Source organism: Lactuca sativa, chromosome 1, assembly GCF_002870075.4.
Source record: "Lactuca sativa cultivar Salinas chromosome 1, Lsat_Salinas_v11, whole genome shotgun sequence".
In the NCBI taxonomy this organism is placed as follows: Eukaryota; Viridiplantae; Streptophyta; class Magnoliopsida; order Asterales; family Asteraceae; genus Lactuca; species Lactuca sativa.
In genome coordinates, this window is record NC_056623.2 from 216,027,409 (window position 1) to 216,099,497 (window position 72,089).

General features: G+C 37.2%; 3 protein-coding genes across 3 annotated transcripts; all 3 read right to left on the bottom strand.

Annotated features, from left to right (window-relative positions):
* Positions 1-28,325: 28,325 nt before the first annotated feature.
* On the bottom strand, positions 28,326-30,628 carry LOC111891693 (polyubiquitin). The gene is made up of 2 exons (XM_023887760.3): positions 30,469-30,628; positions 28,326-29,847 (listed from the first exon to the last, which is right to left on the bottom strand). Exon 2 carries the CDS (start codon positions 29,845-29,847, stop codon positions 28,471-28,473), a length of 1,377 nt encoding a protein of 458 aa, XP_023743528.1. The 5' UTR covers positions 30,469-30,628; the 3' UTR covers positions 28,326-28,470.
* A 4,086-nt stretch (positions 30,629-34,714) lies between these two features.
* Positions 34,715-41,110, bottom strand: LOC111891697 (tyrosyl-DNA phosphodiesterase 1). Its single transcript, XM_052764712.1, has 16 exons — positions 40,903-41,110; positions 40,627-40,815; positions 39,890-40,159; positions 39,502-39,666; positions 39,344-39,404; positions 39,003-39,079; positions 38,650-38,907; positions 37,780-37,869; positions 37,420-37,554; positions 37,177-37,329; positions 36,987-37,090; positions 36,827-36,880; positions 36,595-36,685; positions 35,888-35,965; positions 35,233-35,377; positions 34,715-34,943 (listed from the first exon to the last, which is right to left on the bottom strand). Exons 1-16 carry the CDS (start codon positions 40,918-40,920, stop codon positions 34,879-34,881), a joined length of 1,953 nt encoding a protein of 650 aa, XP_052620672.1. The 5' UTR covers positions 40,921-41,110; the 3' UTR covers positions 34,715-34,878.
* A 6,524-nt stretch (positions 41,111-47,634) lies between these two features.
* Positions 47,635-51,543, bottom strand: LOC111891695 (chaperone protein dnaJ 50). Its single transcript, XM_023887762.3, has 10 exons — positions 51,362-51,543; positions 51,206-51,268; positions 51,059-51,125; positions 50,571-50,630; positions 50,429-50,479; positions 50,259-50,339; positions 49,847-49,959; positions 48,776-48,893; positions 48,563-48,689; positions 47,635-47,895 (listed from the first exon to the last, which is right to left on the bottom strand). Exons 1-10 carry the CDS (start codon positions 51,472-51,474, stop codon positions 47,792-47,794), a joined length of 897 nt encoding a protein of 298 aa, XP_023743530.1. The 5' UTR covers positions 51,475-51,543; the 3' UTR covers positions 47,635-47,791.
* Positions 51,544-72,089: the final 20,546 nt, after the last annotated feature.

Below are 72,089 nucleotides of genomic sequence, written 5' to 3' on the forward strand. Positions count from 1 at the left end.
AACCAAATAAGTTCTTTTTATTAGAGTGGTTTCGTCTTTCCTTTCGATGGTGTAAACTTTTATTTTATTTTTGTCTTATTTAAATTGTGGTGTATCAGATGGTGTTTTGTTATTTGGTTTTGGAATATTCTTTTGAGTCCTAGGGTTAGCTGACTTTTTCTGATTATTGATTTCAGAGTTAGAATCAAGCTTTCCCTTTCCTTTGATATCCTTTACTAAAAAAGGATTTTGTTGGCAAAGAAGGACCGAAATAAGACTTTCAGTTCTCAGCCTTGGCGTTAGGACGGAAACTGGATGTGCGGTCCTGAGCTCTAGTGTTGGAACCGAAACTGGATGTTCGGTTCTGAGCTTTGGAGTAATAGGAGCTAGGACTGAAACTTTCCTTACGGTTGATTTTTGGCTGGTCATTTCCTTTGACATTTGACTCTTTCTTGGAAGGAACATAGTTAGGGTTTTTTGATTGCCAAAACTGTTTTCGCTCATTCAGATTCTTCATGTATCTCTTATTTCTTTGGTGTTTCTGTTCAGCCAGCTATTTTTGAGATTTATGAATATTGAAGCTTGATTTCGGCTTCTCCTTTTGAGATTCGGTTGTCTTGAAAGATACATTGGATGCCTTCTTTGGTTCTTCTAGTATCGTTTTTGTTCCACTCGTTCTTGGTTTATTAAAACTTGAGGGTTTGTTGATGGGTTCAACAACGTATCTTCCCCTTACCCTCCACGAGGTTCACTCAGATAAGTCGATGGTTTCTTCTGCATTATCGATAGGGGCGGACCAGAAGTAATCGTCGCACCCTTCAGCATTGTCTGTGTCGACCAAGATTTTCAATTATGTTGTTTGTGTTTCGGTGACACCTTTAACAACATATACTTGATTTGGCACAGTTTGAACTTTCTGATAGACAACTGCCTTTTCTTTGAGTTTCTTCGACTTGTCCTTTGATAGGCAAGCATATTTAACCGAGTTCTCAGATATGAGTGGTTTTTCATTCTCGGTTTTGCTCTTCAAAAATTCAGAGCATTCAACCACGTCTTCCACCGAGATTTCACTCATTTCGCTGTCCTCATCAAATTCAAACGTGTTTTCTATATTCATTTTATGTTCTGAAATTAATTTGGCGTTCGACGAGTCAAATGTTTGATAGGTCTCGGACTTAATTTTTAACTTATCATTTTCATCCAAAATATTTTTGAGCATGCATTTGTGCTCCATGGAGTCAATAAAGGTCTCAATCTTATCCCGTCCGATTTTGTAAGAGATGGAAGTCTCTTCTGAGGACATTATTGATTTACATTCAGCAATGACCTCATCCTCCTTAAATTCGAGGAAGGGTAAGATCATTTTATGAATCTTTTTCCGTATTTCACAATCTAAGTGCAACTGAGTAATATTCGTGTATAAATGTTTTTCTATTAAACAAAAAACATTATGTTGCTTTAAAAACTTTAAATTGTCTCGTTGTAAACAAATAAGTTCATCCCTAGCTCTAACTAACTCCGCTTTCTTCAGCTGTATCCACATCCTTCACTTTCACTCTTCGAAGACGTCCTTCTAAGTTGGTCAGTTAGGTTAGAGTTCGCTAAGCGAGTTTTCATGAGACTATCACTTAAGTTAGAAATTTTAAATTTTAGTTCATTTAGTTCTTCTTCATAGTTTGTGATGGGAACTTTAAGTGATTCAAGGATGGATTGTACCTTTTTGATCAACCGGTCACAATCGTTGATCCTTTCACTCACGGGCTTGGCTGCAAAACTTTTGTCTTCATAGACATTCGTTTCCTCATGCTTACCTTTGGTTGACACTCCAACAGTCACCATTAAGCATTTCCCAGCTGAACCAGTAACTTCTTCTCTTGCCACATAAGCTCTTCCATGTATGGGTTTTCTCACTTCTTCATCCTTCGAATCGGTTGACCAGACTTCAACACCACCGAACTCATCTTCATCCATATTTTCCTGCACGATCAAGGCATTCATTGAACTATTAGTTGCCTTCTTTTTCATTATTTCCTCCAACTTTCGCATGTAATACGCCTCATCATCTTCACCATGTAGTTGTGTTGATTATGATGGCATGTGTGGAATATGAAAGATCTAGTGAATCATCATGTAAAATTAAGAACACAAGGAGTAAATAAATCTTTGTAAGCTCTTATTAGATCTAGAAAGATTATACAAATGGGTTTGTATAAAATTTCTCTCTCTAGTCTAACACTCCAAAATGGACTCTTACATAATGGGAGTCACTCACTTCCTATTTATAGGAAAGACTCAACCCATTTACACATACAAAGAGGAAAGCCTAAAACATTACATCCAAGCATGACTTTGCACCCTAACATTCTCCCCCTCAAAGTTAGGATTGGATGTCCGACTTTAATCTCCAACGAGCTAGCGCGATCAAGACCAAACTCCCCCTCAAAGTAACACCGGTCTTCAAATCCGCAAATGCATATTCGACAAACCCGAGAAGCTTTGAATACCCATCATTCTCCCCCTTTTTATAATCAAAAAATGATTATAAAACCCACTAAGGATGAGAAGCGCCCGAGGAATAGTCTTCACAATACTCCCCCTTGATGTGTACCAAAAATAAATCACCAAAAATCTTGCACGGAAAAACAATCACGAAAAAGCCACAAAAAATTTCCAATTTATGAAAATTTTTGACTTTTTGGGTGAAAGTTGCAAGATTTTTCAAAAACGGGTAGAAGTTGTTGCTTTCTGAAACTTGCAGGGACCCGTTGCGCCAAAAACATTCAAATATGCGAAATTCTCCCCCATTTGCGAAACTGGGTAGAAAATGTACATTCGCACAAACTGCAAGGACCAGAACTGAAAATTCTACATTTTTTTGAGCTTTTATTTCCCATATGCGAAGTTGGGTATTTGTTGCCAAAAATGCGAAACTGCAAGGACGCTTTTTGAAACTTCTATTTTCTTCCCCAATTCACCAATGTTTCACAGTAAAGACTTCGCATCTTAATACTTCGCACGTTTCGTCAATTTCATGAATGCGAATCATGAATGAGATGACATCGCATATTGCATATGCTTCGCATCTTGTATCCATCTAAACAAATGCAAATATCTTCAAACCAAAACAGAATGCGAATGAACATCCCAATTGCGAACAGTATTACAACCTTATGTGTGAATCTTTGTTTTACCACTAACCACACATTTTTCTCACCAAATGCGAATTTATGTTTGAAATCCAGATGCGAATACAATTTAGTTCTTGAACTCCAAGCTTGCGAAATCAAAAATTCATATGTGAACCCATATGCGAACATTAACCCAATCGACTTCCAGTACCCACAATCGACTCTCGACTATCAATAACAAACCATCAACAATCAATTTCGATTCCAAGTCATCATCAATTTATCAAATGTGAATTGCTGCAACTGTTCGCATCGTTTTTTGATCATCAAATCGACTTCAATCATGCGAAATCAAAAATCAATTCACTAATCGAGTTCCTAAAATGACTTCACAGCCTTCGTTCTTTGACAATCTAACCATCGATTTTTGAATCCTAATCATCGGCGGTGAACTTCAAGCCTTTGATTCCAAAAAAAACTTCCAATTTTCAGATCTTTCTTTATCGTCATTCATAGATTCGTTTCAAAACCTTATCATTCAAAATTCAATCCATCGAAAATAGTTTCGATTCCAGCTCATCGTTTATCAAATGCGAATTTCTTCAACTACACATCATTTGCTTTCGTTCCAAAGATTCAATTGCATCTCAATTTTGACTTTTGAATTTTGACTCTTCAATCGTATCAGTCAACAAACACAAATCGAAAATTTTTCAAGAACAATTTCAGATTAAACACTCTATTCCAATTGTTCTTCATCATTGTTCACAATGTTCTTGACTAATTTCATCAAGAAAGAAAAACCGATTTCCGATTTCTTCACGTTGACTTGATCATAATCGATTTTTGTAACATAACAAATCGATTCACAAGTTGGATTCAACAATCAAAACAAATCATTGATCGACATCGATCCGAAGAAAGAAGGAAAAAATTATCGAGAAATTGAGAAGAGCGTTCAAACGCAATAGATTAAGAAGCAAGAACAGATGCACGTACAACCATTTGATGCGTGTGACTAATTCAGGGATATGCTTGATAAACCATACGCTGGAATCAAATTTGGGCTCACACAAATAGCGTGAACAGTACCGAATCAATGTAGACTCAAGATGTTTGGATCAAAGTTTTGGATCAGACTCTACAAATGAATCATGAACGGTAACAAGATTTGAAATATTTTGGGCTTGAAATTTCATCGGATGAACAATAAAAGAAATAAGTGTTTGGGCTTTATGAACAGTGAAAGTTTCGAACAATTGGATCAAAAATTGATGTTTAGTAAATCAAAATTTAATGAAAATTTTGATTTTAGTTTTGGTATTTGATCTAAAAAAAATATTGGATCATCAATGGGGTTGAAACAAATTTGATCCAACGAGACAAATCGATCAAAAATGAAAAACGTAAAGTATGAATCGAAATCATGTACGTTTTGGAATCCATTTGAGAATTTGAGTTACCTTTTTGACGAATCGAGATCCATTTTCAACGAACGAATCAAATTTGGAAGATCTTGGTTCTTTTGTCGGAATGAGAAAATCTCCAAATCGAACATTGTACCACCCACCATGCGAGATGTACAACTCGTTCTTCGTGTTCTTCGTGTTCTTCAACGATCCAAGAACATCTTCAGAAGAACCACCAACACATTTGGGTTTGGACTTCAAATTCAATGCAACCTTTGGAGATTGTTGCTTTGGAACCCAAATTTGCTTCACGGATTTTGGCTTCACAACATATGACGATTTTTGTGAGTAAACCCGCTTATTCTTCCGATTCATCTTCTTCTTCTTTTTGTTTCTCATCTTTTTGCATCTTGAAGACTTGATTTCATGAACAAACCCACTTTCAACAACATGAACATTTTGAGTTTTAATCAAATCTTTTGGAGTTTGATACTTGTGATTTTCTTGGATCACCGGCTTCCGATAAGGAATCATTCCTTCAAACGAATCACAAGAACACAAAATATCATCGGTTTGAACTCCAATTGAGCAAAAAACTTTTTCATCTTGAAAATCAACTTGAACTCCTTTTTCTTGAACATCAAGAACATCACATTGAACTCCATTTTTTTGAACTTCTTTTCCTTGAACATCATGAACACGATGAACATCATCAAGAACATGTTCTTGAGCTTCACAACAATTTGCATGATATTCAAGTCTATTTCTTCCTGGTTTACAATTAGCAAGAAGAATTCCTTTTATGACTTCACTGTTCCTCTTATTTCTTCGTCTTTCTTGATATGTTGTAATCAATCGATCAAACAAATCTTTGTTTTGATAAATTGGATAACCAATGAAATCTCCCTTTCCATCCCTTTCTCCATTTGACATAAGTGCATCTTCACTTTGCAATCCAACAGTCATTCGATAAAGAATGCATTCAAAAGAAGTGTATACGTATAGAAAACTTTCATTCCGAACCAACCATTGCTCCATAATTGCTTCTTTTCTTTTGAATCAAATGTTATGAACTTGAGTTTTCTAGAGAGAGAGAAAGTGTAAATCAAGGAGATCTCTAGAGAGAGAAAGTGAATATGAACCAAATTCTAGTGAGAGAAAGTGGTACAAACAAGTATTCTAGAGAGAGAAAGTCAAATTATGGATCAAATCAAGGAAAAATTCGACTTCTAGAACACAAAAAAAAACTCTCTAAACATGAAGATCAATGAACAGTAAGAATCACCAAATCAAAATAGCCATCAAGGATCAATTCTTGATGAAAATCAAGAACACCCGCTCTGATACCAATTGAAGTGGTGTTGATTATGATGGCATGTGCGGAATATGAAAGATCTAGTGAATCATCATGTAAAATTAAGAACACAAGGAGTAAATAAATCTTTGTAAGCTCTTATTAGATCTAGAAAGATTATACAAATGGGTTTGTATACAATTTTTCTCTCTAGTCTAACACTCCAAAATGGACTCTTACATAATGGGAGTCACTCACTTCCTATTTATAGGAAAGACTCAACCCATTTACACATACAAAGAGGAAAGCCTAAAACATTACATCCAAGCATGACTTTGCACCCTAACACACTATCCCTTTTCTTAGCCATCTTCTTTAACATGCAATCTTTAGCAAAGTGGTTCTTGCCATGACAATAATTGCAGTTGAATCCAGAGTCTCCTACAAGCTTGCTTTCTTTCTTGTCGTCATCCTTTTGAGAGGTGTTCTTCGTTTCTTCTTTCACCTTCTCAGAGTTGTAACTTCTTTGCCAGTTTCGGTTCTTATTGGCAAGGAACTTCTTTCGTGCAAACTTCTTTGAGTTGGTGACCATCATTGCATATTATTCGCTAGTAAGGTCACACTCAAACATATCTGAATCCTCCTCTTCATCTGCTATACTTTTGCCTTTTGAGACAAGGGCCAGCGATCCAACACCTGAAACTACCTTTGCCTCCTTGGTTACTATGCTTTCATGGGATTTAAGAATACCCATCAGTTTCTCTAGAGAGTATGATTTAAACTGTTCATGAGCTTTCACCATTGAAACTATTGACATCCATAGTCTTAAGTCGTTCATGAAGGTCACCTTCTGCTCAATCACTTTTCTTTCAATGCCATGCTTGATCATCTTGCTAAGGAGATGATTGAAGCGATTGAAGGTCTGTATCAGTTTCTCTTCCGGTTTCTGTTCAAAAGCTCCAAATTCTGAGAGCAACAAGGCTTGGATCGAGTGTTCTAGATCCTCATCAGTTGAGTATAGTTCTTTTAACCGATCCCAGATTTCTTTAGTCGTCGTGCATGAACCGACTAAACGAAAAGTGTCTGATTGCAATGTGAATCTGATCATTCTCATGGCTTTCATGTTACATAGCAGCTTATCCTTCTCGTCTTGTGGAATCTACTCTACATCCACCAAAAGATGATTATATTCTTTTTGAGTCTTCACTATCCTGTTCGTTCCAGAATGAACAAACGGCCCCAACGTGATCTCATCCCAGATGAGGTAGCCATTATCCTCAGATCCAGTTACGTAGTCTTCAAAGTGATGCATCCATACTTCGTAGTCTTGCGTGTAAAGAATGGGAACCCTTGTAGTGGATCCAATGCTGTTGGAGATGTTGATGGGATTAGTTTGAGAATCGCCGTGAGACATGATGAGCCTTTCCTAGGTACTGCTAGAATCAGACCTGTAAACTTGAGATTAGGGTTTTATCAAATACAAGAGTTACCGTCGACAGGAAGAAGACGACTTCTTTATATTCGATAAAAGCTGAAACCCTAAAGAGTTATTCACACAGAAGGAATGTGTATGAGTAACACAGTCTCATGCTCTAATACCAATTGTTGGAACAAAGTTCTAGTAGGATCGATTGATTCTAAGCAGAAAAGCAATAAATAAAGCAATAAAGAACACATGAATGGTTTAACTGGTGTCGAATGATTAAGCTTTAACACCTCAGAAGAGCTCTATTAAGAACTTCGACTGTAAAGGTGTTTAGGGCTACAAAGCAATAATAATAATAACGACGACCGCGTCTAAGGCATACATGCATGCACTATTAATAGCTTAACCCTAATCAATAATCACGGATGGACAGGCCCATATAGGATATACAAAAACTAAGCCCATGAAGCAACACAAAATACCCAATACACCTCCTGCTCGACAAAACCTAGAATGACCCCTGGCACACTTTCCACAAGTGCGGCTCTGCTGACCCCCGGTCCGAGTATTAGCGGTCTTGGACCGCTTAGGTGCCGGCTGAGACTGTTCCGGAACCTGATGCTGCTCCCTCAACTGCATCTCTATCTCCAACTCACGCCGTCTCGCGGCTTCCTGAAGATCCAGGAGAGTATCACAACGTTGCGTAGCAACAAACTGTCGAATATCAGTCTTGAGCATACTCAGATAACGATTCATCTGAGACTGTGAAGTGAACTTCGGGCAAAACATAGCCCTCTCTGTGAACATACGAGTGATCTCCATCACTGACTCCCCATCCTGCCTCAATGTAAAAAACTCCTGAACAAGCCGCTCCCACTCCACGCGTGGAGCGTAGCAGGTGCGGAACATATCCCGGAACTACTCCCAAGTAACAGCAGCTCTCTGATCATCGGTATACAATACGGTCGTCAATCTCCACCAATCCTTGGCCCTAAGCCTTAGCAGGTTCAGGTCACACCTGACCTTCTGGTCAGTATGGCATGAATACGTGAAGAAACAACCCTCCACGTCATATAACCACCTCATAGCCATGATCGCATCTTGTGTACCATCAAATGTTAGGGGCTTCGTGCTATCGAAGTCCCGAGACTGGAAAGCCCTGTCGGCTCCTCCTCCAACCCTTGACACGGTTACAGCCGATGTGGCTGCAGCGGCAGCCGCCTCTGCTAGGGCTGCATATCGCTCATCAAAGTACTCAACCATCGCGGTCTTAATAGACCCAAACATCTCCGGCAACTGTGCTCGAAACGCAACAGCAATCTCATCGTGCAGAATCTCCCGAATCCTGGCATCCAACTCCTCTGTCCTTATTTGTACCATGGGCTCAGGTGCTACAGGCACCTCCGAACCTCCGTCCCCCGATCCTGATCCTGATCCTGATCCGGATCCAGTCGTAAAACGTTTCGTCACCACCATACTGAAAATATACCCAAGACGTCAGATAAGCAACATAATATCGGGAGATCAATTCCTACAAACCCTAGGGGTTGTGACTTCCTTGCTACACATATGGGTCCTGTGCTTTTAGTAGTACGGGCCCATACTACCTTCCACACCTACCCATATTTGTCTCAATTATCACCACAACTCCCTAACAATAACATCAATCATAATAAGCGCTCAACCCTCACTCCTAGAGGAATGTCAACTATCTCGCAACTGGCCTTACGACCTCTCATAACTCACGCATCCATGAAACTTCCACCAACCCTGCAGCACTAGTGTATGCTAGCCACACATAACGCTGGACCCGATAGACTTTTGAATATCCAATCCTACACTAAGGTCGAATCAGACATTCTCAGTCTATAAGATCTTGATTATACACATCCGTGATGCATACACTAAACATCTACAGTTATGATGGCAATTTTATATACAAGAAACCCTAGGCTAGTAGGCATCATATAATCAGGCAAGTCTATCATGTGATTCCTGAAGATCCCTAGCCTAGCACTAGCATGCTGTTCTAACATATCATAATATCAAATAATTGTATGGTATTCTGGGGTTTACTTACAGGCTCCGGCTGATCGTCCCCTCTACATCCTCCATCCTTTATTTTGAAAACCATTTTAGAATTTATTCCGAAAATTCCCTTGATTTGAGACTAGATTCACACGAGTGTTCCTCCAATTCACTCAAACCAAGGCTCTAATACCAACTTGTAACATCCAAAAATTTTACGCCAAATTTAAACTTTTTCAATCACAAAAACCAAATAGTATTTTTTTTACAAAATATTCATCAGAGTGTCCTAATAACCAGATCATAAGGATGAGGAGCGTACAGTCATGCCTTCGTCTTGCCATGATCTCCTGAAGTACGTGAAACAATAAACCGAAAACTGTAAACCCGAGGGCTTAGTGAGCTACCCCTAAAATACCAATACCACACTGATAATACCATATCAGTAACTGATAACAACATGTATACTGGGCCATCGGCCTGACTGGACTGCCCTGCAGGGCCAACAGTCTAACTGAATCTATCCCGAGCCTTCGGTATAACTGGACCGCCGTACTGGCCTACAGTCTCTCCGGACCGCGCATAGGGTATGTTGGCCTTCAGCACAAAGCAGGACCGCCTCAACCCAAACAAATAACCAGGTGCGTATAACTAACATATACTGGCATATACAAATATCAAACATAACTATCTCACTGATCATCAATCATAGCAGTCTCTCATAACTAGAGCACCGACCTAGCAGGTCATTAACATACCAATCCCTACGGATCATAAGAGCGTAACATACTGTCTATCCTGATACCGATCTAACAGATCATAACCACATATAGCATACCATAACCAAGATAACAACTAAATGGCCGGCCTTGGTACCTTAGACCCTATTGATATAGTGAGGATAACTCACCTTGCAGATGCCAACTCGGTAGATAAACTTCAACCCTCGAATCATTGCCACAAACTCCACCACCTATTACCATAATATAACCATACTGTAAGTTTTCAACCTCCCAAGGTACCCCATAAGTCAACTAGTCAACCTCTGGTCAAAGTCAAAGTCATCAGTCAAGGTCAACAGTCCATGTTGACCCTAACTCGCTGAGTACCCTCAGTTACTCGCCGAGTTCCTTGAAATACTTGACCACTCGCCGAGTCACCAGAGTGAATTGTCGAGTTCATAAGGTTCGCGATCAAAACTCTAAGGCCACTCGTCTAGTTTTCTTTCTTGCCACTCGACAGGTTCACCCGCATCCATCAATTGGGGAAACCTCAACCGACTCGCCGAGTTGTTCATACAACTCGTCGAGTCTACGAAAATCTTCATCGGAATCGCCGAGTTATTCATACAACTCGTCGGGTCCAGGCCTATCTTCATATGACTTGCCAAGTTGACCTTGCGACTCGCCGAGTTCCTTCAGTTCTTTAGCCATACAGACTCTTTTAAGCCATGCAGTAGCTCCAAATTACAGATCCAAGCTTCTAAGGCATGTTTTTCACGTAAAGTTGCATACTTTACATGCATGCATGGCTACAAAGGCTCTAGATGACAAATTTAAGCTTACAATGGAGTTTCACACTCACGGAAGGCTTCTTACAAGACCAAGCTCGAAGCTTTATGAACCTAGAACCCAAGAAGGGTCCAGATCTTAAGGTGCAACTTCAGATTTAGCTCATACCCCACAATATCATCATTACCAAGCCATAATAACCCTAAATCTCACTTAAATGAGGTCTAGGAGGAAATGAGGTAAAGGTGACCACTTGATACCTTAAAATGATGCCAACTGAAGTATATTTCTGCCTCCCACACCTTCCTTGCTCCTAGCCTCTTGCCCTCCAAGCTCTTCTTTTCTAAGATCTCCTTTCCAAAGCTTAAGACACACAAGAATGGATCACCACACGGATTAGGGTTTTCTGAGCTCTCAATGGACTGTAAAGAGGCCAAAGGAGACTTATGTTTCTTTAAATAGGGTGCAAAACCCCGGATTTTAGGGTTTCATCTGCCAGCTCCTACTCGTTGAGTTCCTTCATGGACTCGGCGAGTAGGCCACTAAATACGCGATCCAACCCGCTGCTACTCGACGAGTAGGGCAACCAACTCGTCAAGTACGTCTTGAAATCAAATAAATTTTTATTTAAATCAATACTTGAGAATCGGGGTGTTACAAATTCTCTATATCCAAAGGCGTCAAACAAGGCGATCCACTCTCACAGTTTCTGTTCATTATAGCCATGGAAGGACTTAGTGTAGCGATGAAATCGGCGTGTGAACTAGGCATTTTCCATGGGATCAATTTTCCAAATGGGGAGCCAACACTCTCCCACTTGCTATACGCGGATGATGCCCTTTTCTTGGGGGAGTGGTCGAAGCAAAACATAAAGAACCTATCACGCATCTTACACTGCTTCCATGTTGCATTGGGGCTTAGAGTCAATTTCAATAAATCTAGAGTATTTGGAATTAGTGTTGACACACAGGAGGTGACAAATTGGGCGAGACCTCTTGGATGTGAACCATCCTCCCTTCCTTTTACCTATCTTGGTTTCCCGGTTGGAGCCAATATGAAGTTGAAGAAACATTAGAAGCCGATCATTGACAGATTCAAAGAAAAAATTTCAAAGTGGAAATCTAAAAATCTATCCTTCGGTGGAAGATTGACCCTCGTCCAATCAGTCCTAGGAAACCTCCCAACTTATTATTTATCTTTATTTGTGGCTCCAGAGGGCGTCATCGAGACTCTTGAAAGGTTGAGGAACAGATTCCTTTGGGGTGGATCAGATGAAAGGAAGGTTATTCACTGGATTTCGTAGGACAAAGTGACAGCCCCTAAAGACTCCGGTGGCCTTGGCGTTGGCACAATAAAGGCCCTAAACATATCCCTCATTATGAAGTGGTGGTGGAAGCTTAGAACCAAACTTGGACAATTATGGGCAACAATCATCTACAGTGTGCACAACCTTCGTTCCAAACCTGACGATTGTTACTCGATGAAGACTTTACTTGGGGTATGGAACAACATTGCAGGTATAAAGAATGATCTCATGAAAAAGAAACATCCCTGTTTGTTCAGTGATTTCCAAGCATCAAGGTCCTACAAGTGAAATCTGGAAATGTGGCTTAACTTCGAATGGTTCATATACAGTGTGTGCCCTGAGGAATAAATGGGACTATAGGACCCCTACCATTGATTCTAATTTTCAATGGCTTAAAGAAATACCTATAACATCCAAAATTTCAAACAAATTTAAACTTTTAAAAACATGTCAAGTTCATCAATATATTACAACTTTGTTTTCAAAACATTGATTATCAGAGTCTTTTCCTAGAAACATGACACAATAGGAGCAGCGGTACGATCACGCCTTGGCCTTGCCGCGATCCCATGAGGTACGTGAAACAATAAACTGAAACTGTAAGCCCGAAAGCTTAGTGAGATACCCCAAAATACCGATACACATACAGTTCACATACCAATATCAACATTGGCACATTATATCAATAAAACAGAACAGCATGCACTGGGTCCACAGCTTTACAAGCTGGACTACCCCTGGGCCCTCAGTACGAGTCTGGAATGCCTACCGGGCCCTCAGCTCGTATATGGAATGCCATCGAGCCCTCAGTACGAGTCTGGAATGCCTACCGGGCCCTCAGCTCGTATCTGGAATGCTCTCGAGTCCTCAGTATGAGTCTGGAATGCCTATCGGGCCCTCAACTCATATCTGGAATACTCTCGGGTTTGTTGGCTACCACACGGAGCAGTACAACCTCAACCCACCCCACATAACATGTCGACATGTAACAGATAAATGCACATACATGTAATCAATCAGTACCACAGGCAATCCTATAGATCTACCCGACTAGCATATCAACTAGAACACATTACTAACTCGACTCAACATATCAATAACTACTAGGATATAAAATCCAATGGGCCGGCCTTGGTGCCTTAGACCCCTTAGTCTAGTGAGGATAACTCACCTTGCAACGTCGACTCACAGAAATAAGCTCCAACCCTCGGGTCACTGTCACGAACTCCACCACCTATATTTATCATGAATTGTTTACGTAAGTTTCTGATCCTTCTAGAACTGTCCTCAAAAGTCAAAGGGTCAACCTGGGTCAATGGTCAAAGTCAACAGTCAAGGTCAACAGTCCATGTTGACCTGACTCACCGAGTTTCCTTGGCTTCCGGTGCACTCGCCGAGTCATCGAGTGACTCATCGAGTTTCCGTCGTTTCTCGACTAAATTCTAAAGCCACTCGCCGGGTTTCCTAAATGAAACTCGACGGGTACACACATGTGCATAACTTTGGGGGAAATTCATCCGACTCGCCGAGTTGTTCATCAACTCGCCGAGTTTCATGACAATCTTCATCGGACTCGCCGAGTTGTTCATCCAACTCGTCGAGTTCATGGATTTCTTCATCAGACTCGTCGAGTCATCCTTGTGACTCGCCGAGTCCGTTCGGTCCTTTTTCCATACATACTTATTCTGATCCATGTAGTGGCTCAAATTCATAGATCTAGGCTTCTATGGCATACTTATCACGTAAAGTCACAAACTTTACGTACATGCATTGCTTTTAAGGCTCTAAATGCCAAATCTAAGCTCTTAATGGGGCTTTATGCCCAAGAGGGACCTCATGCATGATCAATTCTGCGACTTTATGTTGCTAGAGCTTAGAGAGGGTTCATATCTGAAGTTACAACTTCAGATCCAACTCATTGTTCAACTTATCAACCCTTAAGGTCCATAGAAAATCCTAGAACTTCATAAAAAGGAAAACTCACAAAAGAGATGGTGATTTAGGATACCTTTGGAAGATGACAACAGAGAATAGTGCTGATTTCCCCACCTTACTTGCTCCAACCTCCTCTTCCTTCAAGCCTTCTTCTTCCAAAATCTTCAAATCAAGCTTCACACACTCACCAAAGAACACACACTCGAATCAGACCTCTCAGGGACTCTCTAAGACTGTAAAGAGGCCCAAGGGAGGCTAAGGCTCCTTTAAATAGGGACACAAACCCCGGGAATTAGGGTTTCACTTGCCAGCTCCTACTCGCCGAGTCCTACTAGTGGACTCGCCGAGTCAATCACTTAATTTGCGATCCAAGCCCGCTGCTACTCGATGAGTAGGGCCAATCAACTCATCGAGTAGGGCCAAAACCAAGAAACTATAATTGAACAATAGCTGAGAATCGGGGCGTTACAATACCACTGAAAGTATCCTGTTTCGTCTAGAGGGCGCAAGCGGGCAGAATTCCAACTGTAAATGAACTGTCAAAAAGAAGGGTATATATGGAAACATTGACATGTAAGATGTGAGATAGAAGAATGTCCAGACCATACTCTTATGGCATGCTCTTATGCAACGATTATAAAGCCCGAAAAACGGATCTACCAATGATCAAAAACAAATAACAGAAGCAAAGATGAAATAATAAGAAAATAACAAAACGAACCAAGCTTGCATACGCCTTAAAGCAATAAAACATCAGATACAACTTGGAGAAAACATGAAGGCATCAACAACCTTTAAAGTCTGACACAACGCCCTATTTATAGCTATGACTTACAACCGCAAGGAGTTTACGGCCGTAAGGAGTTTACGGCCGTAAACACATAACAACTGTAAAGTAGACAAAATTGGTTTTTCCTACACAATCACTACCACTAACCAGTATGCCTAGACCAAACCATTAGATAGGGTCTTTCAATCTCCCCCTTGGTTTGGACTAGCTCGAGCCCATTCCTTTGTCGACAATCATCACGTCCATCTGGCCCATCGCTGCATTCCACATTCTCTTGCTTAGATTCTCCGCGACCATCATTGTGTACACCTTAGCTCCTTCCTCGTAAATATCTTCAACAACTTTAATTTGAAAGTTGCTAAGATAATGAATATCCCATTTCCTAAATTGCAGCAAGTCTCTGCGATCGTACAAACGAATACACCCATTCTTAAGTTTGATAACCACTCCTGATGTATTTTCATCATAGACCCAGCATTCCAAAGAACTGAGAGATCCATCTTGATAGCCCTAAAGTACAGGAAACTGCTTGACTTGTTTCGTTGCAGGCCACATCACTACCTGCAACGGCTTGTCAGTAGACGGTTCTAAGACATCCGGGTGTTCAAATATAATTGACTCTGCCGTCGGCATCGATGGAAATCTTTTCTTCACTTGATCATCCAGAAAGTGTTTAAACTGAGTAACCTGAGGAGTGTTGAAAAGATTGATAAACGGAGCTTGAGACAACTCTGTTAGATCAATTCTCGTGAACGACCTAAATGCATGAATATCCTTATACAACTCTGAATTACCACTCTTACGAATGACAATCCACATTCTGAGAGCATCATGAAATCCCCAGGCAGCCACTCCTGATCTATCTCCAAATGTATCTCGGAACCTAACAACTTCAAGATCAGTAACAGTTATTAAGGGTTCACTCCGAAATGTATTCTGATTAATATTCCGTTTAAACAACAATTGTCCTCTCTGAACATCATCTTCTTGATTACAACGAATAAGTTCTTGAATGTGTGGAACCAATGGAGGTTCAACAACAACACGTCAGTAGTACTAGAAGACTGACCGACTAGTAGGTCAACCGGAAAAGCTTGTACGTGAAGATTAATCCTTTGTTCTTCAACGGACGTCTGGTATCTCTCACCAAAATCAACTTCAAGTTTCTTATTTAACTCAAAATAACTCGAAGTCAGCAGATTAAAATGATCTTGTAAATCGGAGATCTACTTGCTTTTCACCTTCTTATCCTTCTTGAGTTCAGCCAGTTGTCCGCCAAGACTAGATTTATCTGATTGTAGCTTGGATACTTGGATACGAAGATCGACATTCTCGGCACGAAGCTCTGCCACCTGAATATCAAGTTCAATATTTTTCTGGCTAAGAACCGAAATTTCTTTCTGCAGACCGGCAAGAGTAAGATTGTCATCCCTAGCACCACCTTCTTCAATGGAAACACCCTTTCCTCGAGGATCTGGCGATACAAGTTGTTCTTCAGCCATGTGCAACGCCAGCCTTTCAGAAGCAACATCTCGACGGTATCTAGGAACTGAGAAACCAGGCGGTGCAGAGGAACCACCAACATCAAATGTTGAACTCGGACCAGTAGGAAACATCTTTGTAGTGGTGAGCCTTGTAGTAGTAGCACTGAAAGGTAGGCTAGGAAGACCACTAACCAAACTTGTGATCAGTTCAGATTGTCTTGCATCAAGTCTTCTTCTTTTAGATTGTTGTTGGTCAGCTTCACGAGAAAACACACTCACAAATGGTTCGGGAGTAGGAGAAACGGACACGGGAGGGGAACATCTCATAACCATCTCCATAGGAATAGAAGTCGACACCATTTGCTTTGAAGTAGGAGTTCGCGTATCAAACGTCTCGCTCGATTTCCTTGTCTCAGTTGTGTGAAGACCAACATCATCGACATTATGGAAAATTGTGTCAAGATTTTCATGAGACACAACATTAGCACTGCTTGCCAACGAAGCTGCAATATCATCGCGATCAAAACCAGTTAAATCTAGATCATCAAAAGAGTCATTTCTCTCTTCACCAATACTCATCTCTCCACCAACTTGATCATCACTCAACTCTTTTTCATGTTCTGAGATAGTTTGAACTTTGGGAGTTGGAGAGTCTTCTTTCTCGGTTTCTTCATCTTCGGACACATCTATAACAATGTTGGTTGGCGTTGACTTTTCAGCAGATGTCTACTTCGAGGAAGTTTGCTCAAACGACTCATATGACTCAGGAGTTTCATCCAGTTCAATAAATTTCCCAAACTTTTCAAGAGGATATAGTCCTCGAAATATGACTTTGCCTTTCCGATTTTGTTTGATGAGTCCCACCGTGTGGGGACCCAAGGACTTCATATCCAATGTTTCTCCTGTCTTCCTCACATTTGGAAACTGAATGTTAATGAACACTTGTACGAAGCGGGGATACAACAGAAAAGTATCCCAAGTAGAAGCTCTAATGTTGATAACAAATTCCTCAAGGATGAACTTTGAGAAATTAAAGCGAAACCCAGTAGCAAGAGATACCAGAGCACCAGTTGTGCGCTGAGAGATCTCATCTGCCCCAGACCTCCTTCCCGAGATGCAGCTCACAAAAACATGGCCCAAAAACCTCCAGTATGGGTGTAGCAACTTTTTCAGCGTCGGCGGAAAGGTTCCCTCGTACTCATTCTTCGTAGAACCCTTTGAACATCTTCGATTCCAATCTCTGTCGGGAAATTGGGTTGATCATCAATTAGCAGCGCTTCACGAATTAAGCCTTCATTAATGACAATCTCTCGACCCTGTACTTTTGCCTTCACCGTAAAATTGACATCATCATCCATGTGTGTCTCTGCAGTCGCCCAAAACTCGCGTATTAAACTTTGATAAACCACCGGATTGATAGTGATTGCGGATGCTAAGCAGCATTCACGCAATCGATGAATCATCGAACGCATATCCGAGTGAACAGCCGGAGGGTCCACGAGTACAATTGCTAGGTTGTGCATATCTGCAAATTTTAAGTTCGCCATTGTCTGCACTCAAACACAACTGTAAGAAACCTCAAAATAAAATTTTATTTTGACCCAAAAAATATTCTAATTAAAAATATGACCAAAACAAAATTTCATTAAGTGACGATCGAGTTTACTGTTGAGTTTACTGCCGAGATCGAGAAATGAGTTCTTGGGGAGTAAACTCAAAGTTTACGGTCTAAGAATCCCTTTGAAAAATTATCACACACTATTTCATTATTTAATACATCCAAAGTTCAACCAGTAAACTCATTGTTCTAGGGCCGTAAACTAAGAGTTTACGGCCGAAGAACAAACAGCCGAAAATTCCCCAAAAATCGATCCTGCCTATTGAATTGATGCACAATACTAGAAGATATGTAAATGTAGACATCCGTAGCATCAATATAAATTATAAACAAGTCCAAATCTCAAACATTTGGAGTTTACGGCCGGAGCTTACGGCCGTAAGCTCCGTCGGATCTATTTTTGCGATTTCTGGCATAATGGCACGGTGAAACACGAAACAAAATACATATTTGTGATCTAGAAGAGATTACCTTTGTGATAGTGTAAGCGGTTTTCCAAAAATCAAAGGAAAAATTTTAGCCTTTTGAGAGGGTTTAGGAAGAGTTTGCGGCCGAAAACTCGTGAATGGGGAGATTCCGGCAGTGAACTCCTTTTTACTCCTTTTATCCTCACTTACCCTCTTACCTAATAATTACCCAGTATTTCCAACTTCCAACAAAAACTTTGAGGATTAATTTAATTTTTGAAAAATAAAGTAAAATAAAATAAAATAAAATACAATTTTAAAAAAACGAAATTAAAATAAAAATTGAAATAGCAAAAGTAATAAAAATAAAATTAAAAATTAAAATTAAAATTAACATTTTTACAAAAAAATTAAAAATAAAATAAAATTAAAAAAATAAAATTGAGAGAAAAAATATTTTAACTAAAATAATTTTTACACAACAAATTTAACCACTATAACCTTTGTGATGCTTGGATCAAAGTTGTTGGATGACCTTATTCCGCTTATCGGTACCCTTATCTTCACATCTTCGTCTGACCGATTGCCAATATTGTGGTCCACTTAAGCACGGAAGATTTGTAACATTTTTTGGACATTTTACCAATGACATGATTCAGGCATATATCTAATTGTGAATTTTTGTAATTATGATAACTCCTAAATCTTAAATAAATTCACCTTATGACCATTTAACTGACTACAACCAGGGATATTGTTGTCCACCTAAATCGAGCAGCGAGATCTACAGACAATCTGTATGAGTTCAATTTTAAGTGTACTGGAACGTGTTTCCCACTTCCTGATATGCCCCAGCCATCAAGAACTTCCAGAGTACTCCTTACACCGGGTGAGCAGACAACCATTCAGAGAGAGAAGAGATTCAGAATTCTATTGCTAACTACTTCAGAGGGGTTGAGAAGAAGAAGGTTGCATATGTTGTGTACCAGGTCGGATTAGAAGTCGCGCAAAGGAGACAACATATGGCTAACAGACGGAAAGAAAGAAAATGATATTCTACAGACCTAATTTATCGGAATTTACCAGTCGCCCCATCCAACCGGAATTAAGGACAGAATCCGCACATCGAGGAAAAGTTAAGTCACGGTTCCAAGTACGGATTCAATTAATGTGACGAGTAGATTCTCATGTATATCTCCCTGCTCAACCTATCCGAGCGTCGTGACATCAGGTTAAACGGATCTAACTAGGTCAAAGTTCGTCAAGTCCTCAAATTCATTAGGTTCAACTTTCATAATCAAGTCCATTCAAAATCTTTCGTGCCTACCAGCACATCGAGTGCAGAGCGTAGACGATTCAACTTTGGTACGTTACGCCGATTCAGGTTGCCCTTTATCACTTGTTAATTTCATTTCCCATCACAGTACTTACAACCGAAGTTGTCAACAATAAATTTTAAAATGCGGAACAGAAATGACACTATTTTTGGATTTTTTATAAGTTTTGTTTTTTTGTTGTTTTTGGATTTTTATTTCTCCCCCTAAATTTGTGCATGGGTGAGAATACGAAACAAAATAATGCGCAAATTTTAAACTATCCTGAAACAAAAAAATTGAAAATGTAAACTAATAAAACCAAAAATAAATTGAGAAAAGAAAAATAAAAATAAAAATAAAAAACTTAATCCTCAAAACGTATCATTTTCAGAAATCCGACAAGCACATCGAAACGAGCTTTGTTAAAAGGCTTTGTGAACAAGTCTGCTACATTGTTATCAGTGTGGACTTGTTCGATTCGAATTAAAGATCGTTCATAACAGTCTCTGATAAAGTGAATTTTAATGTCGATGTGCTTGGTTTTAGAATGTTGGACTGGGTTTTTATCTATTTGAATTGCTGCTTCATTATCACAATAGATAGGGGTTTCGAAGTAATTCAAACCGTAGTCCAACAGCTGATGTTGGATCCAGATAACTTGAGAGCAGCAAGCTGATGCAGCAACGTATTCCGCCTCTGCTGTTGAAGTCGAGACAGTGTGCTGTTTCTTGCCATGAAACTAATCTGTCACCTAGGTATTGACATCCTCCTGAAGTTGATTTCCTGTCAAGCTCACAGCCTCCATAATTACTTTCAGTAAAAGCATAAAGATTAAATTCAGAATTCTTCAGATACCAAAGACCCAATTTAGGGCTTCCATTGATATACCGAAAAATTCTTTTAACATCAATAAGATGAGAGAGTTTAGGATTAGCCTGATATCGAGCGCATTGACAGACTGCAAACATAATGTCAGGTCGACTTGCAGTAAGATACATCAGCAATCCGATCATCGATCGATAAAGAGTTTGATCTACGGACTCGCCTTCAGGATCTGGAGTCAGGAGAGGTCGTTCAGCCATCGGTGTAGAAGCAGATTTAGCATCGTAAAGCGCAAACTTCTCAAGAATATCCTCCACATACTTGGCTTGATGTAGCAGGATTCCGGTTGAATTTTGTTTAACCTGAAGCCCCAAAAACATGGTCATTTCTCCCAACGAACTCATTTCAAATCTTTTCTTCATTACACTTTCGAACTCTTTGCAAAGCTTTTGGCTTGTTGATCCAAAGATTATGTCATCGACGTATATTTGTACGAGTATCTGGTCCTTGTCGACATGCTTTATGAACAGTGTTTGATCGATAGTGTCGCGAGTGTAGCCATGTTCGAGCAGATGCTTTGTTAGGGTTGCATACCATGCTCTAGGAGCTTGATGCAGCCCATATAACGCTTTGTCCAAGTTGTAGACATGATTAGGATACTTCGAGTCGACAAACCCTAGAGGCTGATCAACGTAGATTTCTTCCTTCACCTTGCCATACAAGAAGGCAGTCTTGACATCCATTTGAAAGACAGTAAAGTTCATATACGAAGCATACGCTAGGAAGATACGAATAGCCTCCAGGCAAGCTACTGGAGCATAAACTTCAGTGTAGTCAAGACCCTCGACTTGTCGAAACCCACGTACTACCAGTCTGGCTTTGTTTCGCACAATAACCCCTGAATCGTCCTGTTTGTTGCGATAGACCCATCGTGTGTCAAGAGACTTCTTGCCCTTCGGTAACTCAACCAATTTCCAAACACCGAGTTTTTCAAATTGATGCAATTCTTCATGCATTGCATCCACCCAGCTAGGTTCATTTAGAGTCATTTCTACATTCTTGGGCTCAATTTGAGAAATAAAGCAAGAATACAGACATGTATTCACGTCTCCACTCTGACTTCTAGTTTTAACACCATCATCCAGCTGGCCGATGACGTTTTCGATCGGATGATCCCGTTGAACCCTAGAAGGTATTTCTTGGCTGATGTCATTGAGAGAAACAGGTAGAGTGTGAATGTTGAGACCTCCTTCATTTTCTGGTTGAGTAGTACCAGATGGTTCTGCGACATACTCATCTGCAATAAGGTCAGGAAAGAGTAATTCCATAAGGGTTGAAGAGACATTGGAAGCATCATTTGGAACGAACTCTTTCTCTGAAGATATGTGAGGTGTCGGTTCAGCATCAGAAGAATCAGTGTGGACTGATTGAGGACTATCATGTTCCAAGAACGGCCCCCCTTGAGGAGTAGCAGAGGACTTTCCCGAAGATGTTGCAGAAGACTCCCCCTCAATTGCAGCAGAAGGCTCCCCCTCAGATGCAGCAGAAGATCCTCCCTTGTTCGAGTCAGAGGACTCTCCTTCAAGTGAAGCTTTAGATTTTACTTTCGATGAATCAGAAGGTTTAGATACAGGATTGTACACGACTTCTTCGTCTTCATCTTCATAGATACTCTTCCAATGCGAACCAGTTCTAGATACATCATTTGAATACACGTTTAAGGATTTGAAAAGTGACGTATAATCAAACAACCAATTCGGACCCACTCTTGCGTCTGTCTCATTCTCTTCCAACCAACGCACGTCATAGGATTCCACAATCTGTTTGGTTTTCTTATTGTAGACTCTATAAGCGGTGCGAGCAGCATACCCTACAAAATAGCAGTCATCGGCTTTGGCATTAAACTTCAGATTGGCATCTAGGTGAAGAAGGGTGCAAGGACAGCCAAATACTCGGAAGTGACTGACTGACGGCTTGTGTTCATAGTAAATTTCATACGGAGTTTTCATTTGAGCTTTGTTGATAAGCACCCGATTCTGAACATAACAGGCAGTGTTTATCGCCTCCGCCCAAAAGAAAACAAGCAGCTTTGAGTCACACAGCATCATTCTTGCAGCGTCTTTGAGTGTTCTGTTCCGCCTTTCAGCAACACCATTTTGTTGAGGTGTATGAGCTAAACTAAATTGACGCAGGATACCCTTTTCAGCGCAGAAGTGATTGAGAACAGAATTCTTGAACTCTGTTCCATTATCGGTACGAAGCGCCTTCACCCTATGATTGGTCTGATTCTCAACAAGTACAATGAACTTCTTGATCAATTCAGTGACACCGACTTTGTTGGATAGAAAGAAAACCCACGTAAATCGAGAGAAATCATCAATCACAACTAAACAGTAAGAACTTATGTTGATGCTTAGCACGTTCACTGGACCAAACAAATCCATGTGAAGTAATTGAAGAACCTGACTGATTGAGTTAACCTGTTTTGGCAAGTGCGGCTTTTGATGGTGCTTTCCTTGAGCGCACGACACACATTTTTCAAACGTAATAAAGTCCTTGACGGGCAATCCACAGACCATCTCATTTTTCGCAAGACGATTTAGATTCTTGGTGTTAGCATGACCTAATCTTCGGTGCCACAGCATTGCAGTTTGCTCGGAGATCTTGGAGAATAGACAAGTAACTTGTTCTGGGAGATTGCTACTCATATCAATAATATAGGCGTTCCCATCCCTTTTTGATCTTACGAGAATCCATTCTTCAGGGATGACAAAGCCTGGCTTTAAGACCATGCATTCCTTGTCAGTGAAATGCGTAGAATAGCCCTTGTCACAAATCTGAGAAACGCTTAACAGACTGTGTTTCAACTCGGGAGAGAAATTCACGTTTTCGAAACTTAGAACTCCATTTGACACGGTTCCCCTTTGAGTGATTTTCCCTCCATCTCCACCCGCAAAAGAGACATACCCCCCATTAAATGATTGAATGATGTGCAGTTGGGTGATATCTCCCGTCATATGCCAGGAACAGCCACTATCGACAAACCAGGGTCTGACGACATTTCCCCGCAACTGTCCCTGCAAAATGTGCGGGTTTAATTAGATTTGGGCACCCAGGTCATGATCTTCCTGGGTGATCCCGATGCCTTTTCAGATTTACTGCACCTAAACTTCTCTAAGGACACAGATGATGTATTGGGAGCAGGTTTGGGCCTCCATTTATAATTAGGTTTTCTGAAAAACTCAATTAACTTTGTCATTTTATGCTCAACAATCTGCTTAAAGCATGTGTGACTTCTACCAGAGTTGGTTGAAGATCCACTACTGCTTTGGGATGAGCTTGACCTTGGCGTGGCTATGCTCCTTTTTGGCAGACTGCTCGGGACAAGGTGATTAAAAACCTTTTTATGTCTGTGAAAAATATCCCTTTTTCTATTTCGTTCATCTGCCCAATCATCATTTCGAGAGCGACTTCTAGAGGAATTTCTATTTAAAGACCTTCCTCTGAACTCGTTCTCCCCTCTTGGAAGATTATGACTCACAAAAAGTCGATTAAGACAATTTCTAGCAATATGACCACTAGTACCACAATTAAAACAAATATGCTTGTTATTGTTAGAACTTGTGCTGCATTTATCAGATTCGTTTTCCCTACAAACACCCTTGCTTGTCTCACAGGAACATGCAACATTATTAGGTTGTGAGGCAAGTGAGGGTGTTATACTCATGGAGGGATGTAAAACTAGTGGTGTCTCAACATTTTTATCACAAACATTCAAATTGTCAACCAAATTGTTCAAAAATTTATCAGACATATTAGAAGCACTCAAAACTGTATCAGAAGTAACAGCTACTGTATCAGAAGAATTAAAAACACCACAAGAAATATTGTCACTTAAAACATTTGAAAAAGAATTGTCTTTATTTAAAATGAAAACTTCAGGTTTGGACTCGATTTTATTTTCAGAAACACATCCTTCAACTTTGTGCTTTGACTGATTCAAGGATTGATCTGCAGGAGAAGTAGAAATGTTAGTACTTTCAACATTAATAAATCCTCCGGAAACAAAACAGGAGGGCTTGCCATAAATCATAAATGATTCATTGGCAATCTCTTCTTTGGACAAAGGCTTGGACACATATGAATGATTGAAAGGAGGGGGTACATGATTATACCCTAGACCATTTGATTGATTCCTTTTAAACTGCATACTTTGGTCTATCATATTTGCAACCACCTCACTTGAGAAATCATATTTTCTAACATCAAGTTTGGCGGTCTCAAATTTTCCTTTCAAAGATTCAACTTCAGCCACTAGCTCAGCATTTTGTTTGACTACATAATCATAGTTTTCACATTTGTTACTGTAGTCTTCCTGGAGTCTCCTAAAGTCTTTAATTTTAGATTCTAGTTGAGCTTTAAGTGGTTTTTGTCCTTTTCGAAGTTGGTACCCTTCATATCTAAGGTCTTCTACGTTTCTTATTAATTTTCATTGAGTTCACGAAGAATCCTAATATTTTCTACTTCATTGCCTAATGTCTCAATTTTATCCTGTAAAGTTTTTACATAATCTATACAAGCCTTAGAGCATGATGGGAGACTTACCTTGGACGAATTAGGTTCATGGGAAGAGGATACCATCAAAGCGAATTGTAGCTTCATCACACTGTCTTCTGCTGCTACAATCCCTGCTGGAGTATCATCCCTTACCTGTGCCAGATGAGCATTTTCTGGTCCAGATAAGTTGAGAGCTTGTATTTGATCATCCCAATCGAAACATTGCGCAACCATAGCATTTTCATTGTTTGCTTGACCACTGCTTCGGTTGTTCCCAACTGCAACCATTGTTCTGTCATTATTAACCCTTCTATCGGGGTGTGGGCAATCACGAGCAAAATGCCCTGGCTCGTGGAAATTGAAACACCGAAGCTTTCCTTTGTTGAATCCAACCTTCTTATTAACGCTCATTCCCCGATTGTTCTTCCCTGTCTTTTTGGCAAACTATTTTGCCCTAAATACAGCCATGGCAATTTGCCATGTGATGTCCATTTCCTCAACGTCCTCCGGATGGATTTGATCAAGATCTGCAAATGACAATTGAGGCGGAAGCTCCCCAGCTACAAGTGCATTGTAGCAATTCACAAGCCCTGCTGCAAAGACAAGGTTTTCATCACCCTCCTTTCCTTTTGAAGAGGAGGCCACATTTGAGGATGGAGCAGTTTGGGTAGACACGAGTGGTTGACTTTGTGGGTAGGGAATGACTGGTGCAGAAGAAGATGAACCTGCAGGGGTATAAGAGAAAGAAGAAAGAGCATTGTTAGTTGAAATGCCAAGATTAGCAGTTGAGTAGGAGTTCACATGATTGATCTCTCGCTGCTTGTCATCAATATCACACGCTTTGATGACAGCCATCACTTCAGCTAGAGAAAGGCGATTGAGATCCTTAGTCTTCTTAATCACAGCTACGTTCATGTCCCAAGATTTTGGGAGAGCATTTAGTGGCTTCTTATTAATTTCTGACTTTGTATAGAAGATCCCTGCCACAGTCATCTCCGTATTGAGAGTTGTGAATCGCTGCAGTTGAGCCTCGAGAGTCTCTCCAGGCACATAGTTAAACATGTTGAAACGTTGTCTCAGCATATCTTGGCGACTCTCTCGCATGTCTTCATTTCCCTCATATACTTCAATAAGGGCTTCCCACAGTGCTTTAGCAGAAGTATACACTATGAATCCTTGAGCAATGTCTAGAGATAAGGCCATAGTCAAAATGGCCAATGCCTTTTCTTGTTCTTCTACACTCTCAAAATCTTCATCAGTGTAGTTTTCAATTTTCTTGTCAACCACCTGCCCCCCAACTATAGTGGTGATTCTGACTGGATCCTTTATAACACATTTCCAAATCTTGAAGTCCTTCATCTTTATATATTTCTCAATTCTATATTTCCACTCGGGGAAACCATCAGCGAACATGAGTCTTGGAATGCGCGTGGTTGTTCCCATCACAGCATCGAGTTCTTGATATTGATTAGGACTTTGTGATTCCATTTTTTAAATTAAAGTTAATTAATTGTTAAATAAAACCTAATTTTCAATAAAAAAAAATATTAATTTACTGTTTACTGTGAATTCTGAAAATTACTCGACTAAGATTCAAGAAAGGTTTACTGCCGAGAAGTGTTTACGGCCCGTGAAAATTTTAAATTCTGGAACAAAAAATTGAAGATGCAATTTTTCTAAAGTCGATTATCAGATAATCGATTTACAGCCAATGATTTTCTAAAGGAACTTTGAGTTTACGGCCCGTGATTTTCTGCTAAGAATTTATTTTAATTTTTGAGAACTTAAATGCAATGAAATATGATTATTAAAGCCTTAAGTCAAGAACTCGATTTGCTGGAGAAGAGATTCGTTTGCGGTGAATGAGCCTTGAATAGCTTGCGGCCGTGAACTTGGTGTTTAAGGCCGTAAGCTCGGACCGTGAACTCTTAAACACACGAAAATCGACTAGAATAAAACCCTTCTTTCGCTGCGAATATCGTTTTGAGCAAAATCGCAACTGTAGGACGTCTTTGACTCTGGTCTCACTCTGATACCAATTGTAAAGCCCGAAAAACGGATCTACCAATGATCAAAGACAAATAACAGAAGCAAAGATGAAATAATAAGCAAATAACAAAACGAACCAAGCTTGCATACGCCTTAAAGCAATAAAACGTCAGATACAACTTGGAGAAAACACGAAGGCATCAACAACCTTTAAAGTCTGACACAACGCCCTATTTATAGACATGACTTACAACCGCAAGGAGTTTACGGCCGTAAACACATAACAGCCGTAAACTAGACAAAATTGGTTTTTCCTACACAATCACTACCACTAACCAGTATGCCTAGACCAAACCATTAGACAGGGTCTTTCATCGATGGTCATAGAGGGGACCGTGAACTATTTATAGCCTATTTATACACAATCACTACCACTAACCAGTATGCTAGACCAAACCATTAGATAGGGTCTTTCAACGATGGTCATAGAGGGGATATTAAGATGGTGCAGGGTGCAAGCTGGAAGTTTTCGTAAGGTAAATCAAATTCTAGAGTTTGCTGCCAAGTGGGATCGTGTTCCAAAAGAATGAGGATCTTTATGGCCATTTGTTACTGTTATGAAAAGCAAGAAACGATAGAGTTTTCAATAAAAACCGACTGTCACCCAATATTATCAAATCTATGAGCTTTCTTTGGATGAAAAACAAGGGTAAACGATAGAGTTTTCAATAAGAACCGACTGTCATCCAATATTATCAAATCTATGAGCTTTCTTTGGATGAAAAACAAGGGTAAAAGAAAGAAGTTTAGCCTGGGCAAATTGGTCTCAATGCCCTTTTCTTAACCCGTAAATTCAGTTGTTTACTGTTGTTTTATTTTCATGATGTTCGTGCTTGTGTTGTTTTGCTACTAGCTTTGTACTGATATTTTCCCTGTCTTCCTCTTTTTCTAATTTTAGTCCCTCTTTTTCTAATTTTAATCTAATGGCCGATTCCAAAAAATATGTTGGAGAATTAAACTATTCGGCTCTGTTAGTTCAAAAAAATTTAAGAAAACTTTTGATAAAATCTACTCTTTAACGACATGTGAAATTGATGTGTTAAAAAATCACTTCTAAAAGACTCAACTATTTTTGTCTAAGTTTGCCCCCTACTTCCATTTCCACCTTGCATCCCAAGACCATAAAAATATTATCTTCACATAACGTGTTAAAAAAATCTAAGAAAAACTTCTGATGCAAACCTAATTTTTATCGACAATTAGTAACCACAATAATTTTGATCAATTTGTTTTTTTCTTTATTAAATGTGATTTCAAAGAAGCAAAGAGCCTAAAAGGCTAAAACCACAATCACATAAACCACAAATAAGTGTTCATACATCAACCAACATCATAAACATAAAAAGAAAAACCATCATCATCATCATCGTATCATCATCGTAACAAAGACAACCATACCAACACAAGAACCCTAAAAACACCCACCACGAAGCCGGAGAACCAAATGCAAAGTCGACTCCTTCTGAATATTATAATCAGCAAGCGTACGACCATCCTCCAACTGCTTCCCTGCAAAGATCAACCGCTGCTGATCCGGTGGGATTCCTTCCTTATCCTGAATCTTCGCTTTCACATTATCAATCGTGTCAGAGCTCTCAACCTCCAATGTAATCGTCTTTCCAGTCAACGTCTTCACAAATATCTGCATCCCACCACGGAGCCGGAGAACCAGATGAAGTGTCGACTCCTTCTGGATGTTGTAGTCGGCCAACGTCCGGCCGTCCTCCAACTGTTTTCCGGCGAAGATAAGCCTCTGCTGGTCCGGTGGGATCCCTTCCTTATCTTGGATCTTTGCTTTCACATTATCGATGGTGTCGGAGCTTTCAACTTCCAAGGTAATGGTTTTTCCGGTCAAGGTCTTCACAAAGATCTGCATACCTCCACGGAGACGGAGGACAAGATGGAGGGTAGACTCCTTCTGGATGTTATAGTCCGCCAATGTCCGGCCGTCCTCGAGCTGTTTTCCGGCGAAGATGAGACGTTGCTGGTCTGGGGGAATACCTTCCTTGTCTTGAATTTTAGCTTTGACGTTGTCAATGGTGTCGGAGCTTTCCACTTCCAAGGTGATTGTTTTTCCGGTCAAGGTTTTCACAAAGATCTGCATACCTCCACGGAGACGGAGGACGAGATGGAGGGTGGATTCCTTCTGGATGTTGTAGTCAGCTAAGGTCCGGCCATCTTCAAGCTGTTTTCCGGCGAAGATAAGTCGTTGCTGATCTGGGGGAATACCTTCTTTGTCTTGTATTTTAGCTTTGACATTGTCGATTGTGTCGGAGCTTTCCACTTCCAAGGTGATTGTTTTACCGGTGAGAGTCTTGACGAAAATCTGCATGCCACCACGGAGGCGGAGGACGAGATGGAGGGTGGACTCTTTCTGGATGTTGTAGTCGGCGAGGGTGCGGCCGTCTTCAAGCTGTTTACCGGCGAAGATCAACCTCTGTTGGTCTGGTGGGATCCCTTCCTTGTCTTGGATTTTAGCTTTGACGTTGTCGATGGTGTCAGAGCTTTCGACTTCCAAGGTGATAGTTTTTCCGGTGAGAGTTTTGACGAAGATTTGCATCCCTCCTCTCAATCGAAGAACGAGGTGAAGAGTTGATTCCTTTTGGATGTTGTAATCGGCCAAGGTGCGGCCGTCTTCTAGCTGCTTTCCGGCGAAGATAAGCCTTTGTTGGTCTGGGGGAATCCCTTCCTTGTCCTGGATTTTTGCCTTGACGTTGTCAATGGTATCTGAGCTCTCGACTTCGAGAGTGATCGTCTTTCCGGTGAGAGTCTTTACGAAGATCTGCATCTGTGTATATAAACAACATCATAAGAACAAAATCACAAAAATCCTATCTGCAAGTATTATTCATGTACACAAATCCTATGTTTGGGATAACGAATTAGTTAATTAATAACCACGGTTGTATAAAGTATATTTCACCGAGGAACTGATGATGCGATCGTCGAATCAGACTTAATTGGAATGAAGTAAGAAAAATTGAAAAACCGATCAACCAAAATTTAATTTGAACATGATCGTTTCTAAAAAGCGATTTGTAGATCTAATAGATCTGCTGATTTACGAATCGAAACGTAAATTGAAACATCAGAAGCGTTACTATAAATCATAAGCACTTCTAAAAGCAACAACAGATGAGCACCGATCGATCATAAGAACAAAACAGACTACAATTGATTGTAAACAAACTGGTACTATAACTCTATATGGATATAACAGATCTAAGAGAGTTGTTGATTGTAGAATCAATATGAGATATAAAAACAATACCTATGATTGGAATTAAACGTGAAATCAATATCACAAACCAATTCGAACACATAAAGCAACAAAGGGGATATAAAAAACATCAAAAACTCGAATCAATTAAAACAATTAAACCAACAAAAGAAGAATCAAAGAACTAACCTTGAGAGAATTGAAGAAGTGTGTCGAGAAAAAATCGATTCGAATTGCAATTGTGAGGAATAGGGGATGGATTTGGGGGTTGATTTATAGGGCAATGAAGGAGAGTATTCAACGAGAATAAAATGGAAGGCGGTGGGAGAGATCCAATGAGAATGTGACACGTGTATCGATGTAGACGCTATCTGTTGCCGCACGTTAAGGCCAAGGTTCGGAACCTTGCGGAAAGAGTGGACCGCCTTTATGATATTTTATGAGGTGCCGTTGGGTTCTTGGTTTGGGAAGATTCTAGATATAGGAAAGCGAATTCGTATTTTATTTCATAAAATGATGATAACGAGTTAATTATTTTAAAGATTTAAATTTAATATTATGAGATATTTTAGGTTATTTAAGAGATTCATTAAAATTAAAAGAATGTCTTTTGGGTTAGTCTATCTTCAAAAGAAAACTACCATACGTATCATGAAATATGAAATTAAAATATGGAGACGTTATGAAATATATAATTCCCTTTTAAAATTATTTCATCGAAATCATATTAAAATCCATAAATAAGAATTACATTTTTACTTGTCCTTTAATTTACTTTCAACCACCCATCTGTATTTGTTCTTCAATTTACTTTCAACTACCTATTTGTATTTGGATTCTCTTTTATACTTTGCATTTCCTTTATCAAGGTACTATATATGTATTTATTTTAATCTTCTATGATCTATTCTTTCCAAATTCTCACTTGCTCCTTATGATTCCAATTTTAAGCTTATTTTGTTTTTATTTTAGAAATCACCTTTCATTCTTTATAGATATTGGAGTTTTCACATAACTTTTTTTATTATTCTTTTCCATATTCTTTGATGTTTGTGTTTATATGTTGATCATTCAACCTCAATTGTCATTACACTTTATCTTATCTCTAATATAATTTTGACTTTCTTATGACTTAAAATTTTAAAACTTTCTATGTGTGAAAGGGTTTTTAATCATAGATCTATATGTTTTACTCTTGTACTTCATATCTTGTTGATTGTCATTCCCATTTTAAATTTCCATCTATCAAACACACATTGTTTACGCATCGACATTTAATAAAATGATAATTTCATTAATTTATTATGATATGTATTCTCTTCTCGCAACCAAACTTACATTGTCTTCCTCTTGACCATATATTTCTTATGAATTTAGCTTAATGCTTTAAATGATAATGATAATAATAATAATAATAATAATAATAATAATAATAATAATAATAATAATAATAATCTGTAGGGAAATAAAATATTCTACAACTCTTTTGAAAGCATCTTTGTCATATGATTGAGCTCTGTGTCCTTCCACATATTTATTCATTATTGATTATAATAATTTATTCTTCTTTTATCTTGTACACATCCTTAAGAAGAGTTCTTTGATTATATTATGTATCTATTTGTTGTTCTTTCTTTACGCATCACTAAGAATCTTTTGGATAGCTTTAAAATGGCCAATTTAGAACTTTCATTAGTCTCGAGTTGTCTTCAAGATCAATATAGGATGAGCGTCTTCCTTGATAAGATTTTCTATTCAAAATTTGTTCATCTCATTACGACATGAAATCATTTCTTATTGTAATAACTTTCCCTAATATTTCCAAATTTAGTACATTTTATATTCAAATTATCAAATAAAAGTGTGTACCCAAATTATATAGCATGATAATTCCTAACAATGCAAATATATAAATTTTAATAAGCATATAGGACATAATGTTGTCAATAATAGTGGTAGTAAGTTACTCTACTTTCTTACTCTTTCACATGTCTATCTGTGAAAAATCTCAACTTACTTTGCTTAAATTATAACTTTAATACCAACTTGTAACATCATAAATTTTATATTATTTTTAAAAATAATATTTGTTTATGTTTGTTTTTTCAAAACCTTTCATATAGCGAAATTTAGTCGTAATTGTAAATTTTTTCCAAAACATGATAACACATTTCACAAGGGTTACAAACTAATATACGAAACCATCGATAGCATTCAAAAGTAAATTGCTACAAAATACTAACTAACTATGATGCTCTACCTGTAAGTCCTAAAATATATGTCTTCAAGTTTTTACAAAATACATGTTAGCAGTCTATGTCAATACTGATTACATGTACATGCCATTTAAAATAAAAAAGAATTTGTAAGATTTTTGTTTTGTAAGATACATGGGTTTTAGACCAAAAAAAAAGTATTTAATCATTAATCAATTGCATACCAAAGTCTTTTGTTATCTTTCAGTATAAAAACATAATTAGATAAACATACTCTCATGTTACACTCAATGATATGTAATGCAATGCATGATTTCTAAGTAAGTAAATTTTAAGAGGTCCACATCCTTGGTGCTGTAATCACCGACTCCTTGCCACTTACGATGAACATATCAATCCTAATGAGCTTATTTTCATAATTCTTATTGGTGCCACCAACCCTTATTGAGATGAGTTTATAGACATACTACCAAACCAATGTAATTACATTTGTGTGTATGATGAACATACTACAAACACACTTTGAAAATGCAAACATTCTTCACATACAAAGTGATGTGTCATGAATCATGGTATTCTTATTATACAAAACACAAAGTAACATAGCAATACATAATAATTATTCGTAGAATTCCTCAATCATAAACATTTTATTTCATAATAAAAGCATATGTTCATAATTAAACACTAGTGAGATTTATCCAAGTAACTATTCATATATACTCAACTTTTGGTAGTTAGTATTAACTAACTAGAACACTTTGATTGTGTCCTTGTCCTTGTTCTTGCTCCAAACTCTTCTCCAATCATATTCAATTGTTATAACAACCTTGTTTAGCAATTCATATGCTTGTTATAATATTAAACATGGTAATTTATCGATAAATCAATGCTTTTTAACACTTGTCCCTTGTATTTTCATCATAACATGCATATAGAGATGTCATTACATCTTTTCTAATTTACAATACTTGATATCATTGAGTTTCCACGCATTATAAAGATCTTGTTAGCGACATACTCTTAATCTAATTTTAATAATCCAATTTGAATTTATTTATCAAAATGAAACACAGTTTCAAATAGTTTCTAGCCCTGTTATTTGAACTATCACTCCAATGGTAATGTCTGTTGTAATATAGTTCCACCAATATTTCATAATGCCACTAGTTTATAACCCGTGGGAACCACGGTTAAAAAATTAATTAAACTTTCTAAGTAAAAACTCAAAACTATTAATTAATAATTTTAAATAACTTATTAATTAAAAGATAATTTTTAGTTATATATAAAATTATAATCGTTGATTCAAATAAATACGTAAAATATATTATCTTATAATTTGTATAAATTATATTTTATTATAATTGGTATAAATTTTATTTTATTTTTATTCTAATATTATTAATTTAATGTAATTAAAATGTGATTTAAATTTTGAAATTTGAAATTTGAAATGGAGAATTATTACATTGACAAGTGTCATGATATTAATTACAAGTGCCAATAGATTGACAAGTGTCATGATATTAATTACAATGCCTAATATGGTAACACATGGCAAAAAAACTATTCATTTATTAGTATAGGGAGATTTATATAAGCTTTGATGATTTTCAACCAAATTTATAAAACACATATGGCTGATAGCTCCAACTTGTTAATAATGGTAGATAACATGTTAAGATAGCTCATATCATTGTTATCCAAATTAGGATTATTGATCTCATTTATATGAAGACTTTTGCAAAACATGTTAATTCAGCACAATAACATGTTATCCTTAGTCGAACTTCCATTATCTAAGCTTAAACTATAACATGTAAACCCAAAATCAAAAGTCATATTTCATAATCATACTTCAAATCTCTATTGAACGATCAAGAGTGAATACCTTGAATTCAATGTATATGATGCTAAATATTGTTAATCCTCTTTGATTTCATTTTGATTTGAGCACTCATGCATCAAAAACACCCATTAAGTTTCGGAGTTCTGAGAGCTAAATGAGCTTAATTGGGTCTTAAACCCAAAGTCAAACCTTGGTCAACTGTTTTTGTGTGGACCGAATAGCCTTAAGGAATGTTTATGCACATTATATACTCACGTCACATAACTGATTTAAATAATTTATACAGTTTTTAACCGGTTTTTTTAGTTAATTTTTTTACTATTATTATTCTACCCAATTATCAGCAGAAAACAAAAATACAACTATATATAACCAATTACCAAATCAAATCTACTTTAAAATGGAAGAAATCAACATCTTTTCAAGTTTTTTTTTAAAAAAAAAACCCAATATTTTCATGTTCTCAAATGAAGAAAATAAAAGTCGACATACTTACAAATTCAAATTCAAATTCAAATTCAACAGAGCTTTTCAAGGCCAAACTTGACCAAAAACATCCCTCTTCTTATATTGTCGATCCCAAGACCAAGGAACATCTGCACATAGTATACAACAAACACAAATTGTACAACTTGACAAAAACTACATAAGATAGCCTCATACTTTACTTTTTAACCAAAATAGGCAATGTACTTTATAATTTTACCCATAATAACAACCTACTCACATTTTATTTATCAATGATAACAATATGCAACAAATAAAGTACATTACTATATTTGTGTAGAAATGTAAAAAATAAAGTACGCTGCTATTATGGGTAAAGAAATGTAAAGAGGATAAGTAGTTTGCTATTATGGGTAGTGAGAAAAGAATTAAGATGACCTTCTGAAGAGTAACGTTGAGGAGGGAGTTCATAAGGCACTGGCAAGGTGATGACATCCGACATTTTGTTGGTATGTAATGAAGACAATGTCACTAGCTTTGTTCTTTTTTCTTCATGTGTTTTTGAAGATGAGACGTGAATATTCTGTGAAATAAAAAGACACAAATGCCCTCATCTTAGAATAAATATATCATTACCCTAGAAAGTGGGGGAAAGAGGTGAATGCACTGTAGCCCTACAAAGTATGTAAATGCCTCCTCATCCTCACAATAAAAAAAAATAGAGCTAGAGAGTGTGCAAAAAGACATGAATGCCCTCAATAGACCTAGAAAATGTTAAATAGACACAAATGCCCATATCTTGGAAAATAAACCTAGAAAGTACGTAAATGCCCTCCTCATTCACACAATCATATCAATAGCCCTAGAATATGTGCAAAAGACATGAATGCCCTCATCATCAAGAACAGCCCTAGAAAGTATGCAAATGCCCTACTCATCCTCACAATTGAAAAAGTAGACCTAGAAGAAAGTGTGCAAAAGACGTGAATGCCCTCAATAGCCCTAGAAAATATGAAAAGACATAAATGCCCTCCTAATCCTCAGCCCTTGAAAGTTTGTCCAGTTCATTCTGGTGGAAAACAAGCATTTTTACCTCTGATGGGGTCCGGTTTTCTGTACAAGAAAACGCATGAGCATGTATGGTTGAAGATGGTAAAAACAGCACACCAAGCTGCAAAAGGGTAATAAAGTCAACTCAAGATATATGGGTGAAATTGTAAAATTACCAATCTACCCATTTCCGGTAGAAGAAAATTTGCAATCATGGTTTGGGCGATTTTAGATCAAAACAGACAAATGCTGGATTGCTTATTCATCATGTAGGAAAAAATAGGGAACAAAATGAATATATTTTTCACACACATAAGTTATATTACACTATTAAAGCTTCAAAGGAAAATTTCAGAAAAAAACACACTTTCTCTGTTTTATAGATTCGCCACTTTAATTATTTCTAAATCATCATACTTTTTTTGATTATTTAAAAATACAATTTTCCCAGTTGAGGACAAAATACAGAAAAAACATGAGGTACTTTCACCATTTTATCAAACTATTCACTATTGTGTTTTTATGATTGGCTAATTCCATTAAAAAAAAATAGACCAACAATAAATTGATGGAAAGTAAGTAGTTTGTGCTTTTCTGTGGCTTGACTGATATATATATATATATATATATATATATATATATATATATATATATATATATATATATATATATATATATATAATTATAGAAATATGATAATTCTTCAAAACTTGAAGCTAAAAAAATAACTTATAGTAAGCTAAAAAATACCTCATATGAACGAATCATGAGCTGTGTATTGTTTTTCTGAAGAGCCCCCCAGGCAGCTTTACTGAGGTTTGCTGAGGTCAGCAAAAACCATCTGTAATAAGTGGATTCAAAATATATATATATATATATATATATATATATATATATATATATATATATATATATATATATATGGTCAAATAGTCAACAAGCAAATTATAGAAAGACAAGACAAGAGAAGAAAGGCACATACGCAAGGTTTTGACCATTATAACGAGTAAATGTCTTTATATGAGGTATCGCACGACTGGAACAAATAATGTAAATATATCAGTATTATCTAAAACAAGTAATATTTAAGAAAAAGAAAAAAAAAAAAAAAAAACATTTGAGAAAAAAAAAATATTTAATACCAGCGACCAGTGTGGGTTGCTTTCCATTTTGCCCAATATTTCTTCAAAAATGGTTTCTCTACGTTCTTTTGAGGGCTTGGAACACAGCTCCCTGCAGCATAACCCTGTTGAGTACAAATGTTAAATAAAAGAAACTCAACATTCTTCCTTTATAATAATAAAAAAATAATAATAAAATTTATATATTTACCTCAAGAGAGCATCTGATATCTTCAACAGTGGGCCATACAATTAAAGGGTCCCCAAGGCCAAGAGGCTTTTTATTATCATCTGAAACTCCTGATGACATTGAGAATGCAAATTCAGACATCCACTTCTCATCTAAAGAACCCAAGGATGAGAACTGTTGCAATGAAAACATATCAATGTATTTATTTATATTTATAACAAACCATAAAATAAAAATTCATACTTTCATTGTAAAATTATCTACCTGATATATAAGGGGAGAGTTTTGGAATTCTTTATCAAAAACACAATCCTGTAGAATGGATCTTAGCTTCATGTGTCCCCATTTCTTAATGTTTGAACCTGTATGATACCCAGGCACAGAACCTATTAACCTCACCTGAAATTTCAGAAAAAACAATTTTTAAGTAGAAAAATGGAGACTGCATTGAAAGGGTTTGATTAGCCAAAAGACGTTAATGCCCTCCCCATGAAAATTGCCCTAGAAAAAGCTTATCCGTTCTTGTCCCGTGTGTTTGTTACATGGGACAAAGCTTTCTAGGGGTATTTTGGATAATGAGGGTGAGAAGGGCATTAACGTCTTTTGCACAGATGAGAGAGTTACCGTTGCACTGCTGTAATCAAATCTTTTAAAGAAAAATGAGTTGAAGCTGATGTTGCCCAGTTCTGGAAGCTTCACAGAAAACTCAGGCCACTGCAATTATTCAAATAGATAACCACTAATTAAAGGAACTGATATCACTATAGAAATATGATAAAAATATCAAGGGGAAACTATATTTAGAACAACAACATTGTGATTGCACCAAAAATTCCAGCAGAATTGCCTCTTTATCAAGTTTAGAAGCTTCTAAAGAGCAAAATGTCAATTAACACAATTTTAATATCCTAATATCACTTATTAATTTTTGTGCCCATCTTCAATCAATTTTAATACCCTACTATCACTTATTTATTAGAAGCATCTATAGCCACGAAACTGTTATTATAATAATCATAAGAAAATAATAGTTTTGTGGCTATATTGATAAAAATGGTGGTATAATAGTTTAATCACTACAGAGAATAGTTAAGTGGCTAAATGGATATAATGAGAAAATATGAAGAATCAATGATAGAATATTGAAATTTCTTTGGAAGAAAACCAACACAATCTGGAAAATCAGATGAAATTTAACATTAATACAACAGTTGAATGCGCATTTATGCAACAACGTTTCACCTTTTTCCTAATTTATATAACAAAGTGTTTTTTCAAACAAAATTTTCATTCTACAACCAATTAATATGAAGCATTGTAACCAAGAACATTTCAACCAGATACACACCAGTAAAACATTGAATCTTCTGATCCTAAAATAAAAAACAAGTTTGTTGCATAAGTTGTGGAAAAGGTGAAACTTTATTGCATAAATGCACATATAATCCTTGATAAAGATGAATTCCATATGCAGTAGTGTTATACACATAGTACCTTCAATGCACTAAGGTAGTCAATGAGATCAGTTTCAAAACCACTTGCTTTATTCAAACAATCTTGATTCTTCCATGGGAAATCTTGCATCCACAGACCCTGGCTTTTGTTATTCCAATCAACATAGATTAAGTTTGCTGTATGAACAATAATTCTTACTCCTTCAGGATACACCAGAAACATGGCTTTTGAATGATGTGTCCCCCATGCTATTGGTAAAGAAGGTTTATGGAAAATCCAATTTTCAAGTTTGTGTTTCTGCCAAAAAAAAAAAAAAAAAAAAAAGTTAAAACTTTTTATGCCAGCAAGAAGCTTTGAATGCATGTGTGAGACAAATTAAACCAATTGCACACCTTCATATTCGCCTGCCTACCATCACTTTCTCCATGAACCACCAAAACATGAGGAATATTCTTTAAATTTGGACATGCTATAAACCAAAAAAAAGAAATGTTAGAAATCATAAATCATCTAAAATTAGAAATACTAAAAAAGTATAGAAGAAAGAACAAAACATTTGGATCCTGTTTGGTGTGCATTGGACTGGGACAATGACTGATGTCAATGAGAAAAAATTTGCAACTTTTTGTGTAAAAAAGACGGAAATGCCCTCATCCTCATCATTGAAAATTCCACAGGTCCTAAAGATGACAATATGCCACCAAAGGCCACACTTGGGTGGATGTTTTCTTACCTGACATCAACCAATCAATGTCAACCATGTAGTTTGAAAGAACAGCAATGACCACATTCCCCTAACAAAAATACAAAAGTGGCTCATCTTAAGCTCACGATTTTCAATATATATATTTTTTGGGAATGAATAAATTTCGATATATTTGAAAAGAATACCTGAATTACATCTGCAATCGATACAGAACTAGTATTAGCCCATGGTTGCAGACCTTTGACTTTCATAAGTCGAAAAGTTTGTGGTATTTTATCTTCTGAGGGCTTGAAATTGCGGATTGCTTCAGCAGAGTTCTTTGTATCTTGGGTATCTTCATTCAGCTCAGTCTGTATGTAAAAGAGGAATACATAAACATAATTCATATAGATTCAATCAACCATTTAAAAGAAAAAAGGAATTTCCCTATTAGAAATACCATTGTATGAGTCATAACAAATCAAAAAGAAACACCACTGTTTATTTGTCCAGATTAAGTTTTGTCCCCATTAAGTCGAAAAGAAAAAACAACTTAAACAAGTGAAGCTGCAGTACTATAAGTAACAAAAGTACCTGTAATCTTCTAGCAAGGGCCTCATCTTCAGAAACTTGTCTCAATCTCTTTTGCGTAAGTGGCTCATCTTGATCTCCTTCAGCTAAAGGTCTTTTCTGTTTGTTTGGGGAAGACTTTTTTCTTACATCATCAAGAGCTTTATATTTGAATAAGTAGTGCCCAGGGATTAGTTCTATTATATCACCATCTCTGATTGTTAGCTTTTGTCCAGATAAGAGCTTCTTCCTCCTTTGATCCTGTGATCTAATGACAACTGGGTTTGTTCCTTCCTACAAGCACATACCTTATGTCAAACAGAATGTTGCATTTTTGACAAGGTTACAGTGTTAAAGGGATCAAACAGAGGGGTATTTTGGTCATTTAACATTGCTATATCCGAAATCTATGGTCTGACAGATAAAAATAGTATTGTTTCAGTTTATATATGTCAAATGCAAAACCTTTCATAGCTGAAAGTGCATATTGTATCATGCTGTGAGGATTTTGTTCTATTTCCATCAAACTCGGTTTCTAACAAGTTTCATACTTTCTCTTTGAATGGAAGAAGGTATATGATATATTCCTGTTGATCGTCATCACTGGAAGTTTCATGATGACAAAATTGTTTACTAGGATCGATCCCATTATCTGTTTGGGTAAATTTGCACATATTGAGAAGATTTTTTTCCCGAAATCCAAACACATTCTTAAATGGAGGTGAACATAAGTGTGTGAGAAAGACAAAAAAAGGTTATACCACAAGAACTTCCGCAGAGTCATCAGCAGAGACGATAATGGATACATGTTTACGGCTTAGCCTCTTGTCAGTGATAGGTATAACATCGCGACCTAATAAGTTAATGCATTTACTAATCTCAACTCTAGGGATTGAATTCGAAGTGTCTTCCTCTAGATTAGCATTCAGAGGCACCAAAACCCCAACCTTCTGCACATAATCAAAAAGAAAAAACATATATTTCGTAAACCGATTCATGTGTAATAGTTCGTGTGACAGTATGTTGAGGTTACATACCTTAGAAGAAGTTTCCATTGACAAATGTGTAACTAGCAAAGCATGATCTTGAACCCTAATAACGGATATGGATTTCGTGTTTGGTACTTTGGTTTTTGGTGTGTAAAATGAGGGGGAAATATCAGTCAGCACCTCGAGGGGTAGCTACGTGTAGCCTTTTTCTTTTTAGTTCCGCGAAGAATGGCGGTGTTCGGTTACATGATTTTGTTGAAGAAAAATGTAGGAGCATAAAGCAAAAACAAAAGTTTTTGAAACTTACTATTTTCTATTATACTAGTTTATAACCCTTATAAATTTAAAATTATTAATAGCTTATTTTAAATAAATTATTAATTAAGAGGTTTTTTAGTTATATAAAATTATAATCATTAATTTAAATAAATATGTAAAATTATATCCCTTTATAATTTGTATTAATTTTATTTTAATTTTAATTTTAATGCTGTTAATTTAATGTAATTAGAATGAGAAATTTAAAATTTAAAATTTAAAATGGAGAATCAATAGTATGCATTAATTATGAGACATAATAAGGTAAAACATAAAGAAAAATAAAATTTGCATTAATTATGAAGCTTAATATGGTGACACGTGTCAAAAGGAGAATAAAACTACTCTTTTATTAGAATAACTAGTTTATAACCCGTGGGACCACAGTTACGAAATTATTAAACTTGTAAAAAATTCAAAAATATTAATCATTTATTTTATATAAAACTTTAAATAAGTTACTAATTAAAAGATATTTTTATTAATTATGTAAAATTATAATCATTAATTCAAATAAATATGTGGAGTTATTTTTTTCATAAATATTAAACAAATAGAATCACATTAATTAGGAGGTTTAATCGATTTATAATAGAGAATTAATAGAATGACAAGTGGCATCATATTAATTAGGAGGTCTAATATTGTGACACTTGGCAAAAAAACTACTCTTTTATTAGCATAGGATAAGGAGATATAATACTAGTTCATAACTCGTGGAAACCACGATTATAAAATTAATTTAATTTTTATAGTAAAAATTTATAATTATTAATCAATTATTTTAAATAAATAATTTAAAATAAACTATTAATTAAGAGTAAGTGATATACTTAAATTTTAAAGTTAGTTATAACTTCAAATTTAACATATAATTAAAAAAGTAAATATTTCTATAAAAAGTTTAAAATCTATTATTTAAAACTTTATCCTCATTAATTGTGAGAGTGATTTGTCTAATATATGTCTTTAACACATATCATAATATTAATGTGGAGTTGTATTAGAGTGACACATGTCACAAAGAGATTAAAACTATTCTTTTATTAGTATAGAGATTAAAAGTGGATGACGAAATGTTTATTTTGTGCATTTACGTTAGCCATAATAGTTTGTAGGGATTGACAACTTTAGTCATAATAGTTTGTAAGGATTGACATCCGGTGCTTTCAATCAGATGCAGACAATAGACGATCCACCGTTAGTTCCATAGCTTTTATACAAACAAAACTCATTTTTTTTCTGTTTGGAGTCGGTGACACACCATCTACCTCAAACTGTAAGAAACAAGGAGATGCCACAAAAAAATCTCACGACCCTCCAACTACAACACTGATTTCCATAATTGACCCGTCGATTTCCAATTTCCTTGAAGCTTTTCAACTTTTTTATTCATCTTCTACATCCACCGAAAAGTTTCTTTCTTTGCTTTATTTGAATTTCTTTTTGTTAATTTGGGTTCTCGATTTTTGGGCAACGAGAAGGTCATTAATGGAGCCAAAACTTGTGCATGGACACAAGGTGACTCCAACATGTCCTTTTTCCTATTCTATAGAACATATTGATCGTAGAGTAATCATACCAAGCTCTGGAGTTCCTTAAACTCCAAAAACATCCATGGAAGGGACCAAAACCACCCAAATATGACGTCAAACTTAAATCTAGAAGAATAAGTGCCAATATATGAACTTTATACCTCAAATAGCTCAGAAATATGAAGAATATGTTGGATCTAAACTTGCTCCTTACTTCCTTGCACCAAGATGAACCTCTCCTTTCCCCAAGCTTCACCAAAATCCAAAGAATAAGCTCTAAATCAAGAAATCAAGCCCTCAATCATGAATGGAAGGTGTCACAACTAGAAATTTTTGTGCCTTGTAACTACAACACTTAAGCCAAATTATGAATCAAAGACATGAGAGCATGTATGATGCATACTCTATAACAACAGAATTTCAATCAAACACCTCATACAAGCATTTCAATGTAGTCATTAAGCAATTGGAAACCCTAAAAATTCTTGTTTAAGTCCATTATGGACTAGGACTTCCTTATTGGGCCCAATGGACCAATAAGCTTCCAATTTGACTACCTTGGGCTTAGAAATCTTAAATGGGCTCTAATTGGATCCACTCTCATTCATTTTAACATTTTGGGCCATATTGGGCCTAGAATGAAATAAAACACCTTAATGGACCTCATTGGACCATAATTAACCTAATCTAACCGAATAAAGCATAAAAATCACATTTCTATTTTTATAGGGCCAAAAATCATTCAACCTAACTATAACATGGGCTTAAGGGCAAAAAGCCCAAAAACCTCCTCTCACCCTCCCCATTCTCGGCCCAAGCCCAAGAGAAAGAGGAGTTGACTTTATGAGTGACACCTCACCATTATTCATGGGACATCCATGCATGAGAACTCAAACATCCATGCACTCACATACTTCCAAGCTTAGCCACTCTTTTCTCCTTCTCTCTCTCTTGCTCTCGGCCGATTCCAAGCACACAAACACACATTTCACTCACTATTCTCTCAAGAAACTCTCTCATTTCTCCTCCATATTTTCGAGATCTAAGGAGCTTTCAAGAAGATATCTCCACAAATTCTTCATCTAAGGTAAGATCAAGTTTGGATCTATGATCTAGGTTCTTTGTTTTATCAAAAATCTCCTTCTAATCCATGTAAAAATCATTATCACTCTCTTAGAAACCCTCTAAGTTCGAGATCTCCAAGGAAGGTTGCTAAGGCCGAATTTTCTTCTCATTTTCTTCCAAAAACCGAAACCACACTCAAAGGTGAGCTTCATACCCCCTCTTTTTCGGTTTTTATAAGTTTTGTGGGGGAGAATACTAGCAAAGGTGTAGATCTATGAGTATATGTATGCCTTGTATGATTTTTATGCTTATATGTATGATCTTATGTGATTGTGATGTTTATACTAGCCAAAAAGAACCTAAAAATCGAGATCTACAATATGATGAATGAAATAAGTATAACTTATACCATTTCACACTAATCAAGTCTAGAAAAATAACCAAGTTGGTTAATATGAACATTTTTGGACTTAAAACCCATTTTTGGGCTCAAAATGCTAAAAATACAAAACTAAAGGGCCCAAAACGACAATATATGAATTATGAAGGTTGAGATGAGTCTAAACATTTTCTAATGTGTATTTTCTGAATATCAACACTTTTGAGGGGTTGAAAATATGAATTTTAAACATAATGGGCCAAAATGGGCTTTTCGGCCCAATAAAGCCCCAAATTGCGAAAATTTTGATTTGGAGGGGCTGAAACTGCACATTTCTGTAAAACAGGGGATTTCTAGTGTACCAAGTCCATTTCAAGGGTCAAAAATGCTTTTCAAATTAAAAAGGGACCAAAGATGCAAAAATTTTCCTTTTTGGGCCAAAATTGTAAAAGTTGCGAAAATGGAGGTTTCAACCGAGAAAATTTCATTTTTGAAGGACTTAAGCTGTTTATCAAGTAAATTTGTGCTAAAAATGTATTTCCAACAAGTTTTGATACTAAAGTGTCAAGAAAAATAGTTTAAGGACTAAAATGAATATTCTTTTATACACAAAGTGTTAAAAGTGTAAATTTTTATCCAAGAAATGGCTTAAAAAGATAAACTCTAATTCTTAAAACAACAAATCCCTTAAGATAAAAATACTAGTACTACGTCTACCGGCGAAACGTAATAATAAATACACTTTCAACACCAATATCGTTACTAAACGAATTGATTCGGTCTCGAATCAATAACGAATCAAAAATCAATAAACAATGATACTTCAATACACACGCGGGAATTTGCGAGAAGTCAATACACCATCTTTGGGCTCAAAAGTTTCAAATCGTGCTTGTTGGGCCTAGCTAGCCCAATGACATGATCTTTAGGCCCGAAGGGAACGCGCTTACATGTTATTGGGCCTTATATGACATAGTTTCATGTAAAAGGACTTTCAATAGCTTTATTGTGCTGTTGGGCCCCAAGGGTCCTTTGATACTGCTAGCAAAGTCAAGAAGTCAAATGCGAGTCGGGCCAAGGGCCTTTCGCATTTACGATAGCCTTGAACGACTCATGGAAATAACGGGGGCTTCGTACCCTCTTTTCTCCTCGGTTGTGGGGCTATGAGAAGTCAGGGTGGTTGGATTAAGTAAGTAGTACAAACGACGCCTAAGGGATCGTTTGTATAGTTGTAAACTAGTCATTTTCATTAATGCGTGATTATAACGACTCACAACCCGTAATTAATCCAATGTCACCTGGAATTATCGAATACAACGTCGTATCGGAATAATACTAACTCAACTACGTAATTTAATGTATTGGGAAAACATCGGGTTTTCCTGGGAAATTCAACGCTCTTAACTACGTGATATATACAAAGTTTAACAGTTATTCACATTCATAATAATCAACAAGCATACTTACGGATCTTCACACTTTTTCTTATATACAACATTTCTTTCTAGAAAATATCGGATTTTCTGTGGTTTCCAAAATTATACAAATAATTTCTTTTCAAACCTTACTTATGAACTCACCAACATTTCATATGTTGACGTTTTTCCAAAATACTTGTATTCTCAGGTAACAGGTAAATTCAAAGGAAAAATGTACCCAGTGATGTCATGTTGTTTGTTTAATTAGTATCGAACAATTTACGTTTTGGAAATGTAATGTTTTGAAACAATGTACTAAATGTAAACAATACCGGTTGTAATATTTCAATGCATGGTGATGAATGATGTTATGTTTCATGTATATTCATTGTGATGGTATTCAATTGAGTCACAATAGCCCTCGGACGTTTCCGCCGTCTGGTCCGGGGGTGTGACAGAAGGGTTGGAGGTTGAAGGGGATGTCCTAAACCTTGAGTTTATGTGCTTAAATATGGAGAAAACCCTAAAAATTGTGGGATCGGGCTACATCGATTGTCACACCGTGGTTTTCCTCTTGTCAAGTCGTGGCGACCATCCAAACATGCGTTTTCTTGAAATTGCAATGCCCTATTGTGACACCTCATTCTCCATGTTGTGGCACTTGGTTTTTCCCCCAAAACCTTACATTTAATCCCTCAAGCCCTCAAATGATCTATCATGGAAAACGGGTGTTATATTTAGCAACAAATATACGATTTCTATAAAAATAAAAAAATATTAATTCACTGATAAAAAATAACATTCTATTCAAGGTTCTAAAAAGCTCGTCATGGATTCGCCACGACATGTCATGGCTCCAAGGCTTGTTCTTGTCAACGAGTTTTGTGAAAATGTCGTCTTAAGTCATATATGTATATAAAAATAAATAATAGTAGAATATATATATATAAAATTATTAATTATATACAAAATTGCTACCTTAAGTCATGTCTTATAAACAACGTGACTCGTCAAGGCTCGAAAAAGCTTAAGGCTTTGACATTGCCGCTAAGTCACGCCTTACGTTATTTAGAACATTGGTTCTATTATACTAAAATTTATCAAGTGATATGTTTAGTCGTTTTATGTTTTCACAAATGAGACTTTTGTTGGTTGACGTGAAAAAGGTATGCTTCCGATTTATTACTTTTAGTCTATAGATAATTGTGGACGATTAATATCAAGATATGCCATTGTAGCACGATTTGATAAAAGATTTCCGCGTTATTTTTTTGTAACTTAGAAGAGGTTAGAAGACTTTGTCCCATACCTACTTTAAGAGGACCCACAAACCAGTTTTGGGTTGTGGTCTTCTAAAAAACAAATGGTTTGTAAATGAAAATGTATGTGTGCTTGTGTGATGTTATATTTTGGAGGTTTTCCAAAATCAGATTTCAGCGTTTGTGTGATACTAGATTTTGGAGGTTTTTCAAGATTGGATTTCGGCCTTTGTACACGGTCTCATGTGCCAAAATACACTTTGTTTTTAACCTCCTAAACGATCCTGAATGGTCATTTCTGATCAACCATGAAAATTTCATTAGACCCTAACATCAAAATCGAGTTTTGCAAAATTGCAAAAAGATGGTGAAAACATAGTTTTTTTAAATAAGTTTCACTAAAACCAGGCCTATAGGTTTGAACTTCCCACCTAAACTCGTTTTGCGTCAAATTGGTTTTTAGCATTGTAGAAAAAACTAGACCAGCTTGAAAAAACGTTTTGCACACCTCTATACACATCAAAAATTGTACATGTTTAACATGGCCCATTAGATTGAAGCAGGGTTAGGTTTCATCTATATTCAAGTGTGGATCTTGCAATCAAAATTCCCTTATAAATACCATAACAATATTATAATAAACAAGAACAATCGAATAAATAAATTTAACAACAGCTCTCTTCGATAGAAGTACATGTCACCATTTGTCAACTCCCACGATCTAATATTCTTCAATACAAACTACTCCAATTAATACGTATTGGGTTGTGATTTCTATATTAATTTTTTTTAAATAAATAAAAAAAAAAAAAAAAAAAAATGAAAAGAGTAGCTATAGAGGCATAGTAAGTTGTAATGTTGTATCATGAGTTTACTTGGATCAAAAAATTTAATCTTCTGTAATTTGATTCTGGTTTATTGACTAATGGTAGTCAAAGTCAAACCTTTGACTTCCGGTTCATTTTACCTTCTCCTCTTTGACTCTTTTCGCATCTCAGCAAGGTAGATCTCTAAGTTTGACTTCACCCATAAACGTCGATTAATGAGATCTTTCTTGGTTGACTCATCTAAAAATTACAATACCAAATGTTAAATGCAAGAAATAACAACATACTTTCATTGCTATAAAATTTACATTTACCATCTTCAAAATTTTAAATTTCAACATGACAAAGAGTTGAGAAAGTTTAGGAGGTTTACAAAGATAATTACAATCATGTTTCTCATGATAAAAAGGGGAAATTTGTGCAAATAAAATATGTGAAATCTACAGAAAAGTCGCAAATTTTTGGGAAAAGTTTCAATAAAGTCCTAAAGTTTTTTTTTTTGAACAGAAAAGTCCCATTATTTTGAGAAAATCATATAATCTGTCATTTGCTGTTCAAATATAAAAAAAGGACTTTTTCGTTAATTTGGGCAAAATGTTAAATAATCGGGACTTTTCTGTTCAAAAAAAAAACTTTTAGGACTTTTCTGTAGATTTCCCAATAAAATATCGGAAAAAAAATTCAACATTTAGATAAAGACAAAAAAAAAAAATCATATATAGCTAAAGGTTCACAATGTTAAGAATAGCGAAAAGATAATTCTTGGTAGAGAAGTTGAATCAGCATCAAAGAACTAAATAATTAAAATCGGTTAACTTCATAGTAGTATAATTATAATTTGAAAGGAAGGAGATATATAAAATAAATCAAAGAAAAAAAAAAAACATAAATCTTGTGAAATAGTTACCAAGATACTCCCATGAATCAGGAGGTGCCCCAAGTGCTCTTCTTGTCAAGTAAGATGCATCTTCCCAAGAATATGAAGTTCTATTTATCTTGTATCTCCAATACCAAGATCCATGCCATAAAACTAACTGGAAAAAAAAAATAATAAAAAATAAAAAATCAATGATGATATATATATGCTACAAATTTCAAATGATAGGATATATAAAAAGACCTTTCCAAGAGTGTATGGCAAAAGTATAAAACGAACAGCAAGAAGTCCCCACATTGATGGCTTTTCAGCACCTTTTATTTGTAGTTCAAGTTCCTTGCTAAGCTCTTCCTGTGTTTTCCTGTCATATAAAAAAACATTCCTTGCTTAATTCTCAAAAAAGACGTAAATGCCCTCCTGATCCAAAAATGTGACTCTGTGAGAGGTCAATGGGACAAAAAACTGCAACTTTTTGTCCCACACCCAAAAAAGGTGGGACAAGTGTCGCTCTCTGACATTGTTTGTGCAAAAGACGTAAATGCCCTCCTCATCCTCATCATGTAAAATAGCTGTAGAAAGCTTGTTGAGTCTCGTGTACCAAACATAACCTTAGAGAGTGATCTTGAACAAAGGATAGAATCCAAAAATAAAACTTTGCAAATTTATTTAAAAAAAAAAAAGGGAAACTGCAAAAAAAGTCCTTACATATTGGCTTTATAATTGATTTAGTCCTTATATCTTTTTATTTTAAATTTAATTAAGTCCCAAAAACCAGTAATTGTTTGACCAATTTACCCGGTCAACAGGTCATCCAATTTTCAAAAATTACACTTTTGACCTAGATTTTAGAATTTTGTTATGAATTCATCCTAAACGTGTGTGTGTGTGTGTATATATATATATATATATATATATATATATATATATATATATATATATATATTGAAAAAACAAGTTGTAAAAAAAACTAAAGTTAGGATGAATTCATAACAAAATTCTGAAATCTGGGCCAAAAGTGTAAATTTTGGACAAAATTGGTAATAAAATTTAAAATATGGGCCAAAAGTGTAAGTTTTGGAGCAAAATTTGTAATAAAATTTGAAATCTGGGCCAAAAGTATAATTTTTAAAAGTTGGATGACCTGTTGACCGGGTAAAATGGTCAAATTGAATACAATTACCGGTTTTGGTGATTTAATTGAATAAAAAAAGATATAAGGACTAAATCGATTATGAGGCCAATAAGTAAGGACTTTTTTGCAGTTTTCCCAAAAAATAAAAAATAATGAAAAAAATAAATGTGATTGTTTCATACTTGTCAAGCTTGTAACCACCCTTCTTTTTGCTTGACAATGCTCCAGTGCGTTCAAGTTCCAATGCCTTCAACTTGTTTTTGTATGCTGGTGTTCTTTTCACCATGTCAATAGCCTATAAAAAGGTAATATACATCAACAAAAAAAAATAATAATAATACTAAAATCTAATGGAAAAAGAAAAAAGAAGAGACAAGCATCTATAGATTTATGAACTACTCTTGACATTTTCAAATGTTAATAGTGATGAAAAAAAACATTATTTTGTATACAACACTTACTTCATAAATACATCATTATCCATTCAACTACTATATCCATTTCCCTGATTTAGTACTTTCTCTATTAAGTCGTTATTTGTGCATTGAGTAAAAAAGAAACACATGTATATAGGTATAATAGCATGTCATTTACCTGATGATACCTTGTCCACTGATTCAAATATTGAAATGCTGAGAGAATTAGAAGAAGTCCCACTAAAACAGCACGAGGATCCTATTTAAACATGATAGAAAGAATGTAATAAAGATTTGTTACAAAATTCAAAACAGAAAGATACATATTGCAAGTTTATTTAAACTAACCGTTTTATGACCATAATAAGCATGATAATAGCGAGCTGTATTATAAAACACCTGCAATTGGGAAGAGAGGGGGGAATAATTATCAAAAAAGCATAAATACTTCATCATGATTTGAAATATAGCAATGAATTCTATAACTTACCTCCTCTGGGTGCTCAATTGCATAATCATATTGCCCTCTTGTAGCTTCATCTTTTAAGATCTATGAAAGAAAATGGAAAGCGACAAGTGTCATTTTACCCCATGAAGCACAAGCTCATAACCCTATGTTACCAATTATTTCTTTAAGCAGCATACTCTTTTTTATGTTTCAGTACTTGATCTATAGTTTAATGCATCACTATGTTATTCAAATAGATACATACACAGAGATAGAAACCTTTAGATTGTTGTCGTTAAGCCTAAAACAGTTCAATAGCAAAACTGATAAAATAACAGATACGAATTTACACCATAGATTAATACGGTTAAGAATTATCTCAAAAAGCTTAAAATTTACATCAATTTTGAAGTCGATAATTAACCTGTTTGAACGCAAAAGTAACTTATGGTTTTCTATTAAGCGTGAAGGGTATGTAGAGCATTAAATTGCAAATAATTCAATAGAGAAGTTCAAATAAAATTGGGTACCTCGTAAGCATTTGCAATTTTTACAAACAATTTTTTCGATTCGGGATCTGGGTTTTTATCCGGATGACTGTAAAAACAAAATTCGATTCAATATCAAACAACAAACTTAATTCGACTATACATTACATAAATTAACAAGAACCTTACTGTTTCAATGAGAGCTTATAGTAAGCTTTCTTGATTTCAGATGCATTTGCATTTTGAGAAACCCTAGAGTAATCAATCAACAAAATTTTAGTCAAAATAAAGGGGTGAAAGTGAAACTGTTAGTAATTAGAGGGGAGAGGGTAATTTATAGCTAACCCTAGTAGATCGTAGCAATCATCTTCGTCGCAGTAAATGGAGATCGAAGGTTGTATGAAGAAGATCATGAGAAGCGATACGACGGCGTAACGATGGAACGACGTCGTAGCCATCGTCTTCTTCGCTTTGATCCGTGAACAGAAGTTTTTGCCGTGAACTCCTTTTTGTCTCCGGAGGGGAACGTGAAAATTACATTTCTAACCTCAAAGTTCGTTGCATTGGTATGGGCCTTACCTACCTTCTGACTGGGCCTTATTTCCTTTGCTCTTTAACTTTTAATCACAGATCATAAATATATAAAAAAAGATAAATTAAATTTCCTCTTAGGTTTTATGTTTATAAATAATCCTACCAATTAAAATAAATGATAAATCTCATTAGGCATGTGAAAATATTTTTCAGTGCCACCATGTGAGGTTCACAAGGGTTTACTTGGAACCTTGCACAATAACAAACGGAAAACATAATGTCCGGTCTACTAGTTGTTAGATACATTAAGGAACCAATCATCTGACGATAAAGGGTCATATCCGCAGCTGGTTTTTCCATAGATGGTGTGAGTTTCGTTCCAAATGTCATTGGAACATTCACTTTAGAGTCTCCTATCATGCCGAACTTAGAGAGCAAAGTTTTTTTATATGCTTCTTGATTAATGAAAATACCTTCTGGTCCCTGCCTTATATTCAATCCAAGGAAAAAGTTAATAAGACCCTTTGAGCTCATCTCAAACTTAGTTTTCATCAACTTTTGAAATTCAGCTGTGAGGCTGGGATTAGTGGATCCGAAGATGATGTCATCAACATAAATTTGGACAATCATCAAGTGGTCACCCTCTTTCTTACGAAAGAAGGTTGGGTCAACCGAACCTTGTTTAAACTTAGACATTCTAAAGAAACGAGTAAGAGTTTCATACCAGGCTCTCGGAGCTTGCTTCAGTCCGTAGACTGCCTTATCCAGAATGTAGCAGTGATTTGGATACTTCTCATTAACGAACCCAGGTGGTTGTTTAACATATATTGTTCTTCTAATTCACCATTTAGAAACGCGCATTTAACATCCATCTGAAACACTTCAAAGTTCTTATGAGTTGTGTATGCTAAGAATATCTGAACTGATTCCAACCTTGCAACAGGTGCGAAGGTTTCTTCGTAGTCGATACCCTCCTCCTGGCAGTAACCCTTAACCACGAGTCTCGCCTTGTTTCTGCCTCTGTGGCTGATCTACACGACATAAATTATACGTCATCTTATGCATAATTTGTAACATCATAATAAAAGAGTAAGTGTCTAGTATTTACTTGGAACCACTTCCTCTGTGGCTAATGAAGCTGGTTGAGTATTTTCTCTGGAACCACTCCCTCCTATGTTGTAGTCACATAAGCGCGCAATTGGATAAGCATAAGTGTAGTTAAAAAACATGGATGGTATACTAAACATGTATTACAAATACACAAAACATTGTATGAGTGGTCAAACTAAGGGTACACTAAAATATGAATGATATAGAACTACAATCACTTTTCATACTTACTGTATAAAAACAAAATAAAAAGATTTTTGGGAATTAATTCACTTAATTTACATAGATTATCACAAAAAAGAAAGAAACATAGAAATCACAGCAGGCCAAAGACATAAAAACAAGATATAGAGGCGGAACAGGTGAAGCACAAAACACGGGAAAAATTGTCACAACTAGCCTTTTGGTTAGGAAATTTCATCCTCAAGTAAACAAGGGCTATTGTGAGACTTGTGCTAACATACCTAAGTGTTCAATATGAGTTCCTAAGGAGCCATATAGTGTTAGAATGCAAATCTCTCCAAGTATAGTGAACCTCTCCCAAATCTCTCAAAGTATGTGAAATCTCTCCCAAATCTCTCTAAGTATGTGAAATCTCTCCAAGAATAGTGTATCTCTCCCAAATCTCTCCAATTATGTGAAATCTCTCCCAAATCTCTCCACGTATCTCAAATCTCTCTCAAATCTCCTTAAGTACCTTCCTCAGTCGAAAACAGCTCAAAACCGGAAGAGGAAACCCCAAAAGGACCATCTTGGTCCGGAAACCTCTTGGTCTGGAACCCTCTTGGTCCGGAACCATCTTAGTCCGGAATGCCTCCTAAGGAGCCAAGAGGAACCCCTATGCTCCGGAATCACCTAGTTCGGATTCCTCGGTTCAGCTCCGGAAGACCTCGCATGAAGGCCTATTTCGTAAGTCAAAGCCAGCCTTCGCACCTTCAGACTTCTCCTGCAGCTTCTGATCTCGCATCTGACTTCGGATTCCGAGAAGGCCACTCCCGATCTCGTCTGTGGACTCCGAAATTAGGAGAGGAGCTTCGGAACTCGCCCAACACTTCCGGAAATTGCAATATAGCTTCGGAATTCACATAGTGCCTCCGGAACTCACTTCTTGACTTCGAATTTTAGACCATTTCGCACCTTTTTATCATTTTAAGGTATTTTTAGGTCGGGAATTCCACTAAACTCGTGTTTTTCTTAACTAAGACCCCTAAAACCTATATTTTATGCCAAATTTAATTATTTAAATCATATTTTCATAAAGTTAAAAGGTTTAGGAATTAGGAAAACCTAATCCAAAATCAAGAAAAGGACAAGGAAGTTTGACTTTGTGATTTGATGAAATTCCTCATTTTCCAAGCAAATCCCAGTTAAACACAAAAATACCCATCGATATAAGTCTTGTACACAAGTCCTCCAAGCAAGTGTCATATCACTCTTATCCCTCCACCTAGAATACGTGAACTCCTCTTCTTCCTTTTCCCCACTTCTCATTTTCATATCCAACAAACTTCTAAGAGTGCTATCAACTCCTTCAAGCTTCAAGTTCATCTCTTCAAAGGAAATTCCCAGATTTCTTTGGTGAGTATTCTTATCCTCTTTGAACAATAATTCTTCACATTATTCTAAGATTTCATTGCATTTACACAAAAATTATTCTTAGGATATTTTTAAGTTCAAAGAAACTCCCAAGTGTTGGAACTTGGAAACTCCTCCTTAGCTCTTCAAATCACCCAACAAGTCAACTAAGGTGAGCTTCATACCCCACTTTTTTCAATATTTTAATGTTTTTGGGGGAGAGTACAAGTCAAATCTTGCCTAAATATTTGAATAATTACATGTATACGTATATTTGTGTAACATCCCAAAAATACAGGCCAAAAATTTCATTTTTTAAATACGTCATTATAAAACTGACAGTGTCATAAAACATCTGTAATATCATGTCATGTCAAAACCAAAGTAGAAATAATCAAAGATGTTACCATAAAACAATATCAGAGTGTAATCCCAAAGATCTCATGTACGGAAAACCATAGTGTGATGCGTTGCGATCAAGCCGGCTCCTTTCCTTTAAACAAGAAATACCTGAAACCAAAACTAAAAACCGTAAGCACGAAGCTTAGTGAGTTCCCCCATCATACCACATACCACACAATCACATAACATACATACTGCCAGGCATTTCTGGGGTGCCCGACTTACCCGGTACGGCCTTTCTGGGGTGCCGACCTACCCATGCGGCCATTCTGGGGTGCCGTCCTACCTGTGTTAAGCCATTCTGGGGTGCTGACTACCCTTCGGTCCTAACGACCGAACCTCGGGGACTATTTCACCCCTACTACTACTACTACTATCACATATCATAACAAAACATATTATCAGACATATCTGGGGTGTCTGAACTACCCTTCGGTCCTAACAACCGAACTCGAGGACTGCTCCCCTCCTACTACTTCTAACTCATATAACAGATCATGCTAGCATATAAACATAACATCACATACTGTCAGACGTATCTGGGGTGTCTGACTACCCTCCGGTCCTAACAACCGAACTCTACTACTATTACATATAACATATCATGCTAGAATATAACATATCAGGTAGTAGCAAACCTAAATGATATCATGGAGACAATCATCTATCATACGTCTCCTACTAGTGGGCCGACATTGTGGCCTTAGACCCACCGCTACTGGAAGGTAACTCACCTCACATTGCTGAAGTCCCGTAGACACAATCCCACACTGCTGAAGTCCCGCAGACTCGACCCCAGCTGCTGGCTAACAGATTCCCGAACTTTCAACACCAAAATAACACCCAATTAATAATTGGGTCCCAACACATAACCATATTACATACTTGGTTAATTGCTACATTACCCCAGGCTTGGCTTATTTAAGCCCAAGGCCCAATCCACAGGCCCAAGTCAATTAGAAATCAAAGACCAACACATGGCCCAATTTTCCAAATTGGGCCTAGGCCTAAACATGGTCTCATTCTAAGGCCCAACACCATATAATCATTAAGGCCCAAGCTATGGCCCATCTAAGGCCCAATTTTCCAAATTGGTCCCAAGCCCCTTACATGGGCCTTACCCCATGCCCATTAAATTATTCTAGTTCAATGGCTTGACTTTGGATGACCCATTAATTACCCAACCCTCAAGGCCCAAAAGAAAGGCCCAACAATAAACCCATGTGAAATTAGGGTTTCACATAAAATGATGATTAGGGTTAAGTTTCCTACTTAACCCAATAAGGACTTAATCCATTAAGTCCATTATCGCTTAGATTAATGTTTGCCAAAGTTTATTATTTAATATCTCAAGTTATTAAATAATTCTTGTGTGTGTGACCCGATTAATTCTTAAAGTTAGGGTTTCATTGGCATTAGGGTTTTCCAAACCCTAATTAGGGTTTCCAACCCAATACTAGCCCATTTATTAATTTGTTGGGCTTTTAGGTCAGTTAGGGCTTTATTGGGCCTATCAAGCCCACTAAAATATTATTAAGCCCATTAGGGTTTTATTGGGTCCATTAGAGTTTTAGTCCCTTGACCAAACATACCCAAACTAGCAATCCCAACACAACTAAGCACACCGCCACCCGACACGGTGGTCGGTGGCGGCAGCCACCACCCTACGGTGGTGGTTTGAGTTTCATTTCATTATTCTAATTTTTACAATTACAATGCACTCATGAAATAACACACACACACACTATACTAAAAATAACACACACACACACCTAAACACATGGCAGCACACGCACACTACCACCTTCCACGACGGCTGGTGGCGGCCATGGAAGTTCTTCGCTGTTGTCGGCCATCAAACACCCCACTGTATGCACAATAACGCAAAAACGCACCCCCTTCGTCTTTTGCTCATAAAGATACCCACACCCACCCGAACTCACGAAAAGTTGTAGCAACGATTCATGGTGGTGGCTCGACTGGTCTCGGTTGTTTTGGCTAGAGTGAGTCGCCGACGAGACATCAACTGAGAGCAATGGTGGCGCAACAGCAGAAAGAAACAGAGACTGAGGAGATTGGTGACCCAAATAGCAAACCGCAGCAGCATAATCCTTGATCTCCCAACCAACCCGCATCGACTCGTGGCTCCTTTGTCTTCAACGGAGGCGGTGGTGATCGAACTCAAACTCACAGCGGCGGTAGCTCCGGTCTGGGAAGTAGCGAGTGGGCGAAGCCTCAACTGACAGCGACTGAAGAAGGAGAATGGGGGAAAAAGGACGGCCGTCTGGTGGTCGTTGGCTGATCGGGAACGTGGTGGTGGCGGTGGCTCCGGTGAGGGGGCATAAGGGGGGATGATGGCTGCTACATACGGGAGGGTTTAGGGTTTTGGTAGCGATGCTTTAAACGGGAATGAAGGAGTCATCGGGTTTAAATCCCGCTCCACTCAAAACTTTGCTCATTAAACAAGTTTAGTCCCTCCACATAGGATCCTTTTCCAATCAAATCCTATATTTACCCATTAAACCCCAACATTAAAAATCCATTACAACTTAGGTACGAAATGTATCCAACGGCCCCTACCCTATAATCTCTTCAATTGAAGTCCCATAAATTCCCAATAATTACCACGGAGCCCCTGTCTTCATAAATATTTACAAATTAAGTCCGGGTTTACACTTTTAACCCCAATCTCTAAAAGTGTGACAAATAGCTCCTCGAGATCAACACCTTGCTAAATAATTATCGATTTTAGGGCTACTATCCGATCATTTATTTATTTATTTAACTAATAAATAAACGGGTGTTACAATTTGTATGTGTGTGTGAAATATTATTAAAATATTATTTTAGTAATATCCTCATGAACGAAAGATTTCACAACTTCATAAGGAACAAAGGATACTTTGTGAACAAAAGAGCCACCCAACATTTGGTTGTGTCCAACTTAACCCCTTTATCTATGCTTTCATGTCTAAAGATAAAACTTATAAAAAGGGACCTATATAAGTTGACACTATTTCTAGTGATTTTTCGAAAATGGAAACTTTGTGACTATTTTGCAAACTATTAGGGAGTATTTTATAAACATTTAATATAAAATTTTGCGTCAAGAAAATACACAAATAGAGCCTTTATGACAGAAATATTTGCATGTCATAAACTGTTGTCGTAAAACCTCCAACAACATAACTAATGTTCTATATGTCATAAAACAGAAAATGTGTGTCATAACCGGCAGTTATAAATTTTTACAAGTTATAACTCGACACTTTTTCTCTTGACTAAAATGACTTGTTTTTCAATAAGCGAAAAGGAACGAACATGAACACCTAGTTAACGAGCACAATCAACGGTATGAAACGAGAACGATATGAAAAGGAACGAACATGAGCACCTAGTTAACGAGCACAATCAACGATATGGAACGAGAATGATATTTCTATTCAATAAGTACGAATTTCATTATTTATCTAACAAATAATGGATCTCTAACGATTGCTCAAAAGGTTGTTGATATTCTATTCAGACAAACCTCAAAAGTACCTAAATATAAAAATATTAGTGTATGTCTAAGTCCTGTAAGGAGTTATAGCCAGAGTCTTCTGGAGGGAGAGTGAGAATTTGTGTATAGATCTATACGGGGTTGACACCCCGCACCTTTGTTGTTCGCTACAGCTAGACATGCCAGTTTAGGGTGACAAATGTCTTTTCCAAACCGAGGGGCCTGAGAAATGCCAAAACAGGCACCCCGTCAGATTAGTATGGTTATAACGACTCACTAGAATATGTTATATTAACTAGAAATTTATGTAAGGAAAACCTCATAAATAAATTTTGGCACGTTGTGTTGACCGTCCTACACGTGATAGGTGATGGTCCGCATTTTTTGTGTTGACTGTCCTTTTTCATCGCGTAGAATGTCCACAATTGTCATGTTAATTCTTTCTCCTAACAAGTATAGAGTCGTAATACTACTATTTTTACAAATTAAAAAGCGTAGGACTCCATGGAAAACGTTCGTAAACGGTTTTGATAATGATAAACTAACCCACACATATACGTAGTTGGAACTAGCACTTACAGATATTTTATAGCAGAAAATATAGGATTTTCTGGAGAAAACGATTTTTCTACAATTTCGATAACGATAAACTAGAACGCACACTCAATTTTACTCGATAAGAGGAACAAGATTTTCAACTATATTTCCTTTTGAAAATAAGGGATTTTTCTTGGAACGGTTGACTATTACTATTCAAAAGAATTATCCTCGTACACAACTCTCTTTTACAAATCACACTACTTTTCAAAATCACTCCTTATAAGGAGGAACAAAAGTAATGACATGCGTACACATATCCATGATTTTCAAGGCAAGACTCCAAACGATTTAATAGAAAATATCGGATTTTCTGAAATTACAATAAGAACGATTCTAAACAAGTGTAAACGATTTTGTACAAAATGCTTATGAACTCACCAACTTTTTAGTTGAAGCTTTTCAAAACGCCTTGTATTCTCAGGGATCTAGTAATCAGGTAACAAGGGACGCGGATGCAGGGCTAATTAGCTGTAGTTTGAAGTGTTCTACTTATATATCTTTTGTGTAAGAACAAATACAATATGGAAACAATGTAAGTTTGTTATCTCAATGTATGATGTTTGGATTGCTCTGTTTTATTTATATTCAATTGTTATGATATTGCACAATGAAGTCACCTGCCTTCGGACGTTTCCCCGTCTGGTCCGGGGGTGTAACAAAACTTCTGGGAAATTTTGCTTGTACTCCAAGCTTTGTTGAGAAAAACATGAATACAACTTAATTAAAACATCATAGATACATATACTATTCATACTAAGCCAAAACAAATCCTAATCAAACTAAAAATAAGATGGTTTTTCCCAAAATACCCTTGGGTGAAACCTGTCCTAGATTTTGATTATTCCAACAGATGCCATGAAAGGAGGTAACATTTTTGCATTTATGATGTAAGTATAATGAAACATCCCAAAAATACAACCCAAAAGTTTCGTTTTTAAAACATTATTAAAACCATCATTTCATTACCAAAGTATAAAATCATAAACTATGTGTTTTAAAATCTCATAATATCTATCACATATCACATCTCATGTCAAATGTCTTATCAAAATATCAGAGTAAAACTCTCAGGCTGAAGACTGTGGTGTGTGCCATGAGATCATCCCGAGCCCTTCCCTTTGCTAGTGGAAGTACCTGAAACCAAAACTGAAAACTGTAAGCACGAAACTTAGTGAGCTCCCCCAAACTACCACATACCATACAAGAACACGTATAACACATACTGGGCATTGCCCACTGCATCGGTGTAACGACCCAAATTTCACGTCCAAAAATTTTCTTTTTTAAATCAATACTTTAGAAAACGGTTGTAATTAAAACATTGTCTGGTCAAACCATTTCATAACATACATCGTGTCTGAAAACTGAAACATGAAAAACAATCAACTATCAGAGTACAAAATCCCAGAATGACTCATGGTGCGGAAAACAAGGTGCGTGTATGATGTGCTGCTACCGCGCCAACTCCTTCCCTCTTGAAGAAGAGGTACCTGAAAACAAAACTGTAAACCGTAAGCACGAAGCTTAGTGAGTTCCCCCATAATACCTCATACCATACAAACATACAATGAACACCTAGGAGATACGGGCCTCGCCCACACTCCGCTAGCTGGGAGATACGGGCCTCGCCCACACTCCGCTATCTGGGAGATACGGGCCTCGCCCACACTCCCCTATCTGAGAGATACAGGCCTCGCCCACACTCCACTATCAGAGAGATACAGGCCTCGCCCACACTCAGCTGCTAGCATAACATACAAGTATCACACAGACAACGAGTATAAACAATTCTATCATACTGGCATATATCATAATCAACCTCAACTATAAGATACGGGCCCTGCCCGCACTCCAACACTAACATATCGTCTATACAGGTCGGCCTTGGTGCCTTAGACCCGTTACTACTGGAAGGAAACTCACCTCGTAACGTAGCTACCGAAAGTTTGACTGCTAGACGTCTGGCGGCTGTACCGGTAATCCTACGGCTACAAATCCATAAACATAGATTAGCCACTCATAAATACCCTTAGGTCAATTGACTGACCCACCCCTGGCCCAAGGTCAACTCCTTGGTCAAAGTCAACTTCCAGTTGACTGGACTCGCTGAGTCGTGGCACAGACTCGCTGAGTCCTTCTCCTACTAACCCGGTCCTACTCGCCAAGTCCCTCTTCCCACTCACCGAGTCACCCTTAACTCACTACTCGGGACTATAGAACTGACTCGTGATCCGACTCGCCGAGTCCCCACGAGCAGATCTCCTACTCGCTTCCAAATCCTCACTCGAGCATCCCTTAAGAGGATTTGGGGTTCTGGGACTACTGCTACACGTTAAATTGCTAATTCCGCATGCAGATACGAAGGGTTGGACCTTCAACACTTAAACCCCTCTTACTCAGTGACAGTTCATATGACTCGCCGAGTTTGAAGAACAACTCGTTGAGTTCCAGGCAATCTTCATAGGACTCGCCAAGTTGTTCATCCAACTCGCCGAGTCTAAGACAATCTTCATAGAACTCGCCAAGTTCCACTTTGGGACTCGCTGAGTCCTTTCGACCCACTTCCCATACAGACCAAATCTGAGACATGCAATGCTTCTAAACCATAGATCTATGTTCCTAGGGCATGCTTATCACATAAAGTTGCAAACTCAAGAAGGCAAATCAAAGCTCTGTAAGAGGTCATACACTCAATAGGGACCTCAATAACTCCAACCACAGAGACTTTACACTTCTAAGATGTCTATAAGGTCCCAATCTGAAGTCCTTTCAGAACATAGAGCATGAATACATGGAGTTTAAGGTTTTAGGGCTTGAAAACCACTAATTTGGGACAAAAGGGGGATCTAATGAACTAGTGATCAAGGTAAGAACTTTTCTACCTGAATGGAAGCTTCTCACAGTATAGATTCCGGATCTACCTCCCCTCCTTGTAAACTTCAACTTCTTCCCTCTTCTTCTAAGCTCCCAAACCTTCCCCACAAGGCCAAAATCACTCTCAAGAACAATATGGGGGCTAGGGTTTCTTTCTACAACTCTCTGGAAGTGTTAGGGACAAAGGAGGCCAAGTTAGAGCGTTTAAATAGGGTGTAAACACCCGAATTAGGGTTTTTACCCAAACAGGGTCTACTCGCCGAGTCCAAAGTTCAGACCCCGCGTCTTATCCCGCTCCTACTCGGTGAGTTGGTCCTTCAACTCGCCGAGTCCAAGGCAAAAATGCACTATTTTAAAATATAAATCATAAGGAGTACGTACCAGAAACTAGGTGCTACAATCGGGCCCCACTCGGCATCAGACCGAAGTCCGACATAAATTGGTCCCCGCCCACTGCATTGGGTCCCGATCGACATTAGACCAAAGTCTGGAATAACTTGGGCCCCGCCCACTGCATCGAGCCCCGCCCGGCATCGGACCGAAGTTCAGAATAAACTGAACATAACATAAGCATGAACATATAACATAATCACATCCACTGCATCGGGCTTGCCCGACATCGGACCGGAGTCCGTAACATATACACATATCATAAACATGCATGAATCACGAAGACATCAAGCATACATAACTACTTCTTGAGACCACCCCGACATTGGACCGAATTCCTGAACTACTATCATCTAAACGGTTCGGCATTGTGGCCATAGACCCGTTCCTACTGGAAGAAACTCACCTCGTATGACTATCTGCTGCTCCGGCGTCTCTCCGGCTATAAATTCCATAACAACACTTAATCAAAAACCGATAATCCTTCTTAGGGTAAAATGACCATTTTACCCTTGGTCGTAGCCAACGTCCAGACCAAAGTCAACCTTCTGGGTTGACTTACTCGCCGAGTTAGCCTATTGACTCGCCAAGTTCTAGAACTCAGAAACCCTAAGATGCACGACTCGACTCGCCGAGTCACCCTATGACTCGCTGAGTCTCCATGCTAATCGACATCGTGACTAGACGAACTGACTCGTCGAATCGTCCTTAAACTCGCCGAGTCCTAGCGTAATCAGAAAAGGGACCTATCGACTCTAACTCGCCGAGTCCCTTCGTAGACTCGTCGAGTTCTTCAAGTTTTGTGTCCAAGTCCTGTTCCACCCACCGAGTGACCACATCCACTCACTGGTCCTACTCCAAATCAGAAAAAGAGTTAGAGTTCACAACCTAACTCGCCGAGTCCGAGAACAAATCGCCGAGTCCTCTTTGTGACATATCCATTCAGTCGATTCTAATTCGTTTCAATGCTTCTAACTCATAGATCTGGACTCCTTAGACTAGCATTACACGTAAAGTTGCTAACTTTACGTTCATGCATGATGTTATGAAACTAAAACACTCATTCCAAGCCAAAAATGAAGGTCTATAACATGTCATGGAGTCATGGATGAATAAAGGTGACAACTTTGGGCTTCTAAAGCTCAGAAATGTCCAGATCTGAAGTCCTTTCCTCCCCCAAGGTTCAAATCTCGGAATAACCTTGGAAAGGACCCAAAAAGTGAAAATATCAAGTCTATAAGGAGATCTAAATGGGTAGACGCCAAGGTATTAGCTTTATACCTTTAATAAGTCTGAGATGAACCAAGAACTCTAGATCTTCTGCCCTCCTTCGTTGTACTCACTCTTTTCCTTCCTTCTCCTAGCTTCAACCACACAAATGTAAGGAAAAATGGCTCAAGGAATGTAGAAGATTGATTAGGGTTTTGAGAGTAGGCTGTGAAGGTGATGGGGGATGGGGGTGAAGACCCATAATGTTGCTTAAATAGGGTGCAAACCCTAAGGATTAATAACGCCTCGTTCCCAGTACGTATTTAGTTCATTAAATTCTCATTTTATAAGAGCTACTCAACTAGTTGGTAGCCCTAACTCGTCGAGTAGATGCCAGTTTAATCGCGGGGTTTAAGTGGACTACTCGCTGAGTCTATTCCTGACTCGTCGAGTAGTCCACTTAAACCCCGCGATTAAACTGGCATCTACTCGACGAGTTAGGGCTACCAACTAGTTGAGTAGCTCTTATAAAATGAGAATTTAATGAACTAAATACGTACCGGGAACGAGGCGTTATAGATAGATAGAGACGAAGATATATAGACTAAATTGAATTAGATAATTATTACAACAAACAAGGATTTTATTTTCTTTCTGGTTGTGTTCTCTGGCAATCATAATGGAATTGCTGTTATTTTGCATAAGAAAGCATGGGTGTATATGCATGGTTTGATGATGTTTACCTGTAGTGCCCGATTGGGGAAAAGAATCTGTATTTTGGCAAACTACTCGCTCAGTTGTGTTAGTGACAGTTCCACCAACAAGCAAATTTGATGTTGATTGCAGATTTTTTCTCGGACCACTTCCTCCTGCAGAAATTAGAAAGTATATTTCCCGAACCCGGATAACCAGAAAATAGAATTACCCATCCGAATAACACCCATACATTGTGTAAGTTGTTTATAAGGTTGTAAAAAGTACACTGTCCAAACTTTCAGATTTAAAGTTAAAAACACAAATCAGGTCTAAAACAGAAATCCAAAATCCATTACATTAAAATTTTTCTTTAACTCTTTTTTTAGTAAACACTAAAAACATATAAGGTTTACCTGTTGCATCAACGAAATCCATAACACGTTTACGTCGACGAAGCGTGCACAACTTTGGATCGAATTCACCTTCACTTCCTTCACCTAATGACATGACTGAATTTTGTCGTTCTTTCCTTACACGCTTAGTACCTCCGAGATTAACAATCATCATCATCACCAAAAATATCCACATTTTATCTACAAAGGATGTGATTTACAAACAAGTTAGTCAAGAGTACAGTTATTTATATTCATCGTCTAAAAGTTTTAAATATTAACAGATTAAAAACAAACCAAGGAAGTAGAAATAGAATACAATTATCCATAATCATAGTAAAAAAAGTTTTAAAAATGTAACAAACTACAAAACACACCAACAAAGTAGAAAAAGATTACAATTATTCATATTCATCGTCTGACTCATCAACTAGGGCTACATTTGTTTCATTGCTATCATCTAAACCTTCTAAATCTTAAGGTAATTCATCACTAATTTCTTTGGGGATAGTATCATAATCAATAAAATCATCCAAATCATCTTCAAAAGCTTCAACATCAACAATTTCCACAAACTCTTATTCGCCATCATCTACATGAAACTCGAAATTTTCACAATCTGATGCTTGAAATGGGGTTGTATCCGACGGTGTTCCTACATGTTCGAACATATCCTGTACATCCTCATTATTCGGAATATCCCATAAATGCATATGTGTGCTTCTTTCTATTATTTTCCAGCCCGAGTCACGCATGAGATCATTTATGTAGAAAACTTGTTTTGCTTGATTTGCCAACAGAAAATGATCTTCGTCATAAGCTTTTTTGGTTGTATCTATGGATATGAATTGAGGTTCAAACATCACTTGCATCCTTTTACGGTCGGTATCAAACCAAATGCATTTAAATAAAATAACTCGATATCCTTTTATGAATGAAAATTCAAGGACTTCATCAACATATCCATAATAATCTTCTTCAACACCATTGTGAATTTCTACAGCTGTGACTCCGCAATTTTGAGTCCTCCTATGGTCATCTCGTGACTTAACAAGAAATTTAACTCCCTTTACTATGTATCCACTATGTGATATAGCTCGATTATCTGGACCACGAGATAGTGCATATAAATCTTCGTTGATAGTCGATGAATTTTGCTCATACATTGTTCCTATCTGTTCACCATTTCCAAAAAAAGTAAGGGTAGGTTAATTGTTCTGACATGATTGAATGATATAAATTATGTTATAGTAACATTACTCGTGATGAAAACCAAGATGGAAATGTAGATTGTTGTAATTCATTAAAATCTAGGGATGCTTGATGTTGTCTTTCCAAGAATTTCAAGTACTCACTGTCAAGTGTAAGTAAGCCTTAAATACCTTGAGATACAAAAAAGTCAATTCATTATGAAAGGGAAATTGGATATACTTCAGGTATGGTTCAACTTGTGAAGAATTAATTAAGATTAACCATTGTGCTTTCTTTAATGAAATGTTTGAAAGCCTAACAGTTTCTAGCTTCCCAATTCCTTAGCCATTTAATCTGAAAATATCCAATTTATACTCTCGAACATCACTGGTAGTTTCATCTTCATATCTACCTCGCTTATCTAATCTCAAATCAACACTACATAAATAGTGTGAACAAAATATCAGAGCTTCTTCAACAACATAACCTTCTGCAATTGAACCTTAAGGTCTTGCTTTGTTTCTAACATATTTCTTTAAATGACCGAGATACCTTTCAACCGGATACATCCACCTTGATTATACAGGTCCTCCTAAAATAGCCTCTTGAGGTAGATGAATGCACAAGTGCATCATAACTATAAAAAATGAGGGAGGAAATATGCTTTCAAGCTTGCAAAGAATCTTAACTATCTCTTCTTGCAAAGTTTCCAACTCTCTCACAAGTAACGTGGCTGAAGTTAGAATCTTAAAAAATTGAGACAACTCTGTCAATGTATCATGTATATGCTTATCCAAAAGCCCACGAACAACAATCGGGAGTATACGTAGCATGAAGACATGATAATCATGTGATTGAAGCTCATATATCTTACTTTGCTCGAGAATAACATTTTTACCCAAGTTTGCGGCATATCCATCAGGAAGACACACAAACTTAACTAGAGAGCAAAATTGTTTCCTCTCTAATGGAGTTAAGATCCAACACTCATTTTTCTTCACAAAGTGAATATTCTTGCGTATTTTCATATCTTGAAGATCTCTGCGAACTAGGTCAGTGTCTTTTGTCCTCTTTTCTATGTTTAATAAAGTTCCCAAGAAGTTCTCACCCACATTTTTTATAACATGCATGACATCAATGTTATGACGCATTAACTGTTGGATAAGGTGTCTAAGTCCATAACTATATTTGAGATGTACTTGACCCGACCCGACATGGTCCATTTGGGTTGCACTTCACCCGAACAATTTATATGGATAATCTTTTGAGAATAGTATAAGTTATGATTTATTAATATATTATAAGTTCTAATATATTAATATGAAATCAGATTATTTAATTAGTATTGATCTAAATTAATCTAGAATTAATTTGGTGATCAAAAGTGTGACTAATTAAATATGGGCTCTTATATTTATATAGTGTGGGCTAATGCTTATTGAGAATGGGCTAGGCTAGCACGGTAAGTCCATGGAGCTTTAACCCATGGATCTCATGGAAATGAAAGGTCATGGGTATTAGGGTTTACATGGATGTAACCCTAATCCACCACACTATATAAAGGAGTCCTTGGCACTTGAAATTTCACTAGTTGTGTGTGAGAACTAAGGGTGGCCGATTTCTAGAAGTGTTCTACTATTCTCTCAAGTTTCCAAGGTTTGTGGTGATTTGTGACTTCTATTTGAGGCATCCACATTATTGGTGCTAGGCTCTCAAACTCCAAGCAATCAACCACTATTAAAAGGTATGTAATTGTACTAGCTTATTATGTTTCAAAGTTCCCCATGCCATGCTAGTTAGGTTAAGAACCTTGGAAAAACAAATTTGCATGTATCTTAGTAAAACATAGATCCAAGGTTTCTAGGGTTGCATGTACACCATAGGAGTGTTAGAATGCTCAAAACCAATAGTGGTATCAGAGCCTAGGCTTGTTTTCTTGATACTTGATGCAAATTGTTGAAAAAAATCAAGTTTTCTGCATTCTGTAGCATGAAATCGCCGAGTCCATGGGGGGACTCGACGAGTCCATGTAGTTATTCATCCTACTCATCGAGTAGGTTCTTGCACTCGACGAGTAGGAGCCCTAGAATGTAGATTTTTGAGTTTTGCTGCTGGAAATTGTGACAACCCGAAATTTTCATTTGTATAATTTCCACATCTAAACACTTCACATATTAGTCAAAAATATTTTAATACATTTTTGGCCGGATTTAAACCCGTTTGGTACCTTATTTTATTTTTTTGTCAAAAGATATAATAAAAAGAAGTGACGTAATTAGTGACATGTAATAAACCGGACAACCCGACACCTTAGCTAGGTGTTTACGGCCAAACAAGGGAGTTTGGGCCGTAAACACCCTTCTCCCCATGAACTCATGCATATAGCATGAGTTTACACTTTGTCCTCACTTTTACCACTCCCCACTCAAGAACACTAACTCTTTTCTCTCAAGTATCATCACTTTCTTCTTGCAAAATCCGCCAAAAATGTAAGTTTTATTCCTAGATTCTTTCATAAAAACACTTAATCTAGTGTTTCTACATCTTCTCATCCATGAATTTCCGATTTTTACTCAGATCTTCAAAGGATCTTCAAATCACCAAGAACACATTTGTGTTTTTAGGTCCTAAAACACCTCTACAAGCTTCCTAGAAGGAAGTATACTCTTCCTAACTAGTTATTGGATTAGTGTTCATGGATTAAACACCCAAAAACCTCAAGAACATGTGTTTACGGTTTGGGGGTCTCCCAAAACCGTAAACACCAAAACCATAAACACCATAAAGGGTGTTTTGGTGTCCCTAACTCCTTCCTTAGCATGTTTAACGGACTAGAAACTTGTATGAATGAGCTTAGGACCACAAAACACGAAAGAAATGATGTGCTGAAGGGTTTACGGCCGTAAACCGTAGTGTTTACGATCGTAAACTCCCAAGGAGTGGTCCAAGGACCGCAAACTCCAAGGGAGTACTTCTCAAGCCTTTGATTTGACCTTAGAACCCTTCCTAGTGATACAAGAGACCTTTTAACACACAAATTCACCATTCCCATGAGTTTACGGCCGTAAACTCATGGGGGAAATGGTCTCTAAACTATAAACCCATATTAGGGTGACCATTTGAAGTGTAAACTGCATAGTGAGGCTATACACTCTTTAAAAACAACCCCTAGCACTCATTTCACTTGAAACAAAGTTCTTTCATGCATTAGAGGGTCTTCACTCACTTAATTGGTGATACAATGACTAATTAGACACCATTATATGTCACTACATGTTCATAGGATCCGTGGGTGTGTTCAAGCCCTCACTTGACACCTAGCATCCTACCCGGCATCCCATCCACTCCACTCACTGTAGGTGAATTCATACCCCTTAATTAACCTTTCAAATGTTTTTAAATGCTTTTATGGGGGGGGGGGGGGTGGGGGGAATACAAGTTGAATCCAAAAAATTATAGTATCAATCACATGCGATTTGTAACTTACAATCAAAAAGGATTTCTATACTTTTAACCGTTTTGCCATCAAAACTGCTTTCAATGTTTATCAAACTCATTTTCATGTTAAATTGTTATAAAAACTGTTTCCAAACTCTTTTAAACTTCTTATGTTCCTAAAATATATCTACACAATATATTTATATAAGTAAGAATCAAAGGACTTAGGACTGACAGCTTGCCTTATTTCCTGTTCTTGTTTGATTGGGGTCTTAGGGTATATTGTTATCTGTCCGACTGTCGTTGAATTCTTAGTTATATATTGTATGTATTTGTGTTGGATATGAATATCTTCACTCCGTTCAATACTTTGGTGTATCCAAGATAGACTATAACGTGCTATTTAACTATAATAGGTATAGTTAAGGTTTCCCGCTCTTTACTACCATTACTATGATACTTACCATAGTTAGCACTATTATGAGTCTCTACATGTTAAGTACTATACCAGGACAATACTATGTACTATACAAAAGAACACTAAATACATAATACCGAGAAGCACACTATACACTATTACAAGAGAACATACTAAAACCTAATGTGATACACTATTCCTCTATACGACACTTTACTGCGCCTTCGCCATGTAACCATAGTCTCCTGGAGGGAGAGAGGGCTCTACGTGTATAGATCTATACAGGGCAGACAGTCTCACATCCCGACTGCTAGCTAGAGTCCGAGCCAACTAGTCCCATGGATGATAACATGTTACCACACTACATGTGACCTGGAGGGTCATTATACATTTGATCGCTTATCCGCATGGTTACATATAGATTGACATTCGGATCACTAAATTAACAAATTAAGAATTAAAGGTAAAGTAGACTCCCCAAGGTGTACTATATACTTATCACTACCTAGAGTCTGCAGTTTATTTAACATTCAGCCGGCAGTAACACTGCTGGAATAATACATTATCATCCCATTTACTTTGTATAAATGAAGTCCAAACTATATTTTTATAATTGAGAGTCTAATTGGGAAAACTTTTACACACTCAAAGGATCAAACCTACAAGTAACCAATTCTTGGCAGAAGACTACTTTTACTAGAAAATATAGGATTTTCTAGAGATTCACACTATTTTCAAACTTGATAACAACTTTCATATTACACGGTTGAAAACACTTTTATGCAAGCAATGACACTAAATTTTTATGAACTCACCAACTTTATGCTGATACTCGTTTTCAAAATAACTTGTATTCTCAGGTCGTCAGTAGACAGGTATAGATGCAACTTTTGAGAAGACGGAGCATGTACAAGACTCCTCTTTATTTTGATTATACTTTTTGGTGTCTAACAAACTGTACAGAACACACATGTATTACAATTACTATATTAATGCAATGGATGTTGTTGCTTGTTTTTACTATTATGCATTGTTATGATACTATACATGATGTCCTCCACCCCAGAACGTATTCCGCCATTCTCGGTTTTGGGTTGTGACAGATTGGTATCAGAGCTTTGTTTATAGTGAATCAAGTATATCAACCCATAAAAGATATACAAACTATAAACACATCGGGATTAAAACACTCTGACAAAGAATATATACTTTTAAATAATAAAATATTTAACTAAGTATATATATATATATATATATATATATATATATATATATATATATATATATATATATATATATATATATATATATATATTTACCGACCACAAGAGTTTACAACACATTTTTGATCAAAAGGAGCTCAACATGAGACAACGACGGTGGGTCGAGCTACTCAGTGATTACGAATGCGATATTCGTTATCATCCTGGTAAATCCAACGTAGTAGCAGACGCCCTAAGTCGGAAGGAATATTTTGGTCGCAAAGTCAAGTCGTTGTCGATAACCATCCATTCACACTTGTCTAAGCAAATTCAGGAGGCTCAACTTGAAGCCATGAAACCTGAAAATGTGACGAATGAATCCCTTAGAGGAATGGACAAGAATTTAGAAGCCAAGGGTGACAGAGCCTTATATTTCATGAACCGGATCTGGACACCGAAACACGGTGGTTTCCAAGACTTGGTCATGACCGAGGCGCACAACACTCGGTATTCCGTCCACCCAGGTTCAGATAAGATGTATCTGGATCTTAAAAAGCTATACTGGTGGCCTAATATGAAAGCAGAGATTGCTACCTTCGTAAGTAAATGCCTTACTTGCGCAAAGGTTAAGGTCGAGTACCAGAAGCCCTCTGGTTTATTGCAACAACCAGAGATCCTGGAATGGAAGTGGGAGCGGATCACTATGGATTTCATAACCAAGTTGCCCAAGACAACGGGTGGACTTGACACCATATGGGTCATCGTTGATAGATTGACCAAGTCTGCACACTTCCTGCCTATCAAAGAAACCGACAAGATAGAGAAACTTACGAGAACATACATTAGGGAAATCATACGGCTACATGGTGTACCTATGTCCATTATCTCCGATAGAGATAGTAGGTTCACCTCAAGATTTTGGCAATCACTACAACATTCCCTAGGAACAAGGCTGGACATGAGCACAGCCTACCATCCTCAGACCGACGGACAGAGTGAGAGGACCATCCAAACACTGGAAGATATGTTGCGAGCCTGCGTGATTGACTTTGGGAAGGCATGGGATACTCATTTACCCCTTGTCGAGTTTTCCTATAATAACAGTTATCACACGAGCATCAAGGTTGCTCCATTTGAAGCTCTCTACGTCCGAAAGTGCAGATCCCCTCTGTGCTGGGCTGAGATGGGTGATACCCAATTAGCCAGGGGGCAAGCTTCCGACAGTACTCTCACCGGTCCGGAGATCATTCGGGAAACGACAGAGAAAATCGTTCAGATCCGTGAACGATTGAAAGCCTCTAGAGACCGACAGAAGAGCTACGCTGATAAACGAAGGAAACCTTTGGAATTTCAGGTGGGAGACCGAGTCCTTCTCAAAGTCTCACCCTGGAAGGGCTTGATACGCTTCGGCAAGCGTGGGAAGCTTAATCCGAGGTACATAGGGCCTTTCGAGATTCTTACAAGAGTCGGCCCCGTAGCTTAGAAACTCGACCTACCAGACGCACTTCGTAATGTACATTCTACATTCCACGTATCTAAC

Excerpts from the sequence above, each read along its gene's own strand:
- LOC111891697 (XM_052764712.1), bottom strand. Across the intron at positions 35,378-35,887 it reads AAAACCGGACCCCATCAGAG|AATATTCACGTCTCATCTTC; the intron begins GTAAAAATGCTT and ends TTTATTTCACAG. Across the intron at positions 34,944-35,232 it reads TCAACGTTACTCTTCAGAAG|ATGTTCCTTGGTCTTGGGAT; the intron begins GTCATCTTAATT and ends TACTATGTGCAG.
- LOC111891693 (XM_023887760.3), bottom strand. The coding sequence starts at position 29,847 with ATGCAGATCTTCGTAAAGACTCTCACCGGAAAGACGATCACTCTCGAA.
- LOC111891695 (XM_023887762.3), bottom strand. The coding sequence starts at position 51,474 with ATGGCTACGACGTCGTTCCATCGTTACGCCGTCGTATCGCTTCTCATG. Across the intron at positions 50,631-51,058 it reads AAATTGCAAATGCTTACGAG|ATCTTAAAAGATGAAGCTAC; the intron begins GTACCCAATTTT and ends TTTCTTTCATAG. Across the intron at positions 48,690-48,775 it reads TGCCATACACTCTTGGAAAG|TTAGTTTTATGGCATGGATC; the intron begins GTCTTTTTATAT and ends TTTTTTTTCCAG.